Raw genomic sequence first — 68,165 nt, forward strand, 5'->3', positions numbered from 1 at the left:
TTACCGTCATGTCTGTTTGTTGTTTTTTATGTTTGCACAAACCATTGCGTAGAGGATTTCGTGCCACGTGTTTGCTGAGAATACAAACCGCATGATATGAGTTTTATTGCAGCACTACGCTGCACAAACACCTTATTGCACCGAGCCGCTTATCAGCCAGATTCATTTCCTGACTCCGAGCTTTTGCTCAAATGCTTCCGTCCGGGAGCAATGCGACGCTAAGAAACATTGGTTTTTGCTTTTACCTTGAATTTGATTGTCCATCATCTCCTTGCTGTTAAACCGGGATTTTTATACCTATTTCAAGCATGCGTTTTAGTTATCTATGTTTTGAACCCTGTTTTCTCAGCCATCTATTTTTATCGATAACTAATGTTTCTTCAGAGCTGCTGGGCTAGACCGGATGCACATAGTATGAAAAGAACGAGGCGTTGCGGAAGCCCGTTTCCCAAAAGTTCACCTCGCATGCATTAGAGACCGAAGTCAAAGCTCGGCGACCTGACATATGCTGGCAACATAGGGCTAAAAGTCAGCTTGATGTGCACTCACCGTTATATTTTTGTGAATACATCTCCGGAATGTCGTGAAATCGCGCCCATTTTGCAATAGCCTTTGGGGGCATTTGTTGTGCGTGTTTTGAAACTGCAAACATATCCCTAGCATTCCCCCTATCCTTCTTAGCCCTCACCCTGATCCACCGTTCTTCATAACGCGGACTGATAGGGAGCGTCGATGCGATCCTCTCCCCTGCCGTTTAAAATCTAGCAAAAGTAGAGCTTGGCAGAAAATACATGTGAATATGTTGCAACGAGATTTCGGGGCTGCCAACCCGTTTTATGTCGATGGATTAAGTATTGACCCCATTATGCCATGTCAAACATCAGATTACCCCCGAAGTGACACCTGTCAGCTTTACGGCCTTATGCATACGAAGCTATGTCATGTAGCGGTATCAGATCTAAACAGGCGCGTTCCTTGTTCAATTTTAAGTGCATTGGAGTAAGGAGTCATCCGTTTTAACCATTCATTTATGACGCATGGCTCCATTAATGTAACAACGTCGACCCGCCGCACGCGTTGCGCGGTTTTCCGCGGCCGCCGCCCGTCGTCCGCGTCGGCCGTAGATTACTGTGCAGCGTTCTTCAAACACCACCGCTGCACCGGAACCAGAAAGGCCAGGGACGTGTTTTTATTTTCAAAACACGCAAAATGAATGCCTTAAGGGCTATTGTAAAATGGGCACGATTGCGCGATATTCCGGAGATGTATTCATAAAAAAACATTGCGGGATCATCGACCCGCACTTTAGAGGCGAAGGTTAAGAAAGCTCTGTGTGTGCCCTTGATGCTATCAGCAGGACTATCTAGGTGCAAGACAAGTATACACAGCATTAGGGGTTGGCTGAGTGAGGCCCGCGATGCCGATGAGTCAACAACTCAGCTAACGGCCGAAAGGTAAGCCAGGGGCCATGAGCCCGCATCCTCGCTTCTTTCCTCGTGCGAGCATTCTCACTGCCGAATGTGTGGGTCATTGGGGCGCTACGACGCACTCGGTAGCCGAGTCTGCATGGCGTCGCCTGCCTGTCACCTTAACAGGAAGGGTGGGCGCCGCATGAAATGGACCCCCCGCACCTCTGGTGTCCCATACGCACAGGTGAACGACCGCACTACCGGCACCCCCACCTCGCTGATTGCAATGCACGCGAATGCTGTTTGCCGCCAAGTCTTTTTGTCGTTAAACGGTTAAAGCACCACGCTAGCAGACCAACGGCTACTGGGCGAACTTTATATTGATACGCGCTCGGGTGGGGATCAAATTGCCCCCCCTCCGCCAGTTTTTCCGGAATGGCTTCCGAACGGTGCGGCGTAGCCACGCGAAATATTGCATAGCTGTAAACAACTGAATAGCTGATGGTCTGGTATCAAAAACTTGAGATCATGATATGTCACTGACCTAATATGACCAAGGTCAGACACTTTTTTAGGAACATACTGTCCCAGCGTAAATCTTTGTGGCCTTCTCAAATGCAAAACTTAAAGCAAACTTGTATGACTTTGGATCACCATGACGATCAGAAGGTCCAAGAAGGTCACTGACTTTAAATGAGCATGTGATCTTTTGCTTGGACTCTGGTTACCATGACCTTCAAAAGGCCAGAAAGGTTAACTGTCTTAAAAAAATGAGCACGTGACCTTTGTTTAGAGGCAGACCATCTAGGCTCTGGTGACGCTTTGGAAACCAACCTGGAGTTTAATCTCGTTGGACCCCATTTGACCGGAGGTCAAGAAGGCCCAACAAAAGTCACCTAGGAACCTAAACTTTGACGTAAGTTCACGTGCAGACCGAAACACCCTGTCTGTTGTCTTTAGCTCTCTTAGTTCCCGAGATCTCAAAATTGACCCCCCCACCCGAGCAAAGGGCATCCAACCGACCACCTGGGCGCGTGTTGACAACATGCTTTTTACGGTGCCCGCCTTGTTATCAAAATGTAACTCATTCGAAAGGATATTTGTCGAAAACATAATCATTTGCAAATGTTAACTAGGGGCCAAATTCCACCTGATGAGCCCGGAACAAATCGTCGAACAAACCACGTCTGAAACACGCGAGTGATGCACAGCGTTCACCTTCAAACGCCTGAAACATAGCAGCGAATGTTTAACCAGCACCCAACATGACGCATCGCGCGCCAGCTGTCTTATCGGCGTGACCCCCGGCGCCAGCCATCTTATCAGCGTGATCCTGGCGCCCGGCGGTCGCGGCCGTAGATAATGTGTCAACGAGGCCATAAACGACAGTGAATAGGGCAGCCCAGTGGCTGTCTCTCGTGAGAAGAATGGCCAAAGATGTCTGAGCGTGAGCCTGCGTGACACCGCGTCACGCCTGAGGACAGTCGTCGTTAGATCATCGTATAGTCTGGAGTCCCTGACCCGATGCTCCGGCCACGGATCACACACATCTGCAGCAGCGGACGTTCATCCGGAGGAATGCAATTCTTCAAATTATGATTTTTGATAGGCGACATCGGCGAGAAATCACACTGGAGTAGGTTCGCATTCTGGACGTTCTGTACCTATGTTCAAAAACAACTTTTCGTGTTATTAGTAACGCAATGATAAAAGACATTTTGTCGTTCTCCAGCATACTTATTCCACTCGCGCAAGCGCTGCGCGAGGCTGGAGGAACTAGCACGAGCCTTGCCTGTGGCCTTGAGCTGGATGAGGCGGTTATTACTGCGTGCACCACATGATCACGTATCCAAGAGCTACGGTTCAGATGTCCCCACGCCCCTCTCTCGGGTGCCGGCCGTATTCCCGGTGCGGGCTGCAGTCCGCCCTGCGGGCCAGGCCAGCTCCAGGAACTGCGACGTGAGGGAGTCGCAGTGAGCAATGCAAAATTGATGCGTGTTGCGATCTGCGCCTTTTGATGTCATGGTTATACGGACGCATTCATGTGCCTCAAATGCTGCACTTATTATCACTGTCCGTAGTTCCAGATACCTGGGATGATACGCTGCCTGGCTGCAGTCTGTTCGCTGCTGGCTGCGGGTGTCCACAGCAGCATGTTTGACACGCTGTTCGGCACGTCCGCATCGATATGCACGGACGCGACGCCGCTGGCCGCCACGTGCAGCTGCACTCGTCAACAGCGGCAAGGCCCTCGGAGCATCGACTGCGCCGGACGCGGCCTCGACAACCTGCCCGTCGGCCTGACGCTGCCCGGCGGCTTCTCGGCCGTGACGTTCGGCGAAAACAAGCTGACGGAGGTGAAGAGGGGCCAGTTTCGGTGGAACACGGCCGCAACGATGCTGAACCTCTCCCACAATCTGGTCGCGACGGTTGAGTCTAGGGCGCTGGCTGGGCTGCCAGTACTACAGACGCTGCTGCTGGACCACAATCAGCTGACGGGGCTGAACCCGGAGGCGCTGCAGGGTGTATAAGAGCTCGCGCTGCTCGACCTTAGCTTCAATCGGCTGCGCGTGCTGGACCCGTCGCTGTTCGTCAACACCGACATCCGCGTGCTGCTGCTGAGTCACAACCCGCTGGTGAAGCTCGACCCCATGCTGTTCATGTTCGTGCCGCGTCTGAGGCGGCTGGACCTCAGCTCGATGCGCTCGCTGCGCCGCCTGGAGGCGCACGCCTTCAGCGGGCTGGACCAGCTCGAGGAGCTGCGGTGCGGGTCCGGCGGCGCGCTGGCCGAGGTGCACCCGGCTGCGTTCAGGGACGCCGCCTCGGGCGAGCACCTGGCCCGGCTGGTGAGCGTGGACCTGGCCGGGAATAACCTGACGGGCGTCAGCTGCGACCTGCTGCCCTGGGGGCGCATGGAGTTCGTCGGCGTCGAGCAGAACCCCTGGACCTGTGATTGCGACATGGCCTGGGCAGCTGGCGGCGCTTTGCCCCACGAGGATGCGCCGTCCTTCGTGTAAGTTCGAGTGTCAAGAGAGAAGCACGCAAAAATACTAGATGGAGGTGTGTTTATGGGGTCAATGAGCCGACAGCTGTTGTGTTAGTCTATTTTGAATTCGTGGCACTTTGGATGTAAGATAAGGTTGGAGTCGGATGAATCGACTAACGAGGGTATAGCTGATTGTGCGGAGGGGGAGGCACATTTGGGTGGGGAGCTGGAGCCCAACTTGGGGGAGCCCAGTTGAGGTCCCTCCCTCCCTCCCACCACTGAATAGTACACCCCTCTCCTCACCGTGTTCGCAGCTGTTGAAATTCGACCAAATCCCGGCATGCCTGAGATGGGTTCTGACACATTCCGGGAGCACCCGTAGACCTATCTCCGGTCGATCCCGCGCTAAGGCCGGCCGGGCGTACTGCCGCAGGTGTGAGAAGCCGAGGGCGGCGGTCGGCCGACCCGTCTCCAGTTTGACGGCAGCCGAGTTCGGCTGCCAGGATGGCTTCGTCGCAAGCACCGGCTTCGTCGCAGGCATCGCCCTCTCGGCTGTGGCGGTCGCGGTCGTTGTGGCCGTGGTCACCGTCTTTCAAATCAAGTTCCAGGTGAGTACACTTTGGCTGACTGGCTGGAACGGCTCACAGACCGGTGATGAACACTATATAAGCAGTGGGAATGATTGTCAAAGCCAACGATTTGCAAACCCAATATGTCATCATTATAGCAAACAGCACCGCTGACAGAAGTTGCGACGAAGGAGAGCTACCATAATTAGCGACGGGGAGAGGGTGGGGTGGGGGGGGGGGGGGGGGGGAGGGCGCCATTGTTACGGGCGAGTCACAGCCCCGTTGACAGCACATGCGCACCGTGAAACGATTAAAAAAACTGCAAACGCTAATAGCTGCAGACAACTGTACTAAGAATATCAATGGCCTATCAATGTTGGTTTGCACTGGCGCCTTAAATAATTTTTTCAGGGTCTTACGATTTAATGGTCATTCTACTACACGCTATTGGTGTTAAACACTCACGGCTGGTGGCTTTTACATCTCACTGCCGATAGCAGCGTCTATGAATTTCGAATCAAAATAGTTTCTCCGATTGAATCTGACGGGGTAGCTTAAGGGCCTCTGCCCCCCCCCCCCCCCGCCTCTTATCTGCGCCCCTGAGAACAAAAATGGAAGGCTGTCGAGTTCACTTTGGCAACGTCATTCAAAGTATCGCTGAAAATGTCATAATTCGTAATGCACAGCAACTGCCGTCACCGGCAAGCAAAAACCCGCTTCACTGATGAGACAGGCAGTGGCTTGACACGATCTAAAGATGCACGACTTCCACACTTCTGACGCAAGTGACGTCTGATGTCAGTGGCATGAGACGGTCTAAAGATGCACGGCTTCCACGCTTCTGACGCAAGTGACGTCTGATGTCAGAGGCATGGAACGGTCTAAAGATGCACGGCTTCGAAGGTACTGACGCCAGTGACGTCTGATTCTCAGCTGGTCTTCTTTCATGTGTCCCGCTTGGTTGCAGATCTTCCAGAAGGTCTTAGCGCCTTTCAAAGTCAGCTGCAGAAGTGACGCCGGACATCGAGCTTGCATAAGCAGTCAAACTGCTTGGCACACTCCGCAGAAGGACCCCTGTGCGGGCTCAGACCTGGCAGTTGGCTGGCGGAACCTGTTTCGCGCGCGTGCACAGTCACCCAGCCCCGACGTCTGACCTAACCTAAACTGGCCAGCATTAGGTATCTCTCCTTGTTTATGATTATTGCCGTTATCAATCTCCCCTTATTTATATCTAACTTATTGGGTATTAGGAGTCTCTTAGGCATTAGGCATCTCATTAGAATCCCCTACGTTGCTGTACCGAGTGGGATGTTGTCAAAACTGTTGTCGGCGTCGCGTGTCAGCCTGCCCTGACCCTCCCATATATCAAACGCCAGCAGTGCATGCTCCCACAACAAATCATAGCGGAACTCATCCGCGAGTCTACCGGTGCGGGAAGGGGGGGGGGGGGCATCAGGCAGCATGCGTAACGTGCGGACAAATATGCTGAAGGTCGTGTCCATCCCCAGCATGTTGAAAGTGGCTTCAAATAAACCTTTTCGTGAAATATCTCCGGCGGTTTGCCTTCCGTTAGCGCAGATCTCTACGGCGTGAAACGCAATGTTCCCATTCCCGATGCTTCAGTGATGAAGCATGATGTATGCCGTGATACAGCAACGCGTGACATCATCGACAGGAACACGATGCACATGTTGCGATTCGCATACAGCACGGCAAAGCGTAACTACTTTTATTGCTTGTAACCCTGTCATAAACAACCATCAAATATATTTCCACTTCAATGGGTTACTAAACGGCTTTTCTCACGGATCGAGTCAGCAACTCGCTGGTCAACAAAGAACACGAACCACGCATTGGGGCTGGAACACCAGTAACAAACCGACGCCATCAACGCGAGAACACCAAACCTCACTTCGCACCGCCACCTGCTCCCCACACGAGCAATGGTTCCACCCTGGGCAGGGAGCCCCCCCCCCCCCTCCCAGCGGAAGCACGCGCACGGGAAGCCTCTCTGCAGTCTTTCACGCGCCGCAGACGGCACGCAAGCGTCCCCGAGGGCTGCTCGGCCCCCAGCACGGCGTGAAGCGAAAGACGGGCGGTCAGCGGCGCAGCACACCGGGCGGCGAGACGCTCCGGTCGTGACCAGCGGTGCCGGGGACGGGCTCACCACCGGGCGATGCCGCTCCCCTCAGAACAGCGGACAGGGCCGAACAGCTGCACAGCAGCAGCCAGCCGTGCTGCAGCTGCATGGCAGCAGCCAGCCGTGCCGCAGCTGCACAGCAGCAGCCAGCCGGGCTGCAGCTGCATGGCAGCAGCCAGCCGTGCCGCAGCTGCACAGCAGCAGCCCGCCGGGCTGCAGCTGCGCGGCAGCAGCCGGCCGTACTTCTGGCGTCAGCTCGGCGTCCGCAGCGCGCAGGAAAGAACGGTACCGGCCACACGGCCGCGGAAGCTTCGTGTAAGTTCGGCGAGTTGGGGGGAAGAGGGCCGGAACGGCCGGTCATCGGCGCCGTCCCAGGCGGGGAGCGCGAACATCGCGGCCCGGCTGCGCACCGGGCGGATGACGTCACGCGAAGGTGACGTCACGTCGGACCAATCAGCGGACGTCATGCTGATTGGTCCGATCGGCCGCCTTCCGGCGCGAGAACGTAGCACGGCGCCGCCCTGCGCCGCGGTGAATTCGCCAGCGGCGCGGTCGGGCCGCTTGGCGTCCGACCGGCACTGCCTCTCGACCTGCCGCTGATCTTGACGTCTCGGGCGACGTTACATCTCAAAGTGCATCGGTGTCGCGCGGACGCGTCTGGGTGCGACACCGGCCGTCGTCGTCGGCGGCGGCGGCGACGGCGGCGCCGCCTCGCGCCGACGCCAGGCGGCTGTGACGCGCGCTGGCCGCCAGTCAAGGCCGGAAGATCGCCAGCTCACCCCGGCGAAGGCCGCTGCCGGCCCATCGGCGGTGCGAGCACGGGCGGCCGGGGGCCCGGCCCGCCACCACACGCCCAGAGGCGTCCGCAGCCGTCAGCTGAGGGAGGCGCGCACCGGCGCGGTCAGAAGGCGCGCAGACCCACACAGACTGCGGCCAGCGACAGGCGTGTTTAAGGTTGTTGATTGGAGTTCTGGAGCGCGCCGACGGGCGTGTTTAAGGAGTGGAGGCACGGGAGACATGGCCCCTCAGTTGATCTTTTGACGAGCATATAATATGATTTGTATTGAGAGTGCCCGCGTCATAACAAGCCTTTTTACGACAAATTAAGGCTATTCCGCTTAACACGACAAGAGCGTGCGCATCCCAATTGGTCCCCGGGATCAGCTCTGCCGTCCAAAGGCAAAAAGGCTTAAGCACCGTGCTAACTAATGGCTCTTAGGCCTTTTTGTCTTGGACGGCATGCTGACAGGCCCATCAAAATTATTTGAACAATGTGCAATACGACATACCCCGACCAGCTTGGAGGTATGCCCAGCACCCATAACGATGCGTGTACACGGATAATGGGCATTAATGCTTAATGCTGAAACCAAACCTGTTGAGTATGGAGGAGCCGCTTTGACGCAAAACGATTGACCCACTGTCAGGACTTTGCACTGCCGAGATTGGCCCACTGTCAGGACTTTGCACTGCCGAGATTGGCCCACTGTCAGGACTTTGCACTGCCGAGATTGGCCCACTGTCAGGACTCTGCACTGGCGAGATTGGCCCACTGTCAGGACTTTGCACTGCCGAGATTGGCCCACTGTCAGGACTTTGCACTGCCGAGATTGGCCCACTGTCAGGACTTTGCACTGCCGAGATTGGCCCACTGTCAGGACTCTGCACTGCCGAGATTGGCCCACTGTCAGGACTTTGCACTGCCGAGATTGGCCCACTGTCAGGACTCTGCACTGCCGCGACACGCGAGCAAACATGCACTAAGGAACCCTCAACAACTGGAGTAGACCTTTCAGGTCCCGGTCACCTTCCGCAAACTCCACAGTATCAGACAGCATATAGACATCCCATCCCACCCCATCCCAGCATACAGACATCCCGTCCCACCCCATCCCAGCATACAGACATCCCATCCCACCCCATCCCAGCATACAGACAGAGCAATTGGCCACCATTCAGTGCGCCCACCCGTGCCTCGCCTATTGCTCCATGATATGTGCTCACCTATTGCTGTCGAGATGCAGCTTTATCAACGCAGCCAGCTCCCGAGTTTTGTTCCTCAGCGACTGCATTTCATGGCTACTGATCTCAAACCGTGCCTCGAGGTTCTCCATCATAGCATTCACCTCCTTCACCTGCGGGGAGGACACCAGGGAACCAATGGCGTCGCCAGCCAAAGCCTTTCCACTCCCAGGGAAACCTGTTTCATTCTACGGCACGCAGTTGGAGAACACAAACGAGAAAAAAAACGCGAGCAGAAACATAGTGCGTGTTTCGCAAGCTACATACTTACATGAGCCATCCTCAAATACGACGAACAACTGCTTAACAAAAACGAAGATATTTGCATTACCTCACTGCGGCACGGGTGTAAGGACATGGTGGCTGAACGCATGTCTTGAAATAAGATTTTGAGCATGCCTACTGTGACATTTTTGGATTAGAGTCCTTTCAACCAGAAATGATCATTTCAGGGCTACGGAAGTATGAGAATGGTTAACGGTGGGGCAGACCTGCATGCGCCTGGGGGGCCAACCGCCGAGCTTTAATCCGCGCATGCGCGCTGGATACCCGATCGGGCTCTCCCTTCCCACGGAGCCCTCGGCCCACTCGTGGCTGACGCATGCAGCCCGCCCCGGACAATCGGGGTGTCGCGAGGACGTAGGACAAAGCAAGGTGGAGGATAAGAGGGACGGATGAGTGACCACGACAGATCACGAAGAAACGTCTGCCACGGAGCAAGAAAAAGTCTCCATCCCGACAGTGCAGGAGCACAGACGGCTGGCTACGGACCTGAGCAGTGTACTCCACAAACTTGTCCTCCTTCCGGCGCGCGTTTATGTGCCTGGTGAACTCCAGTCCGGCCAGCAGCGACATAAGCGCCACGCACACGAGGAAGCCGGCCACCATCAGCGGTGACAGCTGCCGACGCAGCAGCGCCATCTCCTAGCGACAGTGGCAACTTCGGTCAGTGGGCCGACGTCACGCCTTGGCGGGGAATTATTCATGCTCCTAGACACATTGTGGACACACAATGTGTTTGAGTTGGAGTGTGAGAAAGATGACAATGCTAGGCAAATCAACTGTGACAAATCAATGTGACCTATTGCAGCCTTGTTGCAGCACAGCCAGAACCAGTTTCACTGGACCACAGCATGACCTCCACAGACATGTCTCTTATACATGCCTATGTTCTTTCTCAAGGCTGTCAGGGACCAATTTACACTTTAAACTTGGACCAGATGCAGACTAATGTGTCCTGGTTGGTTTGGGTCAAAATCAAAAGCCTCGATTATGCAATCACAGATGCTCCTAGCAAACATCACAAGATTTCAGAGAGACAAGAACTGTAGATTTTTGAAAGCACAGGTAAGAAGCCACACCAATTTGAGGGAGGAGGCCTAGATTTTGAAAACCTAGAAAATATCAAACATGGGGCCTACACAACTGAATAAGGAACAATAATCAAATGCTTTAAACTCTTGAAATATACAAAACCAGTAATTCAACTGTGCAAGAGTAAGACAGGCATCATGCGAGCAGGCATACACTTGTTCAGTTTTAAAGTTATAATGGCTAGCAATCTATTTTCCCCTAACTCAGAGTTGAGACCTGAATGGGGATGTTGAGTGAATAGAAATATGTCTAGCTGGCCCATGCCCAGTGGGCATGCCTACATACTGAATAGGTTGACCCTGCAACCATTGGATCAAGTAAAACACTGAATTTCAATGACATGCCTAACTGACTCATTTGAAACAAGACAAAAGTTCCTTCGAAAGATGAGTGGATAGCTACTATGACCATCTTAATAATTCAGTGCATACACTAAACAGACCACAAAACTCACCACATAACAGGCACCACATAACTCACATACTGATTCCACACACTTCACCCAGTCACTCAGAAGCTGCAAATCGAGCATTCAGGATTTAATGTAAGTTATGTGCCCATACCATGGTTCAAACAGACGGCCTACGAATCCCTTTCGGTTGCAATCGTTTCTGACTGTTATGGCCTACGGTCCACTGACACCCACGATGGGTAGTTCGCAAACTAACTCAAATGCATACAGGGAAAAATCCACAGCAAATTCCGACAGCCATCCAGGCGAGGAATATGATGACGAAACAAATTTACCACACCTAGGATTGGCACTTCATGGTTGACACTGTACCCTCCCTGGGTGTCAGTCATTCATCAGTGCGTTGGTTTCGTCTTGGTTTCGGCTGTTTCGTCGAATGTGAGGGATAACCTACACGGAACGGTTGCTGGCATCTGAGACCGCATCTATCCGTGTTGAGTTTCGAATCTCAAGCAGATTTCTCTAAAATATGTCATGTGAAATTTATTGAATATTTATATTTTCCAAAACTCGTGGTTTTTACTTTTCATGATGAATATGGAAATAGCCTACCTATCATATATTAGGCTGAGCATTATCCGCTAGAGGCGTCCTAGTAGTAGTCTGAACTCACACGGTACCTGCGATGTTCGGACACTAAATAAGGAGTGTATGGTACCGTCATTCGCGTGGTCACGTCTGATGGGCGTATTTGTGGTGGCCTGTGTGTGTGAGTATGACCTGGTGCTGTTTGGCGCTATTGCTGTTTCGTTCAAAAGGTTGTTTGTTGTGAGGCATTTTGACCACATTTTGCATGGAAATGCGGTGCAGTGAAGAATGACGGCTTGCTAAATTGGATGACTGTAATTTATGCTGAGCTCGCTTTGCCCCGCCGAATAAGTAATAGGATGCTGATTTCAGAGCCCTTGGACCTTCACGTCAAGAGTAGTTATCAACCAAGCACAATGCAGGTAGGTAGCAATGTGGTGAAGACGTTGGAATGATGTGTACTCTACATGGTTTGATGACTGCGTGGTTTGATGACTCATCTAAGCATCACTTTTCTACATAGTTAAGGACTTCCGAAGGGTGTGGAGATGGGAATGACTTAGGACCATTATTTTGACATCCTACCTATTTCATTGCATGGAAAGAACTGTGTTCAACAACTTGTGTCACCTGACATTTGATGTTTGTCAGGTCCAAATGTGACTTCTAATTTGCTTGCTGCTTATGCATGTGTATTGACCATGGCTGAAATAATGAATCTACATTTTATTATTGTCATATTTTTCAATGCCCTGTGTTGTTGCAGACTTAACACATTTATGTATCTTGACAAATCCTTGCATGGATATATGTATATATGCATGTGCCACCCAGCATGCACAAAGTCAAAATTACCTTATGTATGCATATCAAGAAGCTGATACTGTCCCAAAGCCTGATCAGTGCTAGAAAAATTGACTTCTGCTGTCGGTCACTTTCCAGAACACCAATGAAGACACAGAATGGAACGATGTGCTACGTGCAAAAGGCATTCTGCCAGCAAAAGAGAAAGAAATTACAGAACAAGACATTGTTCAGATGGTAGAGGACACTGTTTCCAAGAAAGTCAATGGTAAGTCACTTGCACTCAGGCTAGTATTGATAGATTCATCCTGATGATCCTGTATGTTGGTTTTCATGAATATGCCAATTCTGCTAAAATTTTGCAGGCAGAAGCATAGGCATATAACAGACTATGATTAAGTTTATTGTACCATGCTTCCAGTGGTGTTGTACCACATTTTATCATTGATATTGTGCCAGTTATCCAAAACTTCATGTTAAGGGTGATTGGTACCACAGACATCATTTCCTTAGAATAGAATCTCTTGCCTTCAGCAGGTCCATGCTGCTAGTTACCAGTCATCATAGACATGGATCATACTGCTTGTTACCAAATACCATGCATAGTTGTGTCACGACAGCTTAGAGCAGTTTTTCACAGACATGGGCTATGCTGCTCATTACCAAATACCATTCATAGTTGTGTCACAACAGCTTAGAGCAGTTTTTCACAGACATGGGCTATGCCGCTCATTACCAAATACCATTCGTAGTTGTGCCAGGACAGCATAGAGCAGTTTTTCACAGACATGGGCCATGCTGCTTGTTACCAAATACTGATCAGACAGCATATTCACTAGGCCGCAGTCTGGGCGAGATGAACCTGGACGAACTTGACGAGCTGGAGGACGACGAGGACGAGCGCGTGCTGCTGGAATACCGGCAAAAGCGCATCGAGGAGATGCGTGCCGCTGCCCGCGCCGCCAAATATGGCGAGGTCAGTGCCTGTGACCCTGCTTTATGGGGCACAAGGTGATCAACCCCATGTCACTGAGTGCATTGCTGTGAGTGAGTCCAGTATCGGTTTCTCAAGCATTGTTTACCATCCTTCTGATGCACATAGATGGTTGGATGCAGGGATGACAGTGTCCCAAAATGCTCGAGGGGTGTGGTGCGATTTGTTGTCGGCCACAGCCCTCGAGGGTCAGGTACGCGCCGAAGAAAATAAGGGACGGCGAGGACTGGACTGGAACCTGCGGCGAGCCGAGCATTACCAGTGACCAGCTCGATGCACAGAGCACAGTGGCTCCACGGGCTCGGGACTGGTGCTGCTGCGGTCTCGGGAGTCAGGATGCAGTCGAGTCACGGCAGGGAAAACTGCGGCTGATGGTCTCTATCCGGCTCGCTTCTCCCCGTGTTGACACCAGCCGCGCTCTGCGGCGTCTCCCGGTCTTAGATGTTTACACGGAGTATGGTAGCGGCTCACCACCCACCTGCCAACTAACGGCAGCGCGTTGCGCCGCACCTCCTGCGGGGCTCCGGTTCCGGCGCCCAGTGGAGCCGCGTCAGCAGCTGTTCAGTGGCCGCTGCAGTGCTGCCTGATCCTGGACACCTCCAGCCCGACCCTGGACACCTCCAGCCTGACCCTGGACACCTCCAGCCCGATCCTGGACACCTCCAGCCCGACCCTGTACACCTCCAGCCCGACCCTGGACGCCTCCAGCCCGACCCTGGACACCTCCAGCCCGATCCTGGACACCTCCAGCCTGACCCTGGACACCTCCAGCCCGACCCTGGACACCTCCAGCCCGACCCTGGAGACCCTGGACGCCTCCAGCCCGGCCCTGGACACCTCCAGCCCGACCCTGGACACCTCCAGCCCGATCCTGGACACCTCCAGCCTGACCCTGGACACCTCCAGCCCGACCCTGGACACCTCCAGCACGACCCTGGACACCTCCAGCCCGACCCTGGACGCCTCCAGCCCGGCCCTGGACACCTCCAGCCCGACGTTGGACATCTCCAGCCCGACCCTGGACACCTCCAGCCCGACCCTGGACACCTCCAGCCCGACCCTGGACACCTCCAGCCCGACCCTGGAGACCCTGGACGCCTCCAGCCCGGCCCTGGACACCTCCAGCCCGACCCTGGACACCTCCAGCCCGACCCTGGACACCTCCAGCCCGACCCTGGACACCTCCAGCCCGATCCTGGACACCTCCAGCCTGACCCTGGACACCTCCAGCCCGACCCTGGACACCTCCAGCCCGACCCTGGACACCTCCAGCCCGGCTCTGGACACCTCCAGCCCGACGTTGGACATCTCCAGCCCGACCCTGGACACCTCCAGCCTGACCCTGGACACCTCCAGCCCGACCCTGGACACCTCCAGACCGGACGCGGTCCGGCGGCGCGCCGGCGTGACGGGGTCGCCTCCACCGGAGCGGGCCGGCCGCCGAGGCTGACGCCCGCTCCGCCGTGGAGGGCGCGCGGGCGGCCGGGTCCGGCGGTGACGCGACGCCCTGCTCCAGGTGCGCGAGATATCAGCTGAGGACTACGTCACGGAGGTGAACAGGGCCGGAGACGGCATCTGGGTGGTGTTGCACCTCTACAAACAGGGGTGAGTCGGCTCATTGCGTCTTCTGAAGTGTCGCACGCGTGCTCCGGGATGCCCGGTGAAAATGGACGTCGTGCTGTTCAAATATGGGAAGGTTTTTCATGTAAGTCAATCTTGGGAAATACCGCAGACGTTTCCGAGAACTCCCCAACCTCCGGCGGTTGCCCAATATTCTTTGTTATTTGTCACATTTGCGTTCAAAAATTGCTTTAGTGATATACACCTGTGTGGTCTGGATGATGAACACTCTTGTCAGAATTGCAAGAGTTGGCTGGCTTGGGTTTGTGGTGGACGCCATTACCCGATAGCGCGGCACGACCCCGCCATCTGGTGTCCGGCGTTCCGTCGCACTGCAGTCTGCCCCGTCTTGCCGCTGGTGCTGTCCAATGGTGACGTCACGCATGCAGGATCGGACGGCTGGTGCGGTGATGCCGCTGCGCTGAGCCTTGCTGGGAGTGTCCTTCGTCTGCTGTCGGCTGCTAGTGTCCTGAACCTTTCGTTGTCGTCAGTGGCCATGATTGGTGTCGGTGATATGAGCCCCCTGCCTGGTCGCAGTGCTGCCAGGAAAAGCAGCCCGTGCACTAAGCGTGCTGTGTGATCCGGCCTCTGCCCGCAGTGTCCCATCTGGCCTGGCCCCTGCCCCCAGAATCTCCTGTGACCGACCCCTGCCCGCAGGATCCCGCTCTGCACGCTCATCAACCAGCACCTCACGGCGCTGGCCGGCAAGTTCCCGGCCACCAAGTTCCTGAAGAGCATCTCCACCACCTGCATCCCAAACTACCCGGACAAGAACCTGCCGACGCTGTTCGTGTACCACGAGGGCGCCATGAAGGGCCAGCTGATCGGGCCCATGACGTTCGGCGGGATGAACCTCAAGATCGACGGTGAGAGGCCGGCGGCGGCGGCACGGACGGCCCGCGTACCGAGCGCTGCCCCCCGGCGGTGTTTGGCGCGTGCCGTCAGCCACGCACCGCGAGCGTTGGCGCACGGCGCCCCCCCCCCCCCCCCCATTCGCGTCGCGTGGTGGCGTGGTCTCGTTCGGCGACGAGTGTGGGCTCGCTCTGCTGTGTTGTATGGTTCCACGACATTAGTGATGCAGTAAAAACTCCTACGGACAGGGTGGCTGTAGCATCACTTCTTACACATTACTTATGCACGATATTGCTTCTGCAAGAACTTGCACGCGGCATCAATGCTACATGACAAATCTTATGTTCAAAAGTGTATACTCGTCATTGCCTTTACCGCGAAAACATAGTCAATACTTATACGCAGCTCTACTTTGCTGCAGTTATATGGGTAGTTAGTGCTATATGACTTCTACGCGACGTTAGTCCTAAAGCTGATACTTGTGAACAAGTCTTTACTGTAGATGTAATGAGTGGTGTATGTCTCTTGAAGCGTGCGTTTAGTCGTGGAGAACTTACTTCGTGTATGAGTTTTTACAGTGGAGGTGATGTCGCGTGTAAGTGAAGACCATATAAGTCTGCCCTTTAAGAAATGGCGAGTTAAGTTTTTGCAGGCAGGAGTAATGTGTAGAAGTCAAAACTGTAAAAAATTGTTACAGTGGAAGTAATGTCGCGTATAACTGATGTCATATCACTGCTATCGGTATGAGTTTGTGCCGTAGCACTAATGTCGTGACACCGTGTTGTACGGATCGACAAGCACTGTGCAGGATGAGACACAGGGAAGTGTTGCCGCTGTTGGTGCCGAGGCGCGGTTCGTGAGCAGGGGGGAGTGCCGGTGCTGGCTGCGCTACCGCGGCATATGGCCAGGCGCCGGAGCCATGTGACCAGGTGCCGGAGCCATGTGACTAGGCGCCGGAGCCATGTGACCAGGTGCCGGAGCCACGTGACAGGCGCCGGAGCCATGTGACCAGGTGCCGGAGCCATGTGACTAGGCGCCGGAGCCATGTGACCAGGTGCCGGAGCCATGTGACCAGGCGCCGGAGTCATGCGACTAGGTGCGGGAGCCATGTGACGAGGCGCGGTAGCCATGTGACCAGGCGCGGTAGCCATGTGACCAGGCGCCGGAGCCGTGCTCTGTGTGTGAGCGCCGGGTCATCTGTGCCGCAGAGTTGGAGTGGATGCTGTCGCAGACGGGCGCCGTCAAGACGACGCTGGAGTCGGACCCGCGGCCGCAGGTGCGCGACGTGCTGATGGCGCAGCTGGGCGGCCGCGGCCGCGCCGACAGCGACGAGGACGACTGGTGATGGCCCCGGACCGTGCGACGGACCGCGCTGGTCCCGCGGCGCTCCGCCCGGGTGCGGTCCGAGACCGGGATCTGTGGACCTGGTCTGTGACCGGCGTCCGCGGGCCTGGTACGTGGGCCTGGTCTGTGACCGGCGTCTGTGGACCTGGTCCATGACTGGGGTCTGTGGGCCTGGTTCGTGTCTGAGGCCCGCGGGCCTAGTACGTGGACCTGGTCTGTGACCGGCGTCTGTGGACCTGGTCCATGACTGGGGTCTGTGGGCCTGGTCCGTGTCTGAGGTCTGCGGGCCTGGTATGTGGGCCTGATCCATGACCAGATTCTGCGGGCCTGGTCCATGACCTTGGTCTGGGCACTCGTGACTGGCGCCGGCGCCCGGCGAGAGAGTTCGCCCTAGACGAGAACCGGGCGGCACCGAAGACACCGGTCCGCCTCTGTGTGTGCGAACGCCCGGCTGCGGTCAACTGCTATTGGCTACGAATCGCAGTGATCGATCGCGCTTTAGGTACCGTCGTGATGTTGCGTGGTGGCGTCTTCATGTTCGGGTGGCAATAGTTTGCACGAAGAGCAATCAACAGTTGAAAAGTGGCGTTGTCTTTTAGCTTTGATCGTGGGCTATAGCTGGTGATTGACTCGAGTGTTTATTTTACGGCCATGTGCTTGATTGGCCAGAGACAATTCTGAATGACACTGTGTTACAGCCAGGGTTTTGTAGCATCTGAACCACATGCGGAACACTAGCTTCCGGAAGCTCTTCGCGGAGTTTGGCTCCGTGCCCAGTGTATGCCGCGGCAGTTCGGGGTGCGGGATGAGCCTTGACGGCCTTACCCTTAGGACCCCCCAGGCCACATTGTGTTGGCAGTCAGAATGCTCTCTTTGTGTTTGTTAACAAGGACCTTCTTGGACTGTTGCAGTGCTCATTTGCTGTGACTCACTTGTTAATGTTTGTATTTTTGTACCGAAGTAATTGCTGAAATATAGTTCAGTATGCATTTGGTCACTTCGAGCCCTTCGTGCGTTGAATGTCGTGAAAAACGCTCTTCAAGTGCTTCCAGAAGCTGTAATACCTTTCGCGGCACCCGTATGGCAACATGAGGGAGGGGGCCTCCACCCACCTCTTGCAATAGCGCAACGTTATTAAAGTAATGCGTGGAAGATGGATTGAAGATTGAGTTGAAAGTAAAAATAGTGATGAGCTATGGCGTTGCCGTCGTAGCAATTAACCAGATGAAGACGTAAACTGACGGCACGCTGCAAGCGAATAGAGCAATCGACCGGACGACGTCAGGCGCCATCTTCTCCGAACCCAATCGCGACGGTGGGACGCCGTCGCATAGACCGAGAAAGGTTGGGTACAAAAATGGCGCAGACGCGCGGCTCTGTTCACTGGCCGGTATCCACCCGGAAAATTTACGGTTTTCGCTGAATTTTGGCCACAGTAGCCGAAAACTTAATGGAACAGTAGGATTCAAGCAGTGCGCTCTGAATTGCCGCGTTTTCTTATCGTGATGCGTATACCCTCGCCTGCCGCATATAGCCTAAGTCTTGTTTGTATATGAACTTATGAGTTTTCTTACGTCTGCTCCGCACCCCATTTCAATGATGCGACTCCCGTCCGTGTACATGCAAGTACCTCAACGCCGATGAAATACCAGGTACCATTAGACAACCTTGCGAATTGCATGTAAATAAAGGAAAATTTCGCAACAGGATACGCGGGGAACTTGTATTGCATTCCCTTAGTCTCATGTAGTCACGTCGCGCGGGCGCAGCCAAGGGAATGGGCCGGCCTCCCTCCCCCTCCCCCCCCCCGCCCTCCAGGATAAGGCCCGTGTTCATCTTTTAGCCCCATATGCGGCTTCTGACAGAAAGTTGAAAATTAACGTGGCGACTTATTGCTGAGCTTCGGTATCCCAAGAAAATCCTGGCTGCGCCCATTTCACGGGGCTTTGCAGATGTGTGCGGGTCGTTAAAGTGGCATACAGCGCAGTAGGTTCCAATGATGCGGCGGCATGAAACAAAAATGTGAGTCCTGGGATACGGATGACACAAAAATAGAGACAACGCCATGGTTTCAACTGAAGAAATAATATGTACTAAAAAAAGGAACTTGATATCAGTTTTGACTGAAATTGACTTGCAATGCGCTGGAGAGTGCTACAATTAAACATGTTCGTGTCAGAAATGGAACGCCGCTCTTATTTTGCAGTGCTTTAGCTGGAAAGAGCTCTTCCCCCCAGCAGCTGCTGCTACAATCGACAACATGTAAACAAACATGGCAGCTAATGCGGGTACGAGGACCACGAGAAAGAGAAAGTGTATTGTGCTTCAAGATGAAGACAAGGAAAAAGAGGAGGAAAAAAATCTGCTGAAGGACGTGAGTTTGAATACAAATGTCGCTTTCCAGTGTCTGAACAGGTCCAAGTTTGCTATCGGAGGCCGCCTGATCGTCGGGCGGCAAACTTGGCGCGCAAATCCCGGTCTACTTAGCTGTACGGGCAAGGAATATCTTAAATATATTGCTTAGTGTTCACTGCACACCTGTCATGTGGTGGAAATTTCCGTAGTGCCTATTTTGGTCAGACGAGGAAGATGTCGTGAATTATAAGTTTCAAGGGGTTTCTTCACAAGTGTGTTGGATTTATTATCATGAAATGCATTTGTCTATTCCCACTTCTTATTTGATCATCTTTTTTTGCTGGGAAAATGGTTTGGTCTTGGGGAAAATGGTTTAAAGTCTAATTGTTTATGCATGGGGAAAACATCATGGTTTTTCAGATTTGCCTTCTTATATCTGTTTTGCTGCCATTGCCAGTTCAGAAGAATTCAGGCTAGGTGGCATTGAATGAATACAGACCATCCTACCTTTATGAATGGATGCTTAGTTTGAGCCATTTTGGCATATCTTTCAGCTTAGGAAGATCTGATATGTTATATATTTTGTTAATCTGATGTAATGTTATGTATTGACTGTAGATTGGTGCTGGTCACAATAACTAGGTGGGATGTTTGTGTCCATGTTCATGTTCATGTCCATGTCTCATGTATTGCCAGGTATCCAGAAGGTGTTGTTCTAGTGCCCTAATTTATTAGTTTCTTGATTGTTGTGCAGGTTCAGCTTGATGAATTGCTTCAAAGTGTGACTTGGGAATGGAGGCCAAGAGCAGCTGTCTGCAGTTGAAACTTGGTCCCTTAACTGTATTCCTGCAACCCTAGATGATATTTGTGCACTCAGGATTGGTGTTGGCTGATTGATTGGATAATATCTTCATTGATCTAGATCAGCAATATGATCTCATGTTGTGGTGACCTCCCAAGGCACCTGTGCAGATGTTGAAGTCTTGGAAGTTCCTACCTGTTAATGTTAGCATACCTAAATGATAAACAGATTGGCAGTGACTTGGTCACACTAGGGATGTAAAAAGTTGTCATTGAATTTAGGTTATTGGGTTTTCTCCTCCCACCTCCTAATCCCACCAGACATTGTAGAATGTCTGGTCTTGTGTTAGTGACAAAACCAGCTCTAAAATGTTTTTGGTGCACACATGTCATGTTTTCAAAATAGGACAGCATGAAATGCACTGCTCACCAGTTGTTTTACATCAACACTGAAAACTGATGAGTGAGGCATTGTTGCTGCAACATTGCAGGAGCTGTAGTATTCTATTACCTCCTTTGATGGAGGTACATTAGCTCTGATGGCATGTGCTTTGTTCATCATTGTTTGAAGAAAATGCTAACATATGAAGGCCATATGGTAACAGGTTTGTTTGCCACATAATGATATATAGTTTCTCATGTTCTGACAAACTGCAGTTTTAGTATGCAAAATCCTGTTCTGACATTGGCCATGTTGCCCAGCTGTGTGATCATGCCTTAGAAAAAAGATAGTGTCATCTGTTTTGCTTGAAAAGTATTGGGTTACTACTTAGGAAGTTTTACAGCTTTTGAATATGTATGTCACTGTTATATTACCAGTCAAAACATAGTGCCTGGTGACAATTTGAAGTTGTAACTAATCTGCAGTTGCACAAGCCAAAGTGCTGCCAAGCCAAGCTTCAGCTGTCATGACTGCAATGACATAAATTTTACATAGCATCTTCTATGTTTAAAGGTTCTACAGACAAGCCTTGATGTGACAAAACTTCTACAGACAACATCATTACAGCACTTTTGTACTTTTGTACACAAGTACTTTTGTATAAGAAATCAACTACCAATAAACCTTCCACATCCAGTTCTTCTACAATGATGATTCTACCATCAAAATTTCCAGGTGCTAACTTCTGCAAACTTTTGTCATACACTAGAGTTATTTTAAGATAAAATTTATGCATGACTTCTGTTCCTACACAGCAAAACTGCTACAAACAAGACTCACACCCAATAACACTTCTTTGGATGAATCATCTGTCCAAAAATCGTTGATGCATCAAAAGTCCGTCAAATAGCACTTTTGGTGTCTGACCTTCCATGGACACTGCTTTTTACTTGGCATTACTCCTCTATGAGAGAATTGCCACAGACAAAACATCCATGTGACACTGCCTCTGTGGACTTTGGAATCGACTGAGATTTTGTCGCAGGGTTCCGGGTCAAAGCTGCTGGCACAGTGTCATTGGTGGCAGACACGAGATGTAATGCTGCTAGGATGGTTGCATGTGGAGTGAATACTTTTGGACGTGCCAGTTCGTGCTGGTTACTTTGGTAATTGTGCGCAGTCTCGCCCGGATCTCCGATGCTGACTGACGTAATTCGATCTGTTTATTTCTTGGACGTCTCGAAGGCGAAGGTCATGCCAAAGTCGTGTGTCACATATTTGCGCAACAACCACATTCAGAGGTGGAAAGGTGTGTTGCTACATCTTTGTGTCACAACCATGTACAAAGTCGGAAAGGTATTTTGGTAGATCTTTATATCACGACCATATACAAAGGCAGAAAGGCGGACGAAAAGGCCATGCGATGAACTGAACTTATGTTGCTGCGGGTGTGGTGGGTTCAAGATACCGAAAACAATCTCTGTTTGGACGTGAGCCTCTCAAAATCAGTACAGCCCATACTTGCGAACCACATGCTTGACGCGTCCTAAAACAACTTATCGACAAATGTCAATGTTTACATAACGCATTGAGCGGTTTGATAGCAATTTGGCCCAAGTTCATCGGAGTTGGGACAAACTTTGATATTTTTGCTCTCCCCGGAGGAAAATTGTGACGACACGTTTGACTAAAGCCGTTGGGAGTTTCTTTCCGGAAAAGTTTTGTTGTGTATAGTTAATACTACCTGAAAGTTTTCCCGCCGAAGGTTTGTTGCACAGATGACTTGCCGCAACCTGTTCGTCAATTGGTAGTTAAGTCTGGCAGGGAAGTTTTTTAGAAGTAACTTCACTGACGATTGTTGTGGGTTACCAGTTATGTTGTACAACACAAGCTTTGTTGTACTTTTGCCGAGCACCAGCTGCGCCATTATTCCGTGTAAGCCACGTTCTATATCTCGCCATTCATTGAGCGGGTGGGGCGCGAGGGGGCTCCGCTAAAGCATGGGCCATTGGAGACCGCAGCAAATTCCGTAGCAAATGTGAAGATAATGGACGTACCCAGATATATCAAGCCGGCATCCGGGGCGATCCGGCCAAACCCTTGGCAGTCTCCGTATCGGTTCGCGAAGGGGTGACTAGAAAACGGGGCTAACGCGAAATCAATGCCTCGCTGAGCGCAACTTTAGTGTTAGCGGTTGGTAGCGACCACTGGCTGAGTTCATTACATCTGCTGCGGTCGCCCATGGCGTCTGCTGCTGACGAATGGCTGCCGTGGTGATGACCCCTGGTGACCGTCGCTTGGCTGACAGTGACTCGGGTGACTCGGGCGGTGACTGGCGACGCGGGTGGTGACTCGGGCCTGTTGTCACTTACAGCTGACGGCCGGCCTGAAGAAGGCGCGCGACGAGCGAACCGACGCTGACCGGGCGCTGCTTCGGAAGTACCCGGATCACGTGATCCGCATACAGAAACGGTGAGCGAGGGGCCGGTGGGGAAACGGGCCGCCCTCGGACGGCTTCGGCTCAGGCGGAGCTTTTCATGCAGCGTGCAGATGTGGGTAGGATTGTCCATCGTTTGCAAATGGGGTTCAGTCGGCTGTGGTTGTGATGATGTCATACTTTTCTGGAAGAAGATTACTGCGAGTCCGGGAAAACCCGCCGGACCGGTATCGTCGCCGCCGGAGCCGGCTGACCGACTGCCATCTCGCGGCAGGCTGGAGAAGTACAGAAGCCGCAAAGCCCGCCAGGAGGAGTACGAGGAGCCGGAGTCGGTGATCGCCGACAAGAGCGCGGCGCTGGCGGAGGCCATCCGCGGCGCGCGCCACCTGGTGGTGTACACGGGCGCCGGCGTGTCGACGTCGGCCAGCATCCCGGACTACCGAGGGCCGGACGGCATCTGGACCCGGCTCAGCCAGGGCCGCGGCGTCGGGTCAGTGCTGGCGGCCGGCGGCGCGCGGCCGGGGCGGGAGGGGCGCGGCGGCGGGGCGGGGCGGTAGCCGGCACAAGGACACCGGCGAAGTGTGCCGCGGTAGTCACAGCACGGTGGTCACTGGTGGCCTGTTGCAGCTGAGCGCCGTTCGCCAGCCTTCCGTGAGTGCTTCCGCCTCCGTTTAGGAGATCATGTCGTGAACTGGGGTGGGAAATCACCGGAGGTTGTTCTGTGAGCAGAGACATCACCGGACCCGGTCATTGGTACCGAAATTGGCAATGACGGCGTGGTCACTGGATCAGTGCACTGGACGCCAGACGCTGGCCACAGGCGATCGCTCCGCGCCAGGGCACGCCCGGCCGCAGCTCGCTCGCTGCTCTGCGGCCGGCGCGGCCGGTGACCGGGTACGGTCTCTGACACAGGCAGCACGACCTGACGGCGGCCGACCCGACGCCGACGCACATGGCGCTGTACGGCCTCTGGCAGCGCGGCATGGTGCGGCACGTGGTGTCGCAGAACTGCGACGGCCTCCACCTGCGCTCGGGCCTGCCGAAGCGCAACATGTCGGAGCTCCACGGCAACATGTACCTCGAGGTGGGCGGAGACGTCCCGTGCTGTCCCGGCAGGGTCGTGCGGGGCCGGTTTGGCGGCGGTAGCGCTGGTGGTCAGGCTGGGAGCGGACGGCGGTCTGCGGCGGCGTGGTGTTTGAAGATCGATTGTGCGGGTGTGTTGTTGTTAAAGACTGGCTTGCTGAACATAATGCGATTGTGTGTTGGTGTGTCTTTCTGCACTGTGTAGTGAAGATGGGCCATCTTTTGCAAGTTTGCCATGATCTTGTCGCGGGATAACCCATGCGCTGGCCCAACTAAACAGCGTCAGCCTTTTTATCGCTGGTGCATATTAGTCTGTGAAGTGGTAATTTTTTGCTGGAATGTTGGGCATAGTGCGTAGCTCATCTCCCAGGTACTGTTTAACCCCGGCCGACGGCAGCGTGCCCTCCCCCCTCCCCCCGTCAGGCTGCCTCCCCGTCTGACCGCCTGGCGGCACCCCTGCAGGTGTGCGCCAGCTGCCCGCGCCAGTACGTGCGCACGTTCGACGTGACGCCCAAGACGTCCCGCCAGAACCACAAGACCGGTCGCAGGTGAGGCTCCCCCCTGGCGGCGGCGGCGAGGACCGACTCCAGGGCGGTGGAGCGGCCCGGCTCCGAGGGGCTGGCTTCTGACCGGGCGTTCGGGCCCGGTGGGGACGCCGACTCGAGGGGTTCGCTCAGTGGTGGAAGAACAGGCGATGTGCGATCTGAGGTTGTGTTATGCTTCACTCGGCGCGTCGGACCGCAGCTGATTTGGTCGACGGTGTCGGTTCCATTGGGGCGATCGGTGTTCTGGAGTGGTGTGATCTCTCAGTGGAAATTTCGGCCATGTGGCTGAGTGAGTGGGCCGGTCCTGGCTGGGCATGTTTCTCGTCCCTTTCACACGGTCACCTCTGCCATCTCCCTCCCTTCCCTCTTATGTGTGTCGGGTCAGGTCACCGAGCACCCCGCACGGGGCGTATAGCTCACTTCCTAGCGTCGCCCCGCCCCTCCCGCCCCGTCCCCCTCCACTCTGTCCGCCCCGTCCCCCGCCGCTCTGTCCGTCCCGTCCCCCGCCGCTCTGTCCGCCCCGTCCCCCTCCGCTCTGTTCGCCCCGTCCCCCGTCGCGGTGTGCCGCTCTGTCTGTCCCGTCCCCCGCCGCTCTGTCCGCCCCGTCTCCCTCCGTTCTGTTCGCCCCGTCCCCCGTCGCGGTGTGCCGTTTTGTCTGTCCCGTCCCCCGCCGCTCTGTCCGCCCCGTCCCCCTCCGTTCTGTTCGCCCCGTCCCCCGTCGCGGTGTGCCGCTCTGTCTGTCCCGTCCCCCGCCGCTCTGTTCGCCCCGTCCCCCGCCGCGATGTGCCGCTCTGTTCGCCCCGTCCCCCGCCGCGATGTGCCGCTCTGTTCGCCCCGTCCCCCGCCGCGGTGCGCCGCCCCTCACGGTCTGGTCGGCCTCTGCCGCCAGGTGTTACGAGTGCGCCACGCCGCTGATCGACACGGTGGTGCACTTCGGCGAGCGCGGCAGCCTGCGCTGGCCGCTCAACTGGCGCGGCGCCAGCCGGCAGGCGCGCAAGGGTGACGTCATACTGTGCCTCGGCAGCAGCCTCAAGGTGCGGCGGCTGGCGGGCACGGGCACGGGACCGGAACTGAAACTGAGACCGAGACAAAGACCGGGACTGGAACCGGGCACAGGATCTGGACCGGGCATGGGACGGGGCACGGGACCGGGGCCGGAAGTTGAACTGAGACTGAGACTGGGACCGGGACTTGGACTTGGACCGGGGCCGCGGCCGGGACCGGGCACGGGACCAGAGCCGGGCACGGAACCGGGACCGGGACTGATGTGCGGAGCACTGCACTTTTTCCGAACCGTCTTTCCAGCCAAGTGACCTGTCTTAACAGCGTTCTGCTGTGCCGTACGAGTGCCGCCCGTGCAGCCCCTCGGAGCCGCGTCTGGCCTGTCGCGATGGCCGAGCCCTCCCGCAGCGACCAGTGCGGGGCTGGCCGGGAGACCCGCCGGCGGCGGAGGTGCCGCTGACGCCCGCCGCCGCCGGCAGGTGCTGCGCAAGTACAGCGGGCTGTGGTGCATGCACCGGCCGCCGCACAAGCGGCCGCGGCTCTTCATTGTCAACCTGCAGTGGACGCCCAAGGACGAGGCGGCCGCGCTCAAGATACACGGTGAGGCGCCGACGACGGGCGGGGGAGGGGCGGCGGCGGGGGGGGGGGGGGCTTGAGTGGCTAGCTCAGGGACAGGTCGTGCTGAGGGGCTGTGTACTCGGCCAGCAAATGGGGTGGAGACCAGAGGTGTGGCGGTGGTTTGGGGCTGGACTGTCGAAGGCTGACAGCTGGGTTGGCGTGAGATTGGGGCAGGCCTTCTTTCACTACTCCAGCCAGTCTGTGTGTGCAACCCGTGTGCGTTCGTGGCGGCCGTTTCGTCGTGTCGAAACCCGCCCGAGTCTTGGCAAACCGCCGATGTGGAGAAGTACCAGCGTGGCGTGTTGTTCCCGCACCTACCCGTTCTTGTCACTGCGGCAAGTTACGGCCCAGCGCGCGTGATTACGTATCGCGCCGCTGCGGTCCTGTATCCTCGATGTTGTCGAAGCTTTGTCACTTGATGGTCGCCACGTGACCTGACCTGACCTGGCGCTGCGCCGCGCCGCGCCGCGCCGCAGGCCGCTGCGACGACGTGATGGTGCGCGTGATGGAGCACCTGGGCCTGCCGATGCCGCAGTACTCGCGCGCCACCGACCCGCTGTTCCGCCTGGCCACGCCGCTGCATCGGAGCGAGGCGGTACCGCGCTATTGCCTGACGCGGCCCGACACGCCGCCCGGCGCCGACGACCAGCTGGGGACGACCGCCGCCGGGCCGCCGCCGCACGCCGGCGGCCGGAGGCAGGCGGCGTCGCGCTGGGGTCGCCCCGAGGCCGGCGCCGGGGACGAGCCGGCGACGGCGCCGGGCCGGTCTGCCGAGGTCAACACCGAGCCGGGGTGGCCAGACGAGCCGGCGGCTGCCGAGCAGGAGCGGTCCGGCCACCTCAGGCAGGCGGGCGAGCCGGCGCCGGCGCCGGCGCCGGAGCGGCGCGCCGCCGGCCCGGTGGAGTGGGCCGTCTCGCCGCAGAGTCCGCCGCTGCTGCCGCCGGAGCGGGCGGCGGCCGGCCGCTCGCTGCTGCTGCGCACGCTGCTGGCCGGCCGGCCTCCGCCGCCGCCGCGCCGCGCCGCCAGCCCGCCCGCCGCCCGCGACGCCGGCCGCTCCTGCTCGGGCCGCGGCCGCGTCCCGGAGAGCGCCGCCGGCAACGACGGCCGTGGCGGCGACGCCGGCCGGCAGGAGCCGGGCGCCGCGTCGCCGCCGGCCTGCCACGTGACCGAGCTTCAGGACGCGCCGTCGCCGCCGGCCTGTCACGTGACCGAGCTGCGGGACGCGCCGTCGCCGCTGGCGTGCCACGTGACCGAGCTGCGGGACGTGCTGGTGCAGACGGACCCGATCGAGTGGCGCGAGGACGAGTTCACCATCATCGAGGGCTTTGAGCAGGCGGCCTGCTCGCCGCCGCAGGCCAGCGCCGACAGGTGAGGCTGGGACGCCGGCGCCGGTCGCTCCAGCCGCCGGGCGGCGCCGCCTGGCGGGCGCGGCGCGCTGCAAACGCACCGTGTCGTCGGCAGACGGGATCATGGGGTGGGAGTTAGCCTGCAGGTGCGGATGTGCATGCATTACTCTAAAGTGTAGCATGTATGTTCTGTGTGTGTGTGTTAGCATTGAGCACATGGTGTCTGAAGTTATGGGCAATCAGATGCAACCATTTCATTCATGTAAGCTCATGATTATGATCTGATGGCGTTTGATGTTGGGTTGATGGCCTTCCCAGCAATAAGCTGAAGAGTTGACCTGACCCAGGCCATACTCTGACCATGTGACCTGACCCGGCAGCAGCGTGACCTCGGACCCAGGTCACAGTCTGCTCATGTGACCTGACCCGGCAGCAGCGTGACCTCTGACCCGGGCCACAGTCTGACCATGTGACCTGACACGGCAGCAGCGTGACCTCTAACACGGGCCACAGTCCGACCATGTGACCTGACACGGCAGCAGCGTGACCTCGGACCCGGGCCACAGTCTGACCATGTGACCTGACCCGGCAGCAGCGTGACCTCGGACCCGGGCCACAGTCTAACCATGTGACCTGACCCGGCAGCAGCGTGACCTCTGACCCGGGTCACAGTCTGACCATGTGACCTGACCTGGCAGCAGCGTGACCTCGGACCCGGGTCACAGTCTGACCATGTGACCTGACCCGGCAGCAGCGTGACCTCTGACCCCGGCCACAGTCTGACCATGTGACCTGACCCGGCAGCAGCGTGACCTCGGACCCGGGTCACAGTCTAACCATGTGACCTGACCCGGCAGCAGCGTGACCTCTGACCCGGGTCACAGTCTGACCATGTGACCTGACCTGGCAGCAGCGTGACCTCGGACCCGGGTCACAGTCTGACCATGTGACCTGACCCGGCAGCAGCGTGACCTCTGACCCCGGCCACAGTCTGACCATGTGACCTGACCCGGCAGCAGCGTGACCTCGGACCCGGGTCACAGTCTAACCATGTGACCTGACCCGGCAGTAGCACGACCTCGGATCCGGGTCACAGTCTGACCATGTGACCTGACCCGACAGCAGCACGACCTCGGACCCGGGCCACAGTCCGGACGGGCGCTGCTCAGACCTCTCCCACATCCGCCTGCTGGACGGGGACCGCAGCCAGTTCTGCCTCAGCGACGACTGCCTGGACCAGCTGAGCTCCAGTGACGTCATCTTCATCGACGTGACGTCGACGGCGCCCGGTCTGATGGACCACGACTACACGCGCGTCACCGCCGGTGAGTGCGGCTCGGCCGGGCCGGCAGCGGCATGGCCCCGAATCACGGCGGCGGCTGCAGGATGGGACGTCTTCAGCCGACGGTGCTGATATGCCAACACAGCTCGGACGGCTGTGGGACGCAGGTCATGTCACCAGGATAATGATGAGGCGACCACGGTGCGGCACGTGGCGGGGTGGCTGGAAGGAGTGATGTTCGGACGCTGCGACCGAATTTGCGTTTTCTTCGTAATAACCTAGTTTCAGTTCAGGTATCCCCTGGCCATGGTTTTTGCAGAGAGTGGTGGTAATTGCAAAAAAACCTTGTGTCGTTATTTCTCGTTTATCGCGTGTCGTCGCGACGTCATCTCATTTTTAGTCCCGTTTCCACTTGTCCGCGCCCTGAGAGTGCCGCGCGTACCGCGCATACCGCTGTGGTTATCGGAGCGTGTGCCATATACCGTACCTTACCGTACGCCATATGCAGTAGCGCCCTCGAAGTAGTACGGCTCGCCGTTACGTTCCCGCTCCCCGTCCTTCTCCGCGTCATCCGCTGACGCCAGCCGATTGTTCCTCGACAGTGGAGTGCGGCGGAGGAGGCCGGCGGGGGGCGTCTCCGGAGGGGCGCCGCTCCCCGGCCCGCAGCGGCCGGCGGACGCCGGAGCCGGGCGGTCGGCGTCGCTCCAGTCCGGCCCCGGCGCCGGGCGGCACGGCCGCCGACGCCGCCGACCGGCTGCAGTGGCGGCGCCGGGCCGACGCCGGCTCGGCCGAATCGGAGGAGGACGGTGACGGAAGTCAGGCGGAGTTGGGGGTCCGATGTCGTGGGGGTCTGGCTGAGTCGCGGAGCGGGGACGGCGGGAGCCAGTTCGACTCGAAGGGCGAAGATGGCGAGAGCAGGGGCGAGTCACGGGGCCATGACAGTGAGAGTCGAGTCGAGCTGCAGGGCGATGACAGTGGGAGTCAAACGGAGTCGCGCCTGGGCGAAGATGGTGGGGGTCACTGCGAGTCGCAGGACGAAGACGGGGAGAGCCATGACGAGTTGCAGGGAGAGGATGTCGCGAGTCAAACGGAGTCGCAGGCCGGAGATTGGCAGGATGACGACGACATGAGTCGATCAGGATCCCAGCATGAGGAGAGCACATGCTCGATCGCGTGGGGCGGCTTCGAAGGCGAGAAGAACGACACGAGTCAGGACGGCGACGTCTTGAGTCGGGACGCGTGGGTCAGCGCGAGTCAACGCGAGTCGCTGGGCTGGGGCGACGGCAGCCAAATGGAGTCGCAGAACGCATGCGACGGAGGCGATGCGAGTCCCATGGAGTCGCACGGTGCGGACGCCGGTGGAGTCGACGCGCGGAACGGAGACTGCTCGAACCGGGACGCGTGGGTGGACGCGAATCAGAGCGAGTCGCTGGACGGCGCGAGCTCGAGCGCGTACGACCCGTTCAACGACGAGGGCCAGCCGGGCTCGCTGGGCGCCGGACCGAGCCGAGCGCGGCGTGGCGGCGGCTCGCCGGACGGCGGCGAGGCGGGCGAGCTGGCGGAGTGGGCCGCCGGCGGCCGGTGCGAGCCGCTGGCGTGGCTGGAGGAGGACGGCGGCGACGAGCAGGGGCGGCCGCGCCGTTCGGGCCGCGCCTGCTCGCGCCGCCAGGTCAGCTACCGCGAGCAGTCGACCGACTCGGAGACCGACTCGAACGCCTCGGACCTGACCGAGCCGGAGCCGAGCGGCGGCAGCGGCGCCAGCAGCAGCGACACCGCCAGCTCGTCGGAGGAGTCGGACGCCGCCGACTACGTGCGCTTCCAGGCGGTGTTCCGCGTATCGCGCCGGCTGCTGAAACCGGTGCTGGCGGCGGCCGACGACCAGCCGTCGGCGTCGGCCGGCGCCGGCTGGTACGGGCGCGGCTGCAAGGCGCGCCGTAAGCAGCGGCGCGCCCGCTAGGCCGCCGCTCTGCGGCAGCGGCGGTGGGACGCGGCGCCCCCGGCGCTGGACGGCCGCCCAGCGCCGGCGGGCGGCGCGCGACGTGTGCTCAAAAGGCTCTGCGTGACGCGCGGCCGGGCAGCGCCGCGCGATCTCAGTTCTGCCTGCGCTAACCGCCGCCGGCTGAAGGTTCCTGTTGCGTCAGCTCCCCGCCGCCGCGCGACGCTCGACGCCTAGCTGGCCGGTGGAAGCAAGACAGGTGGAGGTTGTGCTAATCATGCCTCGCTGATATTCGCGTGTTCTGTCTGCGGTCGCATAGCTAGGCTGCATCGTGTCGAAGCCATCGACATCGTCAGTTTTGCCGTGACTGATCATGTGTAGCAACATTGCTAACGCTGTATTGGCGTGCCGTTGTGTCCGATTGCCCCTGCGAGGGCCCCCTCGGCGGTGCCGACTACCTCCGCGTCCGCGGCGGCCGTCCGGCCGCCCGGAGCGCTCGGCGGCGCGCGAGCGCCGCCGAGCGTTACAAACAGAGTTTGTACCGCCCGCGCACCCGCCCGCGCGACCTCCTGTGTTTACACAGCACGAGACGACCAAAGCGTCCCGCCGGCCGGCCGGGCGCAGCCGACGCCGGCGCCGGCCGGGCCCCGACCCCGCCGACGGGCAACCGCCGAACCTCAGCCGATACTTCCTCCGCCGTTGGACACCGCCTCCTGCCAAGCGTGCGCGGCCGCGTGTTGTGGCCCGGCAGGGCCTGGGAAATCGTGTACCGGGGCGGCCGGCGGCCGCGGCCGCGTTCGCGCCGCGCCGCGCCGCGCCGCGCCGCGCCGCCGGCCGCCTACCGCGTTGTGATACGTGTTCGCATGCGTGACGTGTGCGCGTCTTTTGTACCCCGATGCTCTGTGGTCTCTGAATCAGATCGTCTCTGATTGGCCCGTGTCTCTGGCCGTCTGCGCTGCGTTGTGGGCGAGGGTCGGGTGAGAGGCAAGCGATTCGTCCAGGGCATTGAGAGATGAAATGTGACAGAGGCATACGGAAAGGAGTCCACGTACATTTGGTAGCGGTCGTCAGAAGGCGAAGAGAAAGGGTCCTACATGCAGTTCGGGCATTAGCATCGGGCTTCACGACGTATGCGGTTGCTGGGGTACATAGCGTCGCCTGCCTCTCACCCTGACAGGAAGGGAGGGCTTCGTGGGGCATCGAACCACGTACCTTTGGTTTCCCAGAGCGCAGTGATGTGTATATAAATATTCACTAGGTCATATATATATATATATATATATATATATATATATATATATATATATATATATATGCACCTAGTGAATATTCACTGGGTCACACAAACAGTGACCCAGCCTGTGTTAACACAGGCGCGTAAACCGCTACGCTATCAATCCAGTTCGAGCATCGAGTCGAAGCAGTTCGAGTTCGAGTCGAAGCAGTTCATCGAGTTCGAGCACCAGTTCGAGTCCAGGCCACAGGCGCCGCCGAGCGAGGAGAGACACGTGCCGCGAGACCGCGAGGGGTCTGGCAAATGTATTTTTCTGTCACTTTGCACAACGAGCTGTGCCCGGTTCATTTGTTGCGACGCGATTTACTAAAACACGAACAAAACATCCGAATCTGTGTAACTCACAATGGCAGTATGCGCATGAAGTATCAACGTGGCAGTGAATAATGCACGCACACTTCAGTCAAACCGGGCTCTCGCTACGCCTGATATCTGACTTGAGAAAACTGGCGCGCCGAATTAAGGCCACTCGGAACAGGATCACTCGCACCAAACAAGCGAACACAACGCGCGCGCTCTGGCACGCGGCACGCAGCACGCCGCGGGATGTCTCCCCACTGCCGGGCATACCGGGGCGGGCAGCGGCGGCGGTACTGTTCGGGACGCTCCCTGCCGCGCGGGGCATGACGGCGTCTTGAGGTCAACACCCTCGGCCACGGTCGCCGCGGGCGTTCCAGGACCGCGATAAGGCACGGCGCGAGTCCCGCGAATGACGAGAGGAGCTCGGGTGCCGGCTGTCGCGGTTCCCACGTGAGACACACCGGCCAGCGCGTCCCCGTCGGCGTCCGGGGGGGGGGACCACACGGACCGGCGGCGCGCGGGTCATCGGATCACAGGACGGCATCACACGACCGGGACGGCGCCGCCGCCAGCACGGGGCGCAGGCGGGGCCGGCCGTGGCGGCGGCCCCACCGGCGTCCCCGGCCAGAGGGCGCGGCGGGCAGGCGCGCGGGCCGCCGCCTCAGGGCGCGCCGGGGCAGGTTCGCCTGTCGTGGCCCAGCTGCTGGCAGGAGCGGCAGCGGCGGGCCCCTCCGCGGCCGGCGGGGCGTGCCCTCGGGCCGGCGCCCCGGCCGCGACCGCGGCCCCGCCCCCGGCCCCGGCCCCGGCCCCAGCCCTGGCTGAAGCCTGCCGAGGTGAGCGGTGTGTCAGACGATTGGGCGGAGACGACGCGTCGGTGGTCGAACGTTGCCGCGTCAGGGATAGAGATCGCATGAGACAGGCGCGCCCGGGAGCTCCGCGCAGCACACACCGGCAAAGCAGACCACACAAAATGCATCGATACGTCTCATGTGACAGCCGGGAGTACTGATTACGATACATCACCCAGTGGGAGAAGTGACGGTCACCGTTCCCAAAGGTCGGATCCCCGCCCCCTCCGATGGCCGGCGGGGACCCCAGGCGAAGACCACTGCGCCCCGGTCCCTCGCCCGGCCCCCTCCTGCAGGTGATGCCACCGGTGGGTAGGCACCCGGGCACCGCGGATCTGTCAGCCCATCGGCCCCACCAGCCCGCCAGTCAACGGCCGGGCTGGCGCGGCGCCACTGCCGGCTTCCGAGCGCCCGCCGCGTGACGTTCGAGGCCCGCCAGCCGCGGCGCACCGTCCCACCGGAACCGCGGCAGCCAGGACCGCGCCCGGTGACGCCAGTCATCCGGCCGCAGTCAGGCAGGAGGCGGTCGCGCTGACCACGGCAGACCCACGCTAAATGAGGGACCCGAGCCGAGCTGACCCCGATATACCTGCACCAAGCCAGACCCGAGCCGAGCTGACCCCGGCAGACCTGTACCGAGCGGGAGACCCGAGCCGAGCTGACCCCGGCAGACCTGCACCAAGCGGGAGACCCGAACTGAGCTGGCCCCGGCAGACCCACACCGGGCGAGAGACCCGAGCCGAGCTGACCACGGCAGACCCACACCAAGCGGGAGACTCGAGCCGAGCTGACCCCGGCAGACCCACACCAAGCGAGGGACCCGGGCTGGGCTGACCCCGGCACTGACCCTGCAGCCCGAGCTGGGCTGACTCCGGCACTGACCCTGCGGCCCGCCGGCCGGCGCCGATGACGGCTCGTCACACCACTGGAAGAAGCGGCAGCTCTCGCTGCGCGGCTTGGAGCAGCCGAGGAACTCGCGGCCCCGGTTGGGCCCCTCCTTCTGCACCGTGCACCTGCCGAACAGCGCAGGTCAGCAGAGCGGAGCGCCACGGACACAGAACGGCGGACCGTAGTCCGGTTGACAGCTGACTGAATGGGTTACGGGCAAGCGGCCATGGGTTCGAGTCCCACTGAAAGCAGATTTTTCCAGAATGCCGGCACGCTCGCGGCTAACGATCTCTCTTCGGGCTCAAGTGGAAAAGAACAATGCACACATATATCGCAGCATTAAGATCAAAATGCTTGCAAAATAAAGCGCGTGGTGAAATTGAGTGGGAAGTGCGTTTTCCTAACATGTACGATATAACGCATTCTTTGCGTTCGGTTGCGTGAATGGCGGCATTTACACATCTGTCGGCAATATGTCGGATTTCGTCAACTGAATTTCAACGGCGGCGTTTCCACTAGGCCCAGTTTACTCTCAACACGCCGGTGAAAATTGATGTCGGTGGTGTTAATCCCCGTTCTTCCACCTGCTTATCTACCCAGCACGGTACGTACCAAAATCTGCGTATTCGAACGCAGCTTCCTCAACATGCAAAAGCCAAAGCCAAGCCGACTGCTCGGTGGCTGACGTCACCCACTCACCGTCGGGGCGGCAGGCCGCAGTTGCACGTGACGTCATCCTGTCCGCCGGGCGCGTCACCTGAAACGGCGGGGAGGCGGCCGCGTGACGGGGCGGTCGGCGGCGACGGCGGACCCTCGCGCCCGACAGCGGGGCCGCGTCACGCACCAGAGCCGGCTGACGGAGAGACGTGCGGCACACTGAGCCCCCCACCCCCCCCTCCCCCGGATAACACCGAGCGCGAGCCGAGCGTGGAGTCTGCCGAGCGTGTCCTGCCATGCGCTGCCAGCGTCGGGGCAAAGCAGCGTCGACACTCCACCAGCCGCTCGGTGACGAGACCGCGGCGGCCCTGTTGCGTGCTGAGCCGGCCGTCGTGGCCGACCGATGGCCGACCGCGCGCCACGCGGCCCCGGCCGCCGCCGCCGCCGCCGCGGGGGGCAGCAGCAGCTGACTCGGCCAGCGTACCGGGCAGATGCGGCGAGGAGCCGGGCAGCGCCGCCGCCGCCGCCGCCGCGGGCCCGTCGTCCGCCCACAGGAAGAAGTTGCAGCCCTGGCCGGGCGCCGAGCCGGCGCCGCACTTGTAGAACTGTCGACCTAACAGCACGGACGGAGGCGGCGTTGGCACCGGCGGACGGCGGGCGGCGGCCCGGGGCAGGGCCACATGCCCCCCCCCCCCCCCCCCAACACAGACGCCGAGGTGTCCCACCGACGACTGGAAGCATGGTGGACAGCAGCGATGGAAGCAGCCAAGAGAGCCAGAGGCGGGACGGAGCGGGGGTGGGAGGCGTGCAGGTGGAGCGGAGGCGTGCGTGGCTTCTTGACGGCAGCACGGCTCTGCAGAGGCCGGGGAGGGCGGCAGGAGTGCTGGTGCGCCCTGGTAGACATACAACCAGGGTGCCAGGCGGCGTACACTGATCTAATTATGCCTAAAGAACAGTACTACGCGCCTTACTCCCCGTTGCACAATGACCAGAACAAATGTGATGTTTCGGCTACAAGCCTTTGTCGAAACATTGATGAGCAGTGAAATATTGTTGAATCATGAATAACTCCTTAGCAGTGAATTACTAATGAATAGTGAATTGCTGCCATCACTGCTCAGCAGTGATTCAATCCTAAACGATGTTTCGACAACTGCCTGTAGCCGAAATATCGCACCAACATACATCTCTTTCACATTGCCATTTTTCAAAACCTTGAAAATGTTCTACAGTACCGCCCTATGCATGTGTAATGTTCCTCGCGGCTGAACTAAGCAACTGATGCGTCTTATTAGTTCAATTTATTTAACTATTATTCTATTACGTTCAATCTTATCATATTCACAGCTACTTCGCCGCAGGAAACATTTCTTTGGCCCGGAAACGCGTAGTCCACGGCCGCTACGCCCTGAGCATACCCCCTGCGATGTCCTCCTATCACGGTGGGTGCGCGCGTGGTCCAGGCTTGACGGTTGCCAAACCTGCCCTTACCGACCTCCATGACCCGGCTGATCCGGGGGTCGCCCACCTTTGTTCGGCCCCTCCTTCCGGACGGTGAGCTGAAGCGCCGGCTGGCCGCAGTCGCACACGGCGCCGTTCTCGCCGTCGCCGACCGACGGGGCGGGGCCTCCCGCACGCGGCGGCCACCGATTGGTCGCCGCAAATGGACGCAGTTGGCTGGCCGGAGCTGCTGTCGCACGTGATTGGCTGAAGGGTGTCGCTGCCGGTCTCTGATTGGCAGCGGCGGTGGCCAGACGTGATTGGCTGGAAGACGTCCCCGCAGGACGTGATTGGCTAAAGGGCGTCGCCGCCGGCCGCTGATTGGTGGCGGCGCTCGGCCGTGACTGGCTGTTGGATGTTACCGACGTGCGTGATTGGGTGAGTGAGCTGCCGTATCCGCTGTCTCCCGACCGCTGACTGGCACCTGCAGCATCACAAACGGGTCACGCTCCTGACCCCGCGACCATCGAGTGCGCCTCAACTGCCGTCTTATCACCAGAACCGCATCAGTCAATGAGCCGCATACCACCGTGGAGGCCATTTCCCAGCACACAACTACAGACGACTTTCACACGCGACGCGGCGCAGCGCTCCAGGCAACCAGACGATTTGGCAACCAGCAACCAGACGATGCGCCTTTACCGGCGCGGCGTGACGGACAGCATCTGACCTCCGTCCCCACTTCCACCACCGCCACCAGCACCTGCGCCGCGGTGCGGCCGTCAGACGGCCAGCCGGCCGGCGCCGCCACTCACCGGCGCCCGGCGCCGGCGCCGCCAGCGGCCGCAGCCCCACCGTCTCCATGAACTCGGCGTCGCAGCCGCCGACGCAGGCCGTGTGCCGGCGCGGGTAGTAGGGCGCGTAGGCGGCCGCGCTGAACGTGAAGTCGAGCAGGCGCGGTGCGCCGCGGCAGCGCTCGCAGCGCCGCCCGCTGGCCGACAGCGCCTCCACCGTCGCCGGCATCCACATGTGCACGCGGCAGGCCGGGAAGGCCGAGCACGAGAGCAGGAAGCCGGTGCCCTCGCGACGCGTCTGGCGGCGCGAGCGCGGCGCGCGTTAGACGCCGGCTGGTCGGCAGACGAGATCCGCCATTGGTGTGTGCGTGCCGTTACAGACGGGATACGCGATGGATGTGTCGGCTACAGAGTTGGACATGTCTTGCTGCATGCAGATCGTATGACAGGTGCACGTTATTACACACCGGTATTCACCGCGTGAAGCCGATTGTAACACGAAATAATAACACAAAAAACATAACAATTTATAATCGTAACAAAAAATGACGTCAAAATGAAACGAAATTATATCGAGTGAAGTACACCTGCTTCAAATGTCTTCGCAATAAACTAAAATACACACAAAAATGGGTCAAAAGAAGCTGGCCAGCGCCTGACCTTGATGATGATGGGCTGGCCGCAGCCGGGGCACTGACAGACCGTCTCCGGCACTTGCAGGTCGACGCCGACACCCGGCGCGGCGCCGGCCGTCGGCGCCTCCCCCAGGTACGGCGACAGGGCCTGGTCCAGCTTCTGCGCCTGCGGGCCGGGCACGACACACGGCTGGTGACCGGGCGGGGCAGGGCAGGGCACGCGGCTGGTTACCGGGCAGGGCAGGGCACGCGGCTGGTTACCGGGCAGGGCAGGACACGCGGCTGGTGACCGGGCGGGGAGCGCAGGGCACGCGGCTGGTGACCGGGCGGGGAGGGCAGGGCACGCGGCTGGTGACCAGGCAGGGCAGGGCAGGGCACGCGGCTGGTTACCGGGCAGGGCAGGGCACGCGGCTGGTTACCGGGCAGGGCAGGGCACGCGGCTGGTTACCGGGCAGGGCAGGGCACGCGGCTGGTGACCGGGCGGGGAGGGCAGGGCACGCGGCTGGTGACCGGGCGGGCAGGGCAGGGCACGCCTGTTTCGGGCACGTCACCTCCAACACACAGCTTTAGGACGGACGAGGCGGCCTCTCGCCAGGCTCACACGCCCACACAGCGCATCCGTACCAACCAGAACTTCGCTGCGCTGCTGCTTACACGAGCGCGAAGCGCGCGTAGGAACTCTCAACTCATCAACATAAGCCCATCCCATTAAGACAGCATTGTCCAGCGCTTTGGAGACCACACGACAGAGCGCCGCCTGTCCCAGAAGCCTGACAGGTGGCGCTGCCCCCCGGCGCCGCCGTCGCCGCACCTGTCTCATGGCCTCCTCGAAGACGCCCCGGTACCGGTCGATCTGCTCGCGCAGCACGGTGTCCGGGTCGCGCGTGCCTTCACAGATCCTGCGCCCGCCAGAGCGGGGGTCAGGGCGGTGGAGAGGGGGGGGGGGGGGGGGGGCAGAGCGAGGGACGGTTCGGAGTACAGGTGGAACAGGAGGTCAAAGGATAGGGAAAATGAAGAAAAATATAGAAGACTGGGACATCGGAGAGGAAACACGGGACCAGGACAAAACAAGCAAATAAGGGGGATGACACGGACAAAGAGCTGGGTGAGTAAGGGTTCGGAGCCAGGGACGGGGTGAGCTTTGAGATCCAAGTATAGACTGTCACAACAAAAATAAGACAGTGAGCATACGTATGTAAACATGGAAACCGTGTCAGCAAATAAAGACGTACCAATTATCGACGTACAAAGCATGTAGCGCCATAAAAATACTTAAACCTCAATCCAATTACACGAATCTGCCCATTTATCCATCCCCTGAACCTTGTAGACATGCAATACTCCACGGTTTTGAGAACTAAACGTACCGGCGCCTGTTACCATACAATCACACCATACAAACAGACCATCTCGACCATCACTGCCCACCACCCATCGGCCACCTCAACCATCACTGCCCACCACCCATCGGCCACCTCAACCATCACTGCCCACCGCCCATCGGCCACCTCAACCATCACTGCCCACCGCCCATCGGCCACCTCAACCATCACTGCCCACCACCCATCGGCCACCTCAACCATCACTACCCACCGCCCATCGGCCACCTCAACCGGCCCCGGCCGGGCGGCGTCGGCTCATCTCACCGCTTAAGGTCGGCCTCCAGCTCGGCGCGCAGGTTGGGCTTGGACATCTGGAAGCCCATGCTGTCGTAGCCCTCCACCAGGCCCATGCCCAGCGTGCCCGGCGTGAACTTGTTGTCCTCGAGTCCGACGTACAGCCGCGACTTGATCGTCTCTATGTGGTCGGCATGCGTTGCGTCCGTGCCTGCGCAGAGTGGTCCGGTCAACCTCGTCCCCGTGCCCCCTCCTTCCCCCGTCCTCTCGCAGTTCGAGCGCGCACGCCGCGGCCGTCTCAGCGAGCATCGGCCGCCGGTCTTGCCACTCGCTCTCAACCCGCGCGTTCGAGCCGAGCGACGTGTCGCACGTTCGCTCGTCTTCCCGTCACGTTATCGTCCGGCGCGGCCGTACCCGCCCGCTGCTGAGCGGCGACCGCCTTCAGGCGACCCGCCCGCCCCCTGTCGCGCGGCATAAGCGGCGCTCCGCACACGGTATGGTGTGCGGCGAGAGTCAATGGCGGCGCCGCCTGCCGTGAAGCGCGGCGCGGCGGCCGTGCATCGAGGCGCGCCGCCTGCCCTGCAGCGAGAATCGCTGCCCTTTTTAACGTCACCGTACCGAAACAACCCGGGCTTCTCTGAAACAGACTCAACACTGATTTGGCAGCTCATAAACAGGTCCGGCCCGACAGTCACGACAAGCGCGTTCGCTGCAACCGGCCCGCGACCATCTTTCCTTCCACGCTTGGCTATCGCCGCTGACCGGTTTTCCGTGCCCAAGCGATGGCACTGGAGCAGCGCTCGCGCCGCGCTTCGGCAGGGCGCCTCCATTCAGGCGGCGCCCCGCCAGCCGGGCCACTCACCGATGCCGTGCTTGTCCATCAGCGCGATCAGGTCAGCCTCGGTCAGCAGCGACGGCGGCGACGTCTCGCCCACAGGCATCGACAGCTCGGCCGCGAACTGGTCACCCCGCCTGCGCACGGGTCAGAGCGGGCCCAGGGGGGTCAGGGTCAGTGAGGTCAGCAGTTCGGCAGCAAGGTCGCCCGCGTCAAGGGGCAGTCAGTCAGGTCGGTCAGGTCAGTCGCGAACCGGTCACCCCGCCTGCGCACGGGTCAGGTCAGGTCTGGTCTGGTCAGGTCAGGTCAGGTCAGGTCAGGTCAGGTCAGGTCTGGTCGGGTCAGGTCAGGTCAGGTCAGTTCAGCTCGGCCGCGAACCGGTCACCCGCCTGCGCACGGGTCAGAGCAGGTCAGGGCGGGTGAGGGCAGGACAGGGCGGGGCAGGGCACGTAATATCAGAACGTACACATAGACAGCGAACTGATCCTCCAGTCTGTCTCAACAGAGCCGAAACCTATGGGATCGGCTACATACACCACACAGCGACGCGGCAGACACGAGAGGACGCCCGAAACACCCGCGAACGGGCTGCCGAAGGGAGCAGGTCCGCGTACACGACAGCACAGAAGCCCGCCGACACGCGAGCCGAGGCCGAATACAGGGAAGACGTACCGATTAACCCATTTGCGGTAAATGGACGCGATTATCCGGCTGAGCCCACGGAGATGGACCGCACCACAAACCACGTGATCACCAGAGTCGGAGGCAAACAAGGCGCAGCGCAATGTCGACAGCACTGTGCGATCAGATGAAGCGTGTGCACACGTTTTGCACGTTGTGCACACGCACATTTGCGCACCGGCGGGACATTCGTGTCGAAGTCCTCGGCAAAAGCGCTCCCGCGCGGGGTCCACCTGGCGTCGGAGGGCGCACGCAGCGCAGCGCGACGGGCAATGTTGTCCGTGTTGCGACGGGTGAGGACGAGTCCACTCTGTCAGAGAGTGTACGCCGCGAGTGAGTGTGCAGACCTGTTCGCCGCGGTGCACCAGCGGGCGATCCGCTGCCAGAGGGCGTACCCCGCCGCGAGGCGCGGCGGCTGAGTTTGCCGACGCCGTCGGACGCGGCCGGACGGCGGCGGCGCTCACCTGTACACCGGCAGCTCCTTGTCCGACCACTTGTCGTACGGGTACACGTCCAGGTAGTTGCGCGCGGTGATCGCCAGCCCGTTGGCGGAGAACTGCCGGCAGCCAGGACACGGAGGCGCTCGTCATTGCGGCGCCCCGCCAGGTAAATATCGCGGTCTTGCTGTCTGGCGTCTCGTTACTCGCGTGGACTTCATTACTGCGACGCTGTGCCACGGACACGCCTCCTGTTGTCACAGGCTGCCGTCGGCCGCAGGGCGCTGCGGTGGGCTGTGCCTCGCTGCTGTGACACTGTGACACGGACACCCCTCCCCAGTGACACGGATACCTCTCCCCGGTGACACAGATACTCCTTCCCGGTGACACGAACACCCCTCCCCAGCGACAACGACACCCCTCCCCGGTGACACAAACAGCCGTCCCCAGTGAGAGGGATGCCCCTCCCCGGTGACACAGATACCCCTTCCCGGTGACACGAACGCCCCCTCCCCAGTGACACAGATACCCCTCCAGGTGACATAGATACCCCTCCCCCAGTGACACGGATACCCCTCCCCGGTCACTGGTGACAGCCTTCGGCGGGAAGCGCTCGAGTGTTGCAACACCAGGTCGCTGCCCGATTCCAAGGTCAGATGGCTACACGATTCCAAGGTTATATGGCTGTACGATTTAAAGGTCAGATGGCTGTACGATTTAAAGGTCAGATGGCTACACAACGCCACAATTCAAAGGTCAGATACCTGCCCGATTCTAATGGCATGATTTGGACAGGACGCGTGACTACATCACCGGGAAGTCGCGCTAGCGGCTGGATCACCGGACACGTGGCTGGGTCACTGGACACGTGGCTGGGTCGTTGGACACGTGGCTGGGTCACTGGACACGTGGCTGGGTCGCTGGACACGTCCCATCCTCGGCTGGAGGCGGGCGAATGCCTTACCGGTCACAGCCGAGCTGAAGAATAAAGAGTCTGCACGCACAAAAAAACAAACAAACAAAAACGCACGTTCCAGTGCAGTAAACTTAAAAAGCTGCTTCTACCCATTCATCATTTATGCTAAGACATTATGCATACGGCATACTTGCATAGCGTGTAACAGATCGCATCTTATCAACAACCATGTTGTTACGTCACTTCCCTGATTCTTTCATCGTCAACATTTTTCACACGTATCAAATTCTACGAAGGAGAGGAACGTGTCCCCTCCCCCTCCCACACACACACACACACACTTGTGCACGCCACTGGGTGGCCGCGTCAAGTCACGAGCCCCGACCGAGCGCTGTGTCCGCCAGCGGCTAATCCAGTGCACGATCGTCACAGCGTCATTACTGGGCGCCGGCCACCGGCCACGCCGACCGCAGTCTCCGACGTCGCGACCGCCGGCGTGTAACCAGGCTCCAAACAGGCTCGTCAGTGGATACAGGTGATTTTTATGGCGTTTGCACATGCAGCACACCGGTTCCTCGGTCGGAGCATTCCCGCCTCTGCAGGCCAGCGCGGGTCCGCTGCTCAAGCGTAGCGAAGGCCGCAGGTGCTGAGAGCGAGCCCCGTCCCTGTCCGCAGGGACGCCACGCCACCGGTGGGGAGTGGGCTCCTGTTACCCTGTCCCTGTCCGCAGGGACACCACGCCACTGGAGGGGAGTGAGCTCCAGTTATCACGTCCCTGTTCGCAGGGACACCACGCCACCGGTGGAGCAGTGAGCTCCTGTTATCCCGTCCCTGTCCGCAGGGACACCACGCCACCGGTGGGGAGTGAGCTCCAGTTATCACGTCCCTGTCCGCAGGGACACCACGCCACCGGCGGGGAGTGGGCTCTTGTTATTCCGTCCCTATCCGCAGGGACACCATGACTCGGTCGCCGGGGCCGGCCGGTGAGCCGTACGTGCGGCCGTTACTCCGTCCCTGTCCGCAGGGACACCATGACTCGGTCGCCGGGGGCGGCCGGTGAGCCGTGCGTGTGGTTGTGGCTGCGCTTCCTCAGCGTGCCGTGCCTGCTGGCGCTGGTGCTGGTCGGCACACCGCCCGGCCGCTGGCTCGTGCGTCACCGCCACCGCTGGCCAATCAGCGCCAGACTCGTCCTGCTGTGTCAAGGTCAGCTGACCCAGCCCGCCGCCACTTGCGCGGGTGGAGCCGCCCTTGAGCGCCGGCCACTGGCGGGCCGCCGTTGCTGAGTTGCTTTCTGATTGGTGGGTCGCATCGGGTCGATCAAAGAAACGTGTGCCGTGGGGTTAGCTGGGGTGGCTGGGATGGTTGAGATGGTTGAGGTGGCTGGGGTGGCTGAGATGGCTGGGTGACTGGGTGGCTGGGATGGCTGAGGTGGCTGGGATGGCTGGGGTGGCTGGGAAGGCCGGGATGGCTGGGATCAGTGTCTGCTGAGTCATCTCTGTTGCGTGTATACTAGTCAAGCAGAAGAACAAATTCACATCGGGAACCCAGGTTGTGCAATCCCAGCATTTCAATGACTTAAATATTTTACACATGGCGTGTTGATCTCCCACCAGAGTCCGGTTGATACCTCCATTCTTGCCGGAGCAAACCATTTGTCTGCTGAAAATCCTGCTCTACGCGGGTTACGAACCCAGCGTCCGTTCACTAGAACATGCTACGGCTGTGGTTGGCGCATTTACGAGCGGATTTTAAACCCCCAGCTGGAGATGGTAGCTGATGTGTAAAAGGTGCTACAGGTAGGACATGCCTCAATGCTGCAGTACAGCTGCTGTTAAAAATAACATATCTGATATAAGAACGAAGGGCCGTGGGCTATTTCTCGGTACTGAGTTGGTGTACTAAACACAGGATGAAAGATACCGGGAGGGCCCGGTCAAGGAATAATATGAAGCAATCATTAAAAATTCGAAGTGAAGCCGGCTTATCAATTAAGAAACAGGGAGCCAAAAGGACTCAATAAGCAATTCATAACATCTCCCATGTATTATTTGATATCAGCGTTTGATGGCGCCTATTGGTGTATCCAAATCTTTTCATTGTAAGACGCCATCGTGAGAAGGCTGCTGCCAGGGTAGCCCGCCCCGACGCGGACCGTAGCTTAGGCCTCCCTCCTGACCGCATCAAACCGCTCACGACCTTATCACCGTCCGCTGCACGTGCTATGCCCCAGCCGGGCGTCACAGTCACCGCTTGCTCTCCGTTCTGAGTCCGCTGACCATCAAAACACGCAACTTCTGTGTCAGCCTCAGGCACCGGCGAGGGTACACGGTGTCCAACTTTGACCCTGCATGCCTTTCGCTCGCGGGCGCAGTAACCTGTGGTGGTGTGGGGAGGAACGATTTTTGATCTGGCTTTGCCGCGCAACAAAGTTAACCGGTCCAAGTCATCGTTCAGAGACGTTCGCTTGACGACAATATGTGAACATCGCCACATTCTGGACATAGTCCATTCTATGCCTTCGTCGATTCAATTGTCCTGTTCTAGGAAATCGCAAATCCGTGAGCTTAAAGATAATATTACCTCTGCCGCCGAGAGCTGCCAGTAGCTGCCCATAACCTGTATCGCGTATGGTCTGTGCCGGCAGGAATTGCCGTCGCTACTGATCCCGGCCTGGCACCTCTCGTATCAGACCGGGCCATTGCTGGCGCCGCCGCTGCTGCCGCTCGCGCTGTTCGCCGCGCACTACTTCCGGCGAGCGTTCATCTACCCGCTGCACGTGCCGGCCGACGCCAGCCGGCCGCTGCCCTGGCTGCTCATGGGGCTCGCGTTCGCCGCCTGGAACGGCCAGCTGCAGAGTCTGGCGGCGCTGCGCTGCCCGGCCGACGCCAGCGCCGCCTATACGGCCACGCACGCCGCTGGTGCTGCCATCTTTCTGCTGGGCGCGGCGATCAACACGGACTCCGACCGGCGCCTGGCAGCGCTGCGGAGGCCGGGCGGGCCGCGCTACAGCGTGCCGCGTGGCGGTCTGTTCGAGCTCGTCACGGCCGCCCACCACCTGGGCCAGGCGATCCAGTGGTGGGGCTACGCGCTGCTGTCCCGGACGCCGGCCGCGCTGGGCTTCGCCCTGGTCAGCTCCGCCTACCTGAGCAGCCGCGCGGCCGAACAACACGCGCGCAACAGGGGCCTGTTCGGCGCCGAGTACCCCACCCAGCGGCGGCGGATAGTGCCGTTTCTCTTCTGAGTGACCCCCGGCCGCCGCGGCACGCGCGGCCGCCCAGCGCCGTGCGGCCCGGACCGCAACCGAGCGGGCACACGACGGAGCAAGGGTTCCATGGGATTACTTGATGGCGAGGTCATAAGACGCTGTGAGGTGGAATAAACGGCACTTCGAAAGCGTGCATGTGTTGCGTGTGTGTCGCGTATTCGGTGTTGATCTGTGTAGTATGTACTGACGCGGCGTTAGAATAACCACTCGTTGGATTTCGCCAAGGTTTGCAATAATAACAATAGTGTCCAGTGAACACATCCACCCACATCATTATGAAGTTTAGGTTTACGTGACAGGTGTTCTAACAAAAGCATCTTCCGAACCGAGAACCAAGCCTGCTACCAAACCGAATCCGAAACCACGCAGAAAAAATCTCCTGTCAACGGAACTGCGTGCCGCCACCGACCCGCTAGGAGCCACGTCACATGTAAGCACGATCTCCCGACGTGCCGCCGCCTCCGTGCAGTGGCGCCGGCGCCAGCTGGTGTGTCGGTACACTGACCTTCTCTCCAGCGACGTCGGCCTCTACCAGCGTCTCCTGACCCTGGGCGTCGGCAGACAGGCAGGCCAAGAAGTGCCGCACCACAAACTCGTACAGGCGTTGCTCGTTGCCGGTCAGGCCCGGCGCCGCCCTGCAGAGGTCAGCCAGAGGTCAGGGAAGCGGCCGGGACACAGGATAGTCGGAGCCGACATCGGATACACCGGGGTGATCGGACGCACACGTGACCGGACAGTTCCGACCCGCCGTCTAGGTCGCGCCGCCTGGTCAGCACGTTCGGCACGTGGGAGGAGGCCCGTCTGGTCGCCTGGGCCGGGCGACGCTGCCGCCACCGTCACCGGCGCACACCTCGGTTGAAGCGAAGGACCAGACAGGCGCCGCCGCCGTCATCGCACGCCGGCGCCGCGAGCGTCCTCAGCACTCCACACACGCAACGCCCACCGCCAGCGCCCAGCGTGACAGACGAGCGCGGCGCGCCCGCTGTGCGCAACCTCGTCTCTCTCTCTCTCTCTCTCTCTCGCTCTATCTCGCGCTAGAGATAGCGCGATCGTAGAGCGCTGATGCGATAGAGAGCTAGACTCTATCGAGAGGCATCATGTATGATCTAGCGATATCATATAGCTATATAGAGTAGCTCGGAGATAGAAGAGATAGATATCTATCTTCTCTCTCTCTCTCTCTCTCTCCTCTCTCTCTTCTCTCTCTCTCTCTATATCTCTCTCTCTCTCTCTTCTCTCTCTCTCTCTCTCTCTCTTCTCTCTCTCTCTCTCTCTCTCTCTCTCTCTCTCTCTCTCTCTCTCTCTCCTCTCTCTCTCTCTCTTCTTCTCTCTTCTCTCTCTCTCCTCCTCTCTCTCTCTCTCTCTCTCTCTCTCTCTCCGGGACCGGCGCAGCCCTAGCGACCTCCACCCAGGTGTCGCGGCCTGGGTGACCTCCGCCCACGTGTCGCGGCCTGGGTGACCTCCGCCCAGCGTGTCGCGGCCCCGGTGACCACCACCCACGTGTCGCGGCCCGGGTGACCTCCGCTTAGCGTGTCGCGGCCCCGGTGACCTCCGCCCACGTGTCGCGGCCCCGGTGACCTCCGCCCAGGTGTCGCGGCCTGGGTGACCTCCGCTCAGGTGTCGCGGCCCGGCCCTTACTTGGTCGGGTGGATAGGCGGATGGGCGTTGTCCGTCTTCTTGCCCTGGCGCGGGTTGACGCCGGTCTCCAACAGCCGAGCGGCGAACCCTGCGGCAGACAGGCGGACAGTCAGCGGGACCGGGACTGGAGAGTCAGCGGGACCGGAGAGTCTGCGGGACCGGGGGGTCTGCGGGACCGGGACCAGAGACTGCGGGACCGAGCCCGGAGTCAGCGGGACCGGGACTGGAGAGTCAGCGGGACTGTAGAGTCTGCGGGACCGGAGTCCGTGGGACCGGGACCGGAGTCCAGCGGGACCAAAACCGGGGAGTGCGGGACCGGGACCGGAGAAGCAGCGGGACCGCTGCGGGTCAGCGTACGACGGGGGCAGTGCGCGCTTAAACTCCCGCTCCCTCGGCCGCCGCGGGGAGTGGCTTACCTCCCCAGTTGGGGTCGTTGACCTGCTGCTGCACCAGCGGCACCAGGTTCAGCTCCTTGGGGAAGATGTTGGTCTCCGTGCGCGGGTAAGAGAGGAAGCCCTGCGTGTACAGCTTCTCAGCCAGCTTCATCGTCTCCTTCGCCGAGATGCGCAGCTTCCGCGACGCCAGCTTCTCCAGCTCCTGCACGACGACGAATACCGGGATCAAAGAATGGCTCACAGACGTGTCATTAGACAAATAATGGGCGCTGAGGCCACTCAGACTGATGAGACTGACGCCGCGCTTGCCTCCGTGGGGACTTCGCAAAGCGACTAAATATATAAGTTTTGTTTGATAACGTTGTATGACCAGTATCTCCAGAGCAGGAGCTCCAGACTAACATAAGGAAGAAGCTTTCTAGCGCAAAGTACCTGTTACACCTCGAAACCCAGCATTTGTGGTTTGCACACATACCAACCGCATAATATAAACAAAAGCGTATGATACAAATCATCACTTAAATCATTCAGTGACCTTCGAAAGCCGCTCGAGCGCCTCCAGACCGTCACAACACCGACGCAGTCCAAGAACCAGCACCGCCTCCGCTCCAGCACCACTCACCACTGTGTCGAGAGGCAGCGGGCGCCACTTGGACTTGGGCTTGGACTGGACGGCGGTGACGGTGGCCGTGCTGCTCTCGCAGCACTTCTCGAACAGCACCTGCCGACACAGTACAGAGTTAGGACACGGCCGGTCACCGGCGCCTCCCCGGGCGGTGGAGACAGCGGCCGGCGCCTCACCGGGCGTCGGAGACAGCGGCCGGCGGTGCCTCCCCGGGCGGTGGAGACAGCAGCCGGCGCCTCCCCGGGCGGGGACAGCAGCCGGCGCCTCCCCGGGCGGCCGAGACAGCGGCCGGCGTCTCACCGGGCGGGGACAGCGGCCGGCGCCTTCCCAGGGGGCGGGGACAGCGGCCGCACGACGGCCGCCGCCCGGCCTCGATCAGCCCCCGCGCGCCGCCCGCGGGCAGGCCCGAGTCTGTTGGCCGCGCCGTCGTCACAGCCGACGAGCGGGGCGCGGCCGCCGCTGCTGGCAACACCCGCCCAGCCCAGGAGCCGGCATCTGATCTGGCTCCTCGCGGCATTTCTGACGCCTCGTGCCCGTGAATTCTAAATAAGCTCGTATTGCACCTGCCGTGACTTCAGACCAGTCTCCTGTCTATTGATTCTGTACCTGGCGCACCGATGATTCGCTAGCCGACTCCTGGCATCCGAACATGGCCTCTCTCACTGGCCTGGTCGCTAGTACTCGCTGGTCTGACAGCCGACCCCTAGCATCTGAACATGGCCTCTCTCACTGGCCTGGTCGCTAGTACTCGCTGGTCTGACAGCCGACCCCTAGCATCTGAACATGGCCTCTCTCACTGGCCTGGTCGCTAGTACTCGCTGGTCTGACAGCCGATCCCTAGCATCTGACCATGGCCTCTCACTGGCCTGGTCGCTAGTCCTCGCTGGTCTGACAGCCGACCCCTAGCATCTGACCATGGCCTCTCACTAGCCCGGCCGCTAGTCCTCGCTGGTTTGACAGCCGACCCCTGGCATCTGACCACGGCCTCTCACTGGCCTGGCCGCTGGTCCTCGCTGTTCTGGCAGCCGACCCGTGACTGACCTGGCAGCAGAGCTGGTCAAACAGCCGCACGCGTTTCCAGTTGAACTCCACCGACCTCCCCTCCACCTGGTGGACCACTGTGGACGAACAGTCACATCAGCGGCGCTGCTGGGCGAGGTGGCGTCACATCAGCGGCGCTGCTGGGCGAGGTGGCGTCACATCAGTGGCGCTGCTGGGCGAGGTGGCGTCACATCAGCGGCGCTGCTGGGCGAGGCGGCGTCACATCAGTGGCGCTGCTGGGCGAGGTGGCGTCACATCAGTGGCAGCGCCGCTGGGCGAGACGGCTGCGAAAGTGCGGCGAACGCGGCGGGTCACAGAGGAACCGGGCCGACTGGCCCCTAAAAACACACACACGTGAGCATCCTGCGACGTCAACCTCACCTCATTCGGCGTTTACGCCTCGGAAATATGGACGAAAAACGTTTAGCCAGATGAACATGTGGAGATCTAAGCATGCAGCTTCTAGCTCACATCCCCACGCATTGCGTCACACTTCCAGCATACGAAGAAAACACACAAGCTATAAGACAAATGTATCGTGATTAAGAACTTGTTACAGACAGCCACTACGACGCGCCGGGTTCATGACAAAGAAGCCTTAACGTGTTATCCTCTTCGAGCATATATCGTCAATACCCAAGCCTATCGCAACGAAGACTCGGAGAGTTTCTGAGCATGCCTTGCACATGTCGTCACACGTAACACGCGAGGCGTGATGAGCAATTTGGTTCATCTTGTCTGTCATCCAACTTTTCCAGCCGCGTTTTCAACAAAATCCAGCTCCCAGCTCATCAAGGCGTGCCCAGTCCACGGCAGGTCATCCAACAACGCCTGGCGAGCCGCGGCCCTCCACCGCACGGCCGCCGCCTGAGGGCGGAGCCTAGCCCACCCACCTCGGATCTTCCAGAACTGCTCCGGAATGAAGCTCTGGATGGCCTTGTAGCGCTCCACCACGAACCCCAGCGTGGGGAACTGGCACGAGCCGTAGCTGATGAGCCGGTCGGCCAGGCTGGCCGGGAACACCTGCTTTAGGCGCAGTGTCTGGAACCGGGTGAATGCGGCGCCTGCGGGCCAGGCGCGCGGCCCGTCAGGCGCGGCGCAGGCGGCGGACAGCGCGCTGCGCAGGGCGCCGGCGTCTGGGGTCCGCCCAGCGGCTGGCGTCCGCCGCCCGGGAGAGGCGTTCATCGTCCCATCAAAGATGACGGGCCCATCATCACCCCCCCCCCCCCCCCCTCCTCAATCCTGCTCTTCGCTGCGAGTCTCACAACCGTGCGAAACATGCACCGGATCATGACACCGATGGTTTGACATTTGAAGAGGGCTTTGGGGGCGCGGGGAGAGCCACGGCTGTGGGGTGTGTGAACGGGGAGGGGGGGGGGGGGGGCAGCTGGGAGCGGTGCGAGAGAGCAGCGACACTGAGTGACACGACACGCAACATCCACGGCCGATCCGCGGCGCCACCCACCGATGCGCAGGTCCAGCTGCTGCCGTACGTCGACGGCGGCGCTGGCGCGCGCGTCCGGCTGCTGCAGGTTGGCCACCGCCCGACGCACCGAGGCGGCCGTGATCTCCGAGAAGCGCGCCCTGGCGGCACGCGCGCCGGCCGCGTCACCTGGGCCACCCGGCGCGGGGGAAACGGCCGCCGTCGGCCGAAGCTAGGCCCGCCATGGCTTGCTGAGACCGGTCTGGCGGTGACGCGGCGGAAGCGCCAGGGGAACAGGAGTAACATCCGGCGCTCATGGAGTCTGTGGACCCCGCCCGTGCACCAACACCCAACTGAAGACCCGACATCCACCTCACCACCCGACACACCCCAGAGTACCCGACACACCCCAGAACACCCGACACCCACCCGTACCACCAGCACCCCTCTGGCTGTGGCCGGGCGGGTGCTGGCCGCGCCGGTACGCTGACGCACGCGACGCCCACCTGAGCACGCGCAGACCGGGCCTGGCGGCGCGGCACACGTCCACCACCTCGAAGCCGATGTTTTCGCCTCCCTGTCACAGTCGGTCCAGATCACCAGCAACTGACAGCGGCGCGCCTCCCGCTCGAGGGTTTTCTGCCGGCCGAGGGGAGCGGGCGGCGAGTCAGACGCGTGCCAGGGCGGAGACCTCGGTCACGGGCGCGTGACGGTGCCCACCGAACGGCCGGCGTACGAGGTCCGCCGCCGAATGGCCAGGAGGCAGAGGTCTCCGCAGTCGAGCGGCGGAGGTGGCCGGGGGGCACCACGCCCTTCCACGCCCGGGTGGCCGACCGACCGGCCACCGAGCTGCCGCCGATACTCTGGGCATGCTGATGCACCGGACGGCTCGATATTCTTAGGCATTTTCCAGGCGCCCGATGTACTCCGATCAGCTGGCGCTGTGGCCGAGGCGGGCCTGCTCACACACACACACGGCCGGAGCCGTCCCCACAGCAGTGCATCGCCGGAGAGGACAGCACGCTCGTGAGGCAAAGCCAGAATCTTTGCAACATCTGGCGGTCGCACCCGGCTTTATGCGCTCACGACCACTCCTTCCCTCCCCGCCTCTCCCCCACCGCTGATTCGAGGCCAAGACTGACGGACCGGCCCCGTCCCGCCCGCCCCACAGCCGGAGCCGCCTCACCTTGATGGGCTCGTAGTCCTGCAAGCACTGCTTCACCACCGGGCAGTCGAAGAGCGCGACTGGGCTGCAGCTCATCCACTTCCTGGCGGCCACCCCGTCAATCAGTCAGCATGGTCGGCGGAGGCGGCCGCGGCGCCGCTGCGTCCTCGCACCTCCTGTACCTCCTCCTAACGTCTCTCCTCTTCTTCTCACGTCACTAATCTCGGTTTCTGTTACTTCGCAAGTACCTCACTGGCGTTCATAAATGACATGAGGTCACGTCAAGTGTTGAGAGCAGACTCCCGCGCGTGTTCTTACAGCAGACGTCACGCACCCCGCCACACACGCAAGTCAGTGGGGGGGGGGGGGGATGACGTCGAGCCGGCAGCAAACTACCCGCCGGAAGCTGACGGGGAACAGCAGACCACTCACCGGGAGCTGACGGGGAACAGCAGACCACTCACCGGTAGCTGACGGGGAACAGCAGACCACTCACCGGTAGCTGACGGGGAACAGCGGACCACTCACCGGGAGCTGACGGGGAACAGCAGACCACTCACCGGTAGCTGGCAGGGAGCAGCATACCACTCACCGGTAGCTGACGGGGAACAGCAGACCACCCACTGGTAGCTGACAGGGAACAGCAAACCACCCACCGGTAGCTGACAGGGAACAGCAGACCACCCACCGGTAGCTGACAGGGAACAGCAAACCACCCACCGGTAGCTGACAGGGAACAGCAGACCACCCACCTGTAGCTGGCGGGGAACTCGTAGTTGAGCAGGTGGCCTGAGACGGACGTCATCGTCATCTCGCACCGCTGGCCCTGCAGCTCGTACTCGAACTCGTAGATCTTGTTGAACTTGGACAGGCCCTCACGCTGTCGGCGGCAGGCGGTAGTGTGAGTGGCAGGCGGGTGGCAGGCGATATTGAGTGACAGGCGGCCGGCAGGCGTAGGAGTGGTTAACACAGAGGTATTGAGCTAGGACATGTCCGAAATTGCGGCACACAAGACGGAAAACTCGTTAGCACCAGTCAAACACTACCCCAACATCGGAGCATCACCTCGGTCATGACACTGACAACAACGGCATTACTGACAATCATGACACCAAACGTCAACCATGATATTGCAAAAAATTAAGCATGAAGCAGAGAACATGAAGACTAGACAGTGTGTCGCCGCAGCAGGGCCATACCCAACCCAGCACTAGTGTCGAGCTGCAATGCTGTCGGCCGCTCCGTCCCCCCCCCCCCCTTCCCTCCCTTCAGCACTGCCTGCCGCCCCATCTCACCCGACGCGCCTGGCCTCCGGACATCAGGCCAGCCAGACTCTTGGCCGCGTCGTTCTTCTCGGCCACGTTCAGCACACGCATGGCGGCGGCAGGGGCCTGCGTACTCAGGACCCGGGGCCGCAGACGGGTCTGAGGGCGAGGCGCCGCTCGGGGTAGCGGCGCGCGCGGCCCGGTGGCGCGCAGCACCAGCACGGCGCTGGCTGCTAGCATTCACTGCTGCCACGGCGCTGGCCGCTAGCATTCACTGCTGCCGCTGCCGCGACACCAGCAGGCCTGCTGTCGCCTGCAACAGGCTGTTGATGGAGGTCACAGTTAGGCTGTAGCAGGCTGAGATCTAGTCAGACTGGCAGGTGCGGGTTGTGGTCCGGACTAAACCACAGACCACTGGAGTCTGACTGGACCACAGATTCTAGCAGTTTGTGGTTCAGTCAGACTGCATAACCCTCCTGGGGCCATGGGTGGTTCTCTCTCTGAGAACACAAATGCATATAGGCATTCAACACATTGTGTTTTCACTTTCACTTGCTGCCTGAGGTGGATAAATATTGCAGGAGTGGTGTGCCTGTTGTGCAATACATGTGTCAATTATATCTGCAATCATGTATGGTAACAAAGGCAGGCATGCACACATAATTTTTGATCTGTGAAAAACAGCCAAGATTCAGGCTGCAAAATGTACATGTATCCTGCCCATATCTAAGGTAGCAGAAACTCAGCACATACACACCCAAAATCCAAGAGCATGGAGCTTGGTACATGGCCACCACAAATTTCAGCACATCAAGAGCTGTAGTTTCAAGGAATCATGATGCTGCTTGGTTTTAAATAACTTATCTCTTAGTTTCAACCCAGTTTGGCCTGGCCAGGGCTTGACACAAGTGATGTCCAGGTTTGGCACACAGACACCACATCGGCATCTGACACAGTGGCAAGAACTGTTTGCAGACTGGCTAGAAATGACTTGGCAAAAGCCCTAATTGAGCCATATAAATTGCTAGCAGGGTCCACTGATGGACAGTACCACTTACATTCATGTGTCAAATGAATAACCATCCACCTTGGCTTTTCAAGACATGCATTCACACTTCACAGCTATCAAAACTAATGGCAGCGTTGGAATTCTAGCATGCTGTCAGGGAATCCGACCCCAATAGAACGTTCACTCCATATCACACATGGGAAAGAATTAACCCACCGGGCTCTATGCATGCAAACAACATAATCAAGGTCTATGCCATGCAGGAAGCTGTTCGAGCGCACACATCACATGGATTTCTACAGTCCAATACACTATCTCATACAATTTCCCCACCAATGTTCGGCAACAATCTCACTGACCTGCGTTCCAATTGGAGGTCCTTCCAACCTGGCCTCGCTTTTGCAGTGCACCAGTGCAATAACCCATGGGCGCCAACTTCCAACTAGGGTATTCTTCAAGTACTTCACCTTTTTTAGAAGAAGAAAAATCTCCACCGCGAGCGTTTTACGCGCAGTGCGGCACGGGCTCAACCAGCTCGCGTTAGCAGGATTGCCCGACTTTGAAATCATACAATCCAAACGACATCTTTAGCACCAAAAATAAAGCAGGCAATTAACATTATACACTACGTCGTTTCGACCACTGCTACTCACAATGCTCGCATGATTGCCTATCATCTTCAAGAAATAACCATCTGATAATATAATAATTTCGGCCACAAACAGGTCATATGATTTTTAACACGCAGACAGCCGACGATTTATAGCATGTACTAAAAGGGCAACATAAGCACCAAATTACGTACATTCGAGCAATCAAGAAAAGTATCCCAGTTCTTCACATTCGTGTCTCGAATTGATATTTCCAAACAGACAGCACAGAGAAAAACCCAACAATGTCGGCGGAACTGAAGCATTTCCAGCAGTCTTAAAAAACGGACCAAGCCACGGGAACCAAACACCGAAGCCAAGCCAACGTTTTCGGTACGGTACATTGACGTCTATTAGCGCAGTGCATCTCATACACGAGTCCGGATAATGTGATTCACACTTATTAGGACCAAACACATCGTGACGACATTGTCGCTTAAACTACAACACTTGGATTTAATTAATATGACTACTCCGTTTGCCGTGACATGCTGCCATCATGTCGTGCAGAGGGACTGTCGTAGTACCCTCTTAAAGTAGTGCACCTCCTGTACAATTCCAACGAGCAAGGCTTGAAATCGCTCTGACATCCAGAGACATACTCTGCCGAGATAATACGCCAACAGCCACCCTAAGGAAACGGATCAAGCCTCGGGAAACGAAGACTGAAGCAAGGCCAGCGTTTTCGGTACGGTACATATACGTCTATTAGCGTAGTGCACCTTACACACGAGTCCGGATCATGCGATTCACACTTATTAGGACCAAACACATCTTGCTGACGATGTCGGTGGATATGCCAGACCACGGCCCGATGAATAAGACTCATGCATTGCCGTCAGATGTTGCCATCATTGGCGGACGGACTGCAGTAGCACCCTCTTCAAGTAGTACACCTCTGGTATAATTCCAATTGGCGGAACCTAAAAACCGCTCTGACATCCAAAGACATACTCTACCGAGATAATATGCCAATAAAAATCCTAAGGATACGGACCAAGCCTTGGAACCGAAGACTGAAGCTAGGCCAGCTTTTTTGGTACGGCACATATGCGTCTATTAGCGCAGTGCACCTCATGCACGAGTCCGGATCAGGCGATTCACACTTATGGAAATTAAACACATCGCGCTGACAATGACGGTGGAACTGCGAGACTTCGGTCCGATGAATAAGACTGATGCATTGCCGTGAGATGCTGCCACCGTGTGCGGACAGGCTGTAGTAGCACCCTCTTAAAGTAGTACACCTCTTGTATAATTCCGATTGGCGAGACCTAAAAACCACTCTGAAAGGCAAAGACACACCCCGCTGAGATAACATCCCGACACGAACCCTGAGGAACAAAGCCAAGCCCCGGGAACCGAGGACCGAAACAAAGGCAACGGTTTAGGTACGGTACATATACGTTTAGTCGTACGGTGCACCTGAAACAAGAGCCCTTCTTACTAAGTAGAAATAAACACATTGTGCCGACAATGTCGGTTGAGCTGCAATGGTTTGATTCAATGAATAAGACTCATGCACTGTCGTGGGATGTCACTATCATGTGCGGACAGACTGTAGTAGCACCTTCTTAAAGTAGTGCGCCTCTTGCATAATTCGTTGACGAGACCTAAAAACGGCTTTGTCATCCAAAGACACACTGTACCGAAATAACGTGTCAACAGCAATTCTAAGGGAACGGACCAAGCCCCGGAAACCGAAGACCGAAGCGAGGCCAACGTTTTCGGTACGGTACATATATATTTATAAGCGCAGCGTACCTTATACCATCGTCAGCAAGATGTGTTTAGTCCTAATAAGTGTGAATCGCATGATCCGGACTCGTGTGTGAGGTGCACTACGCCAACAGACGTATATGTACCGTACCGAAAACGCTGGCCTTGCTTCAGTCTTCGTTTCCCGGGGCTTGGTCCGTTTTCTTAGGGTGGCTGTTGGCATATCATCTCGGCAGAGTATGTCTCTGGATGTCAGAGCGATTTCCGGCCTTGCTCGTTGGAATTGTACAAGAGGTGCACTACTTTAAGAGGGTGCTAAGACAGTCCCTCTGCACGACATGATGGCATCTCACGGCAATGCATGAGTCTTATTCATCGGACCGACGTCTTGCATTTCCATTGACATTGTCAGCACGACGTGTTTAGTTCTAATAAGTGTGAATCGCATCATCCGGGCTCGTGTGTGAGGTGCACTACGCTAACAGACGTATATGTACCGTACCAAAAACGCTGGCCTTGCTTCAGCCTTCGTTTCCCGGGGCTTGGTCCGTTTGCTTAGGGTGGCTGTTGGCATATTATCTCGGCAGAGTACGTCTTTGGATGTCAGAGCGGTTTCTAGGTCTCGCCAATTGGAATTATACAAGAGGTGTACTACTTGAAGAGTGTGCTACTGCGGTCCGTCCGCCAATGACGGCAACATCTGACGATAATGCATGAGTCTTATTCATCGGACCAAAGTCTTTCATGTCCACAGACATCGTCAGCAAGATGTGTTTAGTCCTAATAAGTGTGAATCGCATGATCCGGACTCGCGTGAGGTGCACTACGCTAACAGACGTATATGTACCGTACCGAAGACGCTGGCCTTGCTTCAGTCTTCGTTTCCCGGGGCTTGGTCCGTTTGCTTAGCGTGGCTGTTGGCATATTATCTCGGCAGAGAACGTCTTTGGATGTCAGAGTGGTTTCTAGGTCTCGCCAATTGGAATTATACAAGAGGTGCACTACTTGAAGAGGGTGCTACTGCAGTCCGTTCGCTAATGATGGCAACATCTGACGGCAATGCATGAGTCTTATTCATCGGACCGTGGTCTGGCATACCCACCGACATCGTCAGCAAGATGTGTTTGGTCCTAATAAGTGTGAATCGCATGATCCGGACTCGTGTGTAAGGTGCACTACGCTAATAGACGTATATGTACCGTACCGAAAACGCTGGCCTTGCTTCAGTCCTCGTTTCCCGGGGCGTGATCCGTTTCCTTAGGGTGGCTGTTGGCATATCTCGGCAGAGTATGTCTCTTGATGTCAGAGCGATTTCAAGCCTTGCTCGTTGGAATTGTGCAAGAGGTGCACTACTTTAAGAGGGTGCTACGACAGTCCCTCTGCACGACATGATTGCAGCATCTCACGGCAATGCATGAGTCTTATTCATCGGACCGAAGTCTTGCAGTTCCATCGACATTGCCAGCACGACGTGTTTAGTTCTAAAGGTGTGAATTGCATTATCCGGACTCGTGTGTGAGGCGCACTACGCTAACAGACGTATATGTACCGTACCGAAAACGCTGGCCTTGCTTCAGTCTTTGTTTCCCGAGGCTTGATCCGTTTCCTTAGGGTGGCTGTCCGCATATTATCTCGGCAGAGTATGTCTCTAGATTTCAGAGCGATTTCAAGCCTTGCTCGTTGGAATTGTACAGGAGGTGCACTACTTTAAGAGGGTACTACGACAGTCCCTCTGCACATGATTGCAGCATGTCACGGCAACGGAGTAGTCATATTAATTGAACCCAAGTGTTGTAGTTTAAGCGACAATGTCGTCACGATGTGCTTGGTCCTAATAAGTGTGAATCACATTATCCGGACTCGTGTATGAGATGCACTGCGCTAATAGACGTCAATGTACCGTACCGAAAACGTTGGCTTGGCTTCGGTGTTTGGTTCCCGTGGCTTGGTCCGTTTTTTAAGACTGCTGGAAATGCTTCAGTTCCGCCGACATTGTTGGGTTTTTCTCTGTGCTGTCTGTTTGGAAATATCAATTCGAGACACGAATGTGAAGAACTGGGATACTTTTCTTGATTGCTCGAATGTACGTAATTTGGTGCTTATGTTGCCCTTTTAGTACATGCTATAAATCGTCGGCTGTCTGCGTGTTAAAAATCATATGACCTGTTTGTGGCCGAAATTATTATATTATCAGATGGTTATTTCTTGAAGATGATAGGCAATCATGCGAGCATTGTGAGTAGCAGTGGTCGAAACGACGTAGTGTATAATGTTAATTGCCTGCTTTATTTTTGGTGCTAAAGATGTCGTTTGGATTGTATGATTTCAAAGTCGGGCAATCCTGCTAACGCGAGCTGGTTGAGCCCGTGCCGCACTGCGCGTACAACGCTCGCGGTGGAGATTTTTCTTCTTCTGAAAAAGGTGAAGTACTTGAAGAAAACCCCAACTAGCAACATCAGGACGTCGGATAAGCCTCCAGCCAATCAGGACGACGGACAAGGTATAGCTAATGTACCCAGTTATACATGGTACCGTGACCGCGACTGCACTGCCGCTGCGCAAAGCCGCTAATCAGAGCTGCATGTAAACGCGACATACGCGCCAACCTCGTCTACAGTCGCGCCCCTGGCGCGGGAAAACGCGTTTTGGTTGCTGTCGCCACCAGGTTCTGGGCGTCAAAACACTTAGTTCTGATCCTTCTCGATAAATACGCCTTGATCGAGGATGCCCCGGAGAACGGGCATCTCCGGGTAATCAGCCACAGCGGGCAAATACGGTGAATACTTTATTTCCTGATGTTCTTGTAGTTGAGCTATGGAGCATTTGTTACTATTTTACTTCTTATAGATATTTTCACTCTTTTGTACTATTTAACGGAGACTTGCGGCTAGATCTTGGAGAACGCTCGGGTGCCTTTCTTGGCATTATTTGCACTCACGCCGCGCTTTTTCACTCACTAAATAAAACAAGAGTATATTTTCCTATTTAGTTGGATTGGAAGAAGTCATCGATCCATTGCGGAAGTCATGATCACCGCTGTCAACATCCTGAATCGTGGGGCTTCCGCGTTTAAGGCAAAAAGCAGTTTGAGATCTTATGACCCATGAAATGACCCATGGACCATTACCATTGGCGCAAGCAGGCGACAAAGAGGGTACGTGTCCCCTCCCTTCATAGATATTGAGAGGTCCTTTGGGTCCCTCTGGACCGACGATTAAGGAAGAGCCAGAAGCCAGAATGTCAGCCAGAAGACCCTTAGCGCCGATCGGGGTCATTGAGGGGATAGTGGTCGGCCAGACAGCACAGACAGGGGCAGTACCGCGCAATCAGCTCTGTGACAGCGTGGGCCTGAGCGACCATTCCCAAAGCAACGATAAAGCCGGAGCCAGCGATTTACATTGGCCGGGGGCCTGTATCGGTCAGGCGCCCACAGTGCCTAGCAGGGGTCCTGTGTTCGCAAAGCGCCCCGAAGCGACTAATGCCAGCGTTCGGTGAGGCCCGAAGGGCGGCCCGGGGCCCACCGGAATCGATGATCAAGAGTTCCATTGGAGGCATGAGGGCCCGGAAGGTTAGCTGAAGGCCATACAAACAATACCGGCCGCGAGCGCGTGGGGCCGCAACCCGAAATATGAGGCAGAGGGCCTCTTGCACCGACTGAGGACCCCCTGAGACAATACGGGCCTCTATGTCGGTCAGAAACCACCAAGACCAAACGGTTGGCTCCATGTCTGTCTGGGTCCTGGAGACCCATTTTCCAAGCAGGAGCAAGGCCGGGGTCCACGATTTGCATTGTTCGGGACTCGGGGACGGGGTCCCCATCCCTTTTATGTAGGGCTTCGACACAGAGCCGAGCAGTGGGCTCCGTGTCGGTCCGAATCGCGCGGACCCAACTGCCAAGCAGGAACAATGCCGGGGCTTACGAGTTGCAGTGTTCGGGGTTCCTGACTGTTGCGACTGAATTAGTCGGTGTTGTCACTGAGTTATTGCTACTCCCAAGTGAGAAGTGCGCTGTTCAGTCGTGGCACCATGTGAACTTCCAAGTGAGTAAAATCCAAGTAAAATTGTCTGTCACGCGCGGTCAAGAATGAACAGTTTCATGGTGCACTAGATATGTCAAGGATGTAAAATGTGCTATGCGATTAATTTGCATGAACGTGTAATATAACGTACTTGAATGAGTGTAATGTAACTGATTTTTGAAAGTATTAGTAACAATTCACCACAGCATTCGCTAAGTCCGTCACTTTTAAACCATGTGTTAACTCGTGCAATAGATGGCAATTACCACTGTGCAGGTAAAAAGCGGAGAGCCAAGAGAACCAGGATGGTGGTGGCAATGACAATCAGGGGCTACTGCGTCGGTCAGGGGTCCACAGTACATAACAGGGGTCCTCGAACGCGTTTCCTTGTTTAACACCGGTTGCAAAGCTATGCACCCATTATTACTGATCCTAGAGGCCAGGTTTCGTTAAGGGGTGATTGCAGTTTGTAAGAAATCTGGGTGACTGTGACGTCACTGGGCACGTAAAAAAACAACCCAGGGATCTCTGGGTGAGACTGACTGTGGCCTCGTTTGGCCCGTACTGATAACCGCGCGATTTTTTTTCTTTTTTGATCCGACGATTACACCATGAGATACCAGGGGGAGAGGTACTTTTAGCCCCTCACTTCCGGTGATTACAGCCAAAGCACCCGCTGCGCCATGTTGGACACGTGATTCGCTGCAGATTACACAAAGATGTCTCCGATGGATAAGCACTGCCACGACAAACATATCTCTACATGTATTATTCGCATTCGTCATTCATTCGATCGCAGCTGCAAACGTCAATGGGCCACGCCCCAGAGCACGCAGTTCTCACGAATGCCCCATTACGCCCCCGGAACATGAGCACCCACACGGCCGGCGCCCGCCCGGCTCGCTCAGAACACGGACCCATCGCGTTACAGAGCGGCGCCCACCCCGACAGCGGGTCATGACCGTTGGGTTGCGCCCGTCCCGCGGGAGAACACAGCACAGTGACGATGCCGTGACGCAGGGAACGCGGCGGCGCGCGGCCCGGCCCGCGTGGCCGCACACACGCCACAGCTCGGAGGTCATGCGGCAGCGCAGAGGTCGGCAGAACTCGACACGCCACCCTGGAGCGGCCGCTTCGATGAGTACCCGGGAGACACTGCTGAGGCACACGTGTCTGACACATATGATACTAGCGAACGCCTGATCGATAATTTTGCCTGATCATAATTCACGATGATGGAGACCGCTCGCACCTGAGAGCAGTCCCTGCGTCACGCAGCGCAGATGTAACACATCCGATGGCGGACGGTGCTGAGTGTCAACGTCTGCCGGGCCGCCGGCGTCCCGCCGAGGGGCGGGGCCCTCCGAGCTACGCCACGCGGCCGGCGGAGCGGCGCCGTCGCTGACTGGCGCTGGCCAGCGGCGGAGGCGGAGCTACATGCCCGCCTGCTGGGACATCATGGAGCCGGAGACAGCAGCGTTCGGGCCCAGCAGAATCTGAGGCAGAAGGCACGGCGGCCATGAGCAGCCGCGCAGGAACTCGTCAGCTGTCTTGCCTCGTCTCGCATCGTCAGGTCTCAGGGACCCGTCAGGGATAATCGCCAGCTCTCAGGGACGCGTCAGGGACAGCCGAGACAAGACGCGTGGCGGACTGTGTGGCCTCCAGCACAGCAGCTGAGACGGACGATCCGTGTGGTGACAGGTCCCGTTGCGTTTAGCCGAAGAGCAAATACCGTGGGAACGATAGCTACGAAAATCCAGGGGGAGTATGGAAGAGGGGACGGGCGGTGCTCATGGTGAGAGGGAAATTCTAGATATATGAGGGAGCGAGTAAAAACGGGGACGGAACAGAGAGAGTGGTGTAGTGAATGAAGAAAATGACCGACAGGAAGGCAAATGGCGGGGTGGGCGAGATGAGCAAGGTTGGATCCGGTATTGAGATCATCGTGTGTAACTCGGCTGAGTGGCGAGGGTTGACGCCATGAACGCGGTAGACCATGGTGCCACTGCATACCCAGTGGCGGCAGTCACCATCGGAGCTCACCGGCCTGGCAGCCTGCCACCGACCTGTCTCTGTTGCTGTTTGTGCATCTCCTCCATCTGCGTGCGCTCGATCTCGAAGACTAGAGGCGCCAGCAAAATGGCCGCTGACGAGAAGAAGATCCATGAGGAAGAACACAGCAGGCCGTAGGCTCCTGGAAGCAGCAAGGTCCGCAGGTAAGTCTTCATCAACAGCTGACAGCACAGACAAAGCAGGTAACATATCCTTCCCTGAAAACATAAAGCCCAACATGTACACCCCTTCCATCCCATGCCACATCCATGCAACATAACACGACCGACCGCCTCAACAGAACTGAAAGCTGGCTTCAGAACTCATGAAACATTCACTGCACACAGAAACGTTATAAACTGCGACATCCACCGCCCCTGCCTGGAGACATGCGAGCCAGGTATGCAGAGGAAAACGATGTTCACTAGAACAGGCCAAAGCTTACTTATAAGGTGATTATGCCACAACACATGGCGACCGCTATCTGTGAAAATTAAGGTCAGCCCTACCGACCGTAAATGGCTGTCGCTTTTCTCCAGGCCCTAGACCTCGGATCGTCAGCGGAACCTTGGATGACGCTGCCCAGGTCACACAATTGACGCCTGTGAAGGAGCCCTGGATGACGCCGCCGAAGTCACACAATTGACGCCTGTAAATGAGCCCTCGATGACGCTGCCGAAGTCACACAATTGACGCCTGTGAAGGAGCCCTGGATGACGCTGCCGAAGTCACACAAAAGACGCCTGTGAAGGAGCCCTGGATGACGCTGCCGAAGTCACACAATTGGCGGCTGTGAAAAGGCCCTGGATGACGCTACCGAAGTCTCACAACCGACGTCTGTGAAGGAGCCCTGGATGACCTCACCTTGACGCCTGTGACGGAGCCCTGGATGACCTCACCTTTGACGCCTGCGACGGAGCCCCGGATGACCTCACCTTGACATCTGTGATGGAGTGCTAGATGACCTCACCTTGACATCTGTGATGGAGTGCTAGATGACCTCACCTTTGACGCCTGTGACGGAGCCCTGGATGACCTCACCTTTGACGCCTGTGACGGAGCCCTGGATGACCTCACCTTTGACGCCTGCGGCGGAGCCCCGGATGACCTCACCTTTGACGCCCGTGACGGAGCCCTGGATGACCTCACCTTTGACGCCTGTGACGGAGCCCTGGATGACCTTGCCGGAGACGTCCCGCACGGTCGCCGGCAGCATCTCGGTCAGCCCCAGCAGCCGCTCGCCCAGCGTCTCGTCGATCTGCGGCGGCACGGACGTCAGAGGGGCACAGGCCGCCGGAGTCGGCCACGGCACCGACCGCGCTCGCGCTCGCCTCTCGTCTCACACCACCGATAAGCTGCGCTAGCTACGCCTTTACCAAATGTGCATTAACCGCGACTGGTCGGTCAAGCTATGGTGGTGGCTGATTGTGCCACTTAACACAGCATCTGATCTGATCAGAGCTTGCATGAACTAAAAAATAAAGCAACAGTAGTTTCACTCCACCTCACCACGGCATACCTTAAAAGAGCATGGCAGCATGAAGGGCAGTCAGCAATGTCCTAACATCTGGTGATCACCAATTAACCACGGACATTCTGTACTGCAGACTGGCCCTGAGACAAGACGAACTCCGAAGACCAGCTGCCACAGCACGCGTTCGCCCCGTTGCTATATGCTGTGATAGACTTTGTGTGGAACGCACCTTGGAGACCTCTGGGTGCACTGGGTTTGGCGGCCAGCAGCCATTTCTCATGGATCTCGGAGTAAACCTAAGCAAGGCAACACCTAGACACCTGAGCATACAATGTCTGCTAGATGTCTGTATGGGTAGGGTTTATCGAACTAGCATTTATGACAGAAACATCAATCCACTATGCCAGTGGGCACCCACGTTGCACGCGTCCAGTGAATGCTCCAGCCCGCAACTCAGAACATGTCTGCACCTCTGACCACAGCAAGGGTCGCTGAATGAGCCAGCGAGTGGGTGCCTCGTCTGAAGCCAGAGTGGCCAGTGACCTTCGGCAGACACTCACATCGTCCTCAATGTCGGTCGGCTCCTCAGAGCCCGGCCGGGCCACCACCAGCGAGTCCTCCATGGCTGGTGCTGCTGGCTCTGCGACAGGCCCCGCCTGGTCGCCCATGATGCTCACAGGGTGTGCTGCTGCTGTGAGACAAAAACCACCTGACAAATACAGACATGCCTGATGTGTTGGAAGCATCAAAGGCCATGAACAGCACACTTCTACTTGATTGCTCACGAAACTGGGTTCAGAATAAACTCAAGAATCTGAGATTAAGGTTCAGTCGATGTTGGGCCGATACATGTGAACTTGCCAGTAATTAAGATGGAACTAAAACAAACATACTGGCCTACTGATACACATAAAAAGCATGGCTTACTCAGAATTTTTGTTCTGAGGCCCCATTTTTTGTGCACCTAAAAATATGCATTCCCAGGGCCAAGACCTGGTACATTACATTCCATAGCTACCTTGGGTATGCGTGGCATGTATGCAGGTAATTTCCACCCTTATGCACCATGCTGCTGGTATTGCTTTTGAATGAGAAGCATTCTACACATTATGTCTGGTACATTTTCCCATTTGAAAGCTTAATGTTTAAATCCTTAATTTTGTTAGGCAGCCAGCATGCCTTTACACATTAATTTTTAACAAGAAAGCCAGGCCAATAATATACTTACCCTGGGATCTACATTAGTACACAAGTACTAGTGCAAAAATTTACCAACTGTACCAGAAACTTTCAATAGTGATGCTGTGGATGGATAAACATTGATGCACTGATGCTCATGTGTGTGCTTATGTCCAGCAGAGTTACAATGATCCTTTCTTTATTTTTATGGGAAAAGCTTTGGGAGAAATGTTGTCCAATCTTGTTTGGCACCATGATGATCCCATGAAACATTAGCTCTTTGAGTTGAAATTGATGGCAAACATGCACCAACCTTTGAGCACTCTAATTTTTGACAGATGTGATGTGCAGCATATGCTGTGCAAAGCTGTTGATGCCACTTTGCCAGATCAGCTGTGCATGGTACCATGATGCAATCAAACAAAAACATATTGCGGGGCGTACTCCATGGGAAATTTTGTTGTCTGGAGCAGTCTTTTCAGCTAAAAATTATATCAATGGCCATAGCAAGCTCATTTTACCATATTTGACGCTCGTTGCAGTATCTGCAAGTGCGGAGCATTCCCTTTGATGCAAATATTTAAATTTTCTAAATGTGGCATCCAAAAATTATGACAACCACTGAAAACACAAAACAGGTTTGTCCCAGGGAAGGAATTACAAGGTTATGCACTGACATGATGATAGAAAACATCAAAATACCAGTAAAATGCATTATGGAAAGTATAGGTAATATTTCATACTGCAAAGGCCGGGAGACGGGACGGGATGGTAACGCCGGTGCAGGCCTTGCATTCCATAAAGTGATCCCCATCAAACAAAAATACATTCAATTGAGTAATTTTCCGTGGTCAAAACACTTTGACACATACCTGGCTAAAAAAATAAGAACAGAGAACGAATTTATAACGCTGTAGTCCGATATATATCCTCGGGACCACTCTAAATAACACCACCAGATACCACACGCAGCACGATGCGCGAGGGAGGTCACGTTTCAGTGCGCCACATTTGTAGCTTGGAAGCCGGGCTCCAGGCTATGATATTATGAAGGCGGCGGGGAGCCGGGGTCATGCCATAGTGTAACGTGTCTGCAATTTCACCGACCAAGGCCACAACCGCATTGCTTACCTGGTCCGTGGACGAACGAACAACATTCTCTGCGTGTTAGAATTGCGACAATAGGCTACTATCCTAATTAATCGCATATTTTTATGTGGCCAAATGTCATGCAGGGTATAGTGGAAAAAAAACAGCCACGGCTTTGAAGCGTGGGCCCCGCCAGTGAAGGGATAAGTATATGTATATCCGAGTCGCTAGAGACTCCTTGCGTGGTAAAGGGACATACCACGAGCACTTTAAAAGCTTAGCGAAGCATAAAATCCTCGGTTGTTGCACTTTGTAGTCATTATCATGGCACGCCACTCTGAGAGATCGCTTCGTGGCACCGACCTCCCAGCCGGTCCGTTGACGTCGACGCGAACCGTTGACGTTGACGTCCATGACGACCCTCAGGTAGCATAGACCAATTGATGCCACAGCCAGTTAGCCAGGTGATGAATCACTATTGCGCGATAGGGAACTGTTGCATCAGGATTAGTATCTTTCGCTGCACCTCCGTTCTGGCACCGGGGTGTTCAGGAGAACCCCCTCTTGCGCGGCATCGCACGCTGTACGTTCGAGTCGCGCAAATACGATCAATACGACTTACCAAACATTGCGTCATCCCGCGGGAAACTAGGAGCATTCGGGAAAGCAGCGCCCCTTGCAATTCCCCTTGCACGAACTGGTTGCGCCCGGCCAGGCCACAATTACGGACATGGTTTCGTATTTTGTAACCTCATTTTTGTCTGCGCGAAAAGCTGACGCTGCTGGCATTGACCGCGCCGCTGCGAGTCCGGCGACAAAATGGCGCTTCGCGCTTGAACAGCGCGGGTCGGGTTGCAGCCGTCACCTCCCGCACGCATTCGGCGACTGAAACCACCACTCGTACCATCTTCGCGTCACATTTGCTGGACGGTGAATGTGACTAACCGTGTGAACCAGCAGCCCGCTGCAAGTTGCACTCGCTCCAGCATCGTCCCAGCTATTTCTCACGCATGTTTTCAACATCGTGGTCTCGATACGTCTCCCGCCCACGCGCCCGGAGTCTGCTAAATGCGAGACGTTTACTTCCCGGACCATGATACGACGCAAGCCGTTACCCAGCGGATGCAACTCTGTGTTTCAGATAGCCGTAAGCCATCTATCTTGCCAAAATTTAACAACCCGTCTGAGCTGAATTTCGAGCAAAAACACTAGGCCGCTGGCAGCCGTTCGCACTGTTATTTAAACACAAACTCGAGCATTTCGGCACCCAAAGAAGCATTCGTGGCATTGTCTGCGCCGCATCCGTTACGCAGTGCACTGGCGCCGATTCACTTTCAGAATCATCCGAGTGAGACGCGATATGTATTACATCCAATCTATTCTCAGTCTGTAGAAATTTGGAGAGTTGGACAGACTTTTGTACTTGCACTTGAATCCAGTCTACCTCCAAATGTCCAAACAGATCTCTTACAATAAAAAAGATGCTCAAGCACACACCCACACATCCATGCTAGACAAAAACAAATGTTATAACTAAGTTTTAGGCAATCACGAGACCAACTATTTGGTGGCCAATGAAAAGAAACCTTTCCTAAATGAACATCTTGGCCTGAAACGATACATGCAGAGTGGAACAGCACTAACTATATACACGGATGACGTGAGGAAGACACGAGCAAATCACTTACATTAAAACAATTCTCAAGCATGTGCCATATTTTTGCATCCCGGAAAAAGAAAAAAATTCACCTCCTTGGACCGCTCAAGCGCAAAAACAGCACCGACATAACGTCCACACGGGGCTGTCATACTCGTGGAGATCGTCCTACACATTCGATGAAACGATACAAAAGAAATGATTCTACACCGAGTCACGCACACGACTGACACCAAGCGGCGCCTCCACCTCGCGGCG

At 57.6% G+C, this 68,165-nt stretch overlaps 7 protein-coding genes across 12 annotated transcripts in view; 3 read left to right on the forward strand and 4 right to left on the reverse strand.

The window, feature by feature from the left end:
- The first annotated feature begins 3,562 nt into the window (after positions 1-3,562).
- Positions 3,563-7,106, forward strand: LOC119095193 (leucine-rich repeat-containing protein 4-like). Its single transcript, XM_037218067.1, has 4 exons — positions 3,563-3,786; positions 3,964-4,422; positions 4,829-5,003; positions 7,038-7,106. Exons 1-4 carry the CDS (start codon positions 3,563-3,565, stop codon positions 7,104-7,106), a joined length of 927 nt encoding a protein of 308 aa, XP_037073962.1.
- A 724-nt stretch (positions 7,107-7,830) lies between these two features.
- LOC119096036 (uncharacterized) lies at positions 7,831-11,304 on the reverse strand. Of its 4 annotated transcripts, XM_037218898.1 has the most exons (5): positions 11,253-11,271; positions 10,955-11,017; positions 9,898-10,050; positions 9,109-9,239; positions 7,831-7,980 (listed from the first exon to the last, which is right to left on the reverse strand). In XM_037218898.1, exons 3-5 carry the CDS (start codon positions 10,045-10,047, stop codon positions 7,977-7,979), a joined length of 285 nt encoding a protein of 94 aa, XP_037074793.1. In that variant the 5' UTR covers positions 10,048-10,050; positions 10,955-11,017; positions 11,253-11,271; the 3' UTR covers positions 7,831-7,976. The 4 variants fall into 4 exon arrangements, with proteins under 4 accessions (XP_037074793.1, XP_037074792.1, XP_037074791.1 ...); XM_037218897.1 differs by lacking the exon at positions 10,955-11,017 and having other exon boundaries at positions 11,253-11,304; XM_037218896.1 differs by lacking the exon at positions 10,955-11,017 and having other exon boundaries at positions 11,064-11,273.
- A 294-nt stretch (positions 11,305-11,598) lies between these two features.
- viaf (viral IAP-associated factor) lies at positions 11,599-18,103 on the forward strand. Its single transcript, XM_037218776.1, has 7 exons — positions 11,599-11,681; positions 11,873-11,922; positions 12,443-12,572; positions 13,144-13,280; positions 14,815-14,903; positions 15,576-15,784; positions 16,979-18,103. The coding sequence occupies exons 2-7, from the start codon at positions 11,917-11,919 to the stop codon at positions 17,113-17,115; spliced, it is 708 nt and encodes a 235-aa protein (XP_037074671.1). The 5' UTR covers positions 11,599-11,681; positions 11,873-11,916; the 3' UTR covers positions 17,116-18,103.
- Positions 18,104-19,386: 1,283 nt separating this feature from the next.
- On the forward strand, positions 19,387-31,074 carry LOC119095195 (uncharacterized). Its single transcript, XM_037218068.1, has 15 exons — positions 19,387-19,488; positions 23,027-23,124; positions 23,364-23,579; positions 24,002-24,173; positions 24,635-24,720; positions 25,607-25,751; positions 26,199-26,319; positions 26,814-26,993; positions 27,138-27,184; positions 27,515-27,705; positions 28,806-29,008; positions 29,568-29,596; positions 29,852-30,460; positions 30,635-30,696; positions 31,044-31,074. Exons 1-15 carry the CDS (start codon positions 19,387-19,389, stop codon positions 31,072-31,074), a joined length of 2,292 nt encoding a protein of 763 aa, XP_037073963.1.
- A 1,220-nt stretch (positions 31,075-32,294) lies between these two features.
- Top3alpha (topoisomerase 3-alpha) lies at positions 32,295-53,255 on the reverse strand. The gene is given in 25 exon segments (XM_037218069.1): positions 32,295-32,431; positions 33,297-33,320; positions 34,226-34,356; positions 34,931-34,968; positions 35,365-35,501; positions 36,417-36,812; positions 37,144-37,262; positions 37,329-37,420; positions 37,783-37,923; positions 38,569-38,656; positions 39,404-39,584; positions 40,236-40,345; positions 41,354-41,445; positions 46,013-46,142; positions 47,146-47,233; positions 47,562-47,742; positions 48,163-48,261; positions 49,207-49,283; positions 50,100-50,270; positions 50,672-50,790; positions 51,136-51,205; positions 51,208-51,268; positions 51,816-51,897; positions 52,547-52,674; positions 53,090-53,255. Coding segments are annotated over 25 exon segments (2,973 nt in total). The 5' UTR covers positions 53,171-53,255.
- Positions 53,256-61,206: 7,951 nt separating this feature from the next.
- mge (translocase of outer mitochondrial membrane 22 homolog mge) lies at positions 61,207-66,144 on the reverse strand. 3 transcript variants are annotated; one of them, XM_037218325.1, is made up of 5 exons: positions 66,034-66,144; positions 64,543-64,670; positions 63,658-63,766; positions 62,523-62,650; positions 61,207-61,952 (listed from the first exon to the last, which is right to left on the reverse strand). In XM_037218325.1, the coding sequence occupies exons 2-5, from the start codon at positions 64,648-64,650 to the stop codon at positions 61,890-61,892; spliced, it is 408 nt and encodes a 135-aa protein (XP_037074220.1). In that variant the 5' UTR covers positions 64,651-64,670; positions 66,034-66,144; the 3' UTR covers positions 61,207-61,889. The 3 variants fall into 3 exon arrangements, with proteins under 3 accessions (XP_037074220.1, XP_037074218.1, XP_037074219.1); XM_037218323.1 differs by having other exon boundaries at positions 64,543-64,673; XM_037218324.1 differs by having other exon boundaries at positions 64,543-64,691.
- Positions 66,145-67,597: 1,453 nt separating this feature from the next.
- The window catches only part of LOC119095318 (histone H3.3A), a 2,975-nt gene continuing 2,407 nt past the window's right edge, over positions 67,598-68,165 (reverse strand). Inside the window, exon 3 of the mRNA XM_037218174.1 lies at positions 67,598-68,165. This exon is cut by the window's right edge and continues 577 nt beyond it. The gene's annotated coding sequence lies outside the window, so the exon portion shown is untranslated.

The sequence above is a fragment of the Pollicipes pollicipes genome, unplaced genomic scaffold (genome assembly GCF_011947565.3).
Source record: "Pollicipes pollicipes isolate AB1234 unplaced genomic scaffold, Ppol_2.1 Scaffold_4219;HRSCAF=4965_pilon_pilon_pilon, whole genome shotgun sequence".
Taxonomy (NCBI): domain Eukaryota; kingdom Metazoa; phylum Arthropoda; class Thecostraca; order Pollicipedomorpha; family Pollicipedidae; genus Pollicipes; species Pollicipes pollicipes.

Bases quoted from the DNA above. Each gene is read 5' to 3' on its own strand.
- mge (XM_037218325.1), bottom strand. From the start codon at position 64,650: ATGGGCGACCAGGCGGGGCCTGTCGCAGAGCCAGCAGCACCAGCCATG. The intron at 63,767-64,542 runs GTGAGTGTCTGC...GTGCCGCCGCAG, and splicing joins CGACCGACATTGAGGACGAT to ATCGACGAGACGCTGGGCGA. The intron at 61,953-62,522 runs GTCGGTGGCAGG...CTTCTGCCTCAG, and splicing joins ACAAACAGCAACAGAGACAG to ATTCTGCTGGGCCCGAACGC.
- LOC119095195 (XM_037218068.1), top strand. From the start codon at position 19,387: ATGGCAGCTAATGCGGGTACGAGGACCACGAGAAAGAGAAAGTGTATT. The intron at 29,597-29,851 runs GCGTCTCCGGAG...GGCGGGAGCCAG, and splicing joins GCGGAGGAGGCCGGCGGGGG to TTCGACTCGAAGGGCGAAGA. The intron at 30,697-31,043 runs GCCGGAGCCGAG...GCGGCCGGGCAG, and splicing joins AACGCCTCGGACCTGACCGA to CGCCGCGCGATCTCAGTTCT.
- LOC119095193 (XM_037218067.1), top strand. From the start codon at position 3,563: ATGTTTGACACGCTGTTCGGCACGTCCGCATCGATATGCACGGACGCG. The intron at 3,787-3,963 runs GTGGAACACGGC...GCTCGACCTTAG, and splicing joins GTGAAGAGGGGCCAGTTTCG to CTTCAATCGGCTGCGCGTGC. The intron at 4,423-4,828 runs GTAAGTTCGAGT...GTACTGCCGCAG, and splicing joins GAGGATGCGCCGTCCTTCGT to GTGTGAGAAGCCGAGGGCGG.
- LOC119096036 (XM_037218894.1), bottom strand. From the start codon at position 11,032: ATGCTCGATTTGCAGCTTCTGAGTGACTGGGTGAAGTGTGTGGAATCA. The intron at 10,051-10,954 runs GTGAGTTTTGTG...CACTGTCGCTAG, and splicing joins TATGTGGTGCCTGTTATGTG to GAGATGGCGCTGCTGCGTCG. The intron at 9,240-9,897 runs GTCCGTAGCCAG...TCCTCCCCGCAG, and splicing joins TTGTGGAGTACACTGCTCAG to GTGAAGGAGGTGAATGCTAT.
- viaf (XM_037218776.1), top strand. The intron at 14,904-15,575 runs GTGAGTCGGCTC...CCCTGCCCGCAG, and splicing joins TTGCACCTCTACAAACAGGG to GATCCCGCTCTGCACGCTCA. The intron at 15,785-16,978 runs GTGAGAGGCCGG...TCTGTGCCGCAG, and splicing joins GATGAACCTCAAGATCGACG to AGTTGGAGTGGATGCTGTCG.